The sequence below is a fragment of the Chroicocephalus ridibundus genome, chromosome 2 (assembly GCF_963924245.1).
Source record: "Chroicocephalus ridibundus chromosome 2, bChrRid1.1, whole genome shotgun sequence".
Classification (NCBI taxonomy): domain Eukaryota; kingdom Metazoa; phylum Chordata; class Aves; order Charadriiformes; family Laridae; genus Chroicocephalus; species Chroicocephalus ridibundus.
This window is the reverse complement of record NC_086285.1, coordinates 162,454,782-162,526,870: the sequence shown is the minus strand read 5'-3', so window position 1 is coordinate 162,526,870 and position 72,089 is coordinate 162,454,782.

The window sequence follows — 72,089 nt, the reverse complement described above, 5'->3', positions numbered from 1 at the left end:
TCACTTTTGGCCCTCTCACTACAAGAAAGGCATGATGGTGCTGGAGTGAGTCCAGAGAAGGGCAACGAAGCTGGTGAGGGGTCTGGAGAACAAGTCCTGTGAGGAGCAGCTGAGAGAACTGGGGTTGTTCAGCCTGGAGAAAAGGAGGCTGAGGAGAGACCTTATCGCCCTCTACAACTACCTGAAAGGAGGCTGTAGCCAGGTTGGGGTCAGTCGCTTTACACAAGTAACAAGTGATAGGACAAGAGGAAATGGCCTCAAGTTGCTCCAGGGGAGGTTTAGGTTGGATACTAGGAAAAATCTCTTTACCGAAAGGCTTATCAAACATTGGAACAGGCTGCCCAGGGAAGTGGTTGAGTCATCACCCCTGGAGGTTTTTAAAAGATGGGAAGACGTGGTGCTAAGGGGCATGGTTCAGTGGTGGTTTTGGCTCTGTTATGCTAATGGTTGGACCCGATGATCTTAAAGGTATTTCCAACCTAGATGATTCTATGAACCTATGATTATTTGATTCTATCTGTAGTTGAGTTGATGTGGATGTGAGGAATCCATATGGACTGCGAACAAAACCTGCTGGCATTATTGCCAAAATTGCAAAATATCATTTTAAATAAAGAAAATATTAAAAATAAAAGTACCTTTTTTTTTTCTCTCCTTCTTCTTTTTATGTTTTTAGGGTTTATTTTTTACTAACAGTAGCAGAAATAATTCTGTTACTCATTCACTGCTTTAGTTTCCACAAAGCTTCCAGGGGAAAAAATATACCTATTTATGTGTGTGTGTATATATATATATATTAGCTGTTAATTTACACCACACTGGTGTAAATAACTAGACTGTGCAGACGATCACCAAAGCAAAATTGTTGCTAAACTTTTATAATTTTATAACTTCAATGGACTAAACTTAAACATGCAAGTAGTCACTTCCAGGTACCTTCATTTTTGGCTGATCACTTCTGGCATGCTTTTGCTTTCCAAAGGAATGCTCACCATCACATTTGGAAAGCTCAGTCCAATCAAACTGATTACTTAAAGTCATTAATCATTTATGAAAATGTAAACCTCTTACATCTTTCCAAATGAAGAAGTGAAAACTAGAGGAGTTACATAATTTGCTCTCAAAGTCTGCCTCAGAGAAACTGAATCTATGAAACTGAGATAAGAATTTAACTTTCAGCCAGAGGATTTTAATTTTTTTTCCTTGAGCTTGAAATTCAGGACCATTTTCTAACGATCTTAGTTTTTTCTCATCTATTTCCCTTTAAGCAGGCCAAAAATATATGTCAGCTGAAATTGCCATTCAATATAATTTGCCAAAATTTTAATTTTCCTGGGGAAAAGAGATGAAAAAGACTTTTGAACCCTGACAGTGTTGCTAGTGTGCCCAGTTTTCTTCAGGGAGAGACCATCTCCAGAGATAAGGTGTCCATCACTTTATTCCGAAAGTGGAAAAAAATGGCCTATAAAATGGTAATTCTGTGTCACATTTACATTTCTACTGGGAGCAAAGCTAGAAAGCCAGCTATATATTACATCGAGCCAGGAACAAATTTAGTAGGAGAGGGAAGAGAGGTGCTAAAAGTCTTTTAACTACCCACCCGCTTAGGTCTTTCTAAAGTAGTACTGCAGTTTACCTCCAGATTTGCAAACCCTCCCAGCCGGAGGTAGGGAACTGAGGGCATTGCCAGGAGGAACTGTGGGAGATTTAAATGGCCGCAGGGAGAACGAATGACCAGGAGCACTGCGAACAGGGCAGACAAACAGGGCATGGCACGTTAGCCAGGGCATGGGGCGGCAGTTTGTGTGGGGGCCCTGCAACCTGCTTGTAGGTCCACAGCCCAGGGAAGGGCTCTAAGCCTCTATCAAAATGGCAGGCACTTGCCTCAGAGCTAAACCCGGTGGTTCTACAGAGAAAGCCCCTGTGATATCTGAAGCATCCAGCCAGATGGCACCAGTAAGGAAGGAGATTTCAACACAGGCGGTAGGTTGCAGTGAGTGCCCAGACCCTTCTCCTGGTGAAACGGTATGTACCTGCATAAGGTGTGCATAGGTTGATCTGTCACATCAATTAGCTGAGCTGCAGGAAACAGTTAAAAGGCTGTGCAGTATTTAAGGAGCCTAGATGGAGACAGACAGGTGGTTCCATAACTATGTTCCTGTAGCTGCCACCACTGAGAATAAGGCACCTTGGACACTGGTGACCAGCAAAAGCAGGACTCTGCTTCAGTCTCCACCCTCCAGTATCACAACCATGAACAGATATGAAGCTTTAACATGAACGAGATCTTCAAGGAGAAACTGCACCAGCAGCAGACAGTGGATACTGCAAAAAGAAACGATGAGTGCTCATAGTCTGTTAAAGTGCACTGAGACACCCATCTGCCAACCTAACAGGGCATCATGAGAGGTATGTTGCCTTCCAGGAACTAAGGTCCAAGACTTTGCTGAGAGGGTGCCACAACTAGTCAAGGGCACAGACTACTATCCACTGTTACTCTTTCATGTGGGCATAAATGACACCACAAGCCAGAACCTGGGCAAAATTAAGGAAGACTGCAAAGTCCTGTGGGTGCAAGTGAAAAATATTGGTGCCCAAGTTATCTTTTCCTCCATTTTACCAGTTGGAAGAAAGGGGGCAGCCAGAAATAGACATATAATGCACATCAACCTCTGGCTAGATGGCTGGTGGCATCGCAAGGATTTTGGCTTTTATTACAGCGGGACATTCTTTGCTGACTACAACCTGTTAGGAAGGGATGGCATCCACCTGCATAGCAGAGGCAAGGGAATCTTTGTCAGGAGGCTGGCCAAGTTGGTGAGGTGGGCTTTAAACTCAAGGACTCAGGGGGCAGGGCCCAAAATGGCAGTGTTCAGACCATCATATCCAACTGGGGAATAAGCCTGGCCAACCAGAGCAGCAACAACTGTTCCTTAGCTGCCTCCCAAGATGAGAACCAGAAGGCCAACCACCTCAAAGGTGTGTATGGCTGTGGTTGATCCTGTTGTCCCCCTCCAGGGAAACCTATATTCTCTATTACCTCTCTGAAATTCCTGTTCACCAACGCATGCAGCAGGGGAATAAACAGGAAGAACAAGAGATCTGTGCGCAGTCACAGGGGCGTGATCTCACTGCAGTTACAGAGACATGGTGAGATGGCTTGCATGACTGGAATGCTGTCATGGATGGAGTCACAACTCTTGGGGATTAGCTTGGGGAATGGCTTGTGCTGTTATGGGCTGTGGAGGGGCTCGTGCCAGTACGGGTGCTGGTGCAGGCAGTGGCGTGGCTTTTGCTGGCGCAGGTAAGGGAGTGGCTTGTGCCGGTGCAGGCGATGGAGTGGCTTTTAACGCAGGCATCAGAGTGGCTTGTGACAGTATAGGTGGGGGAGTGGCCTGTGCCAGTGCAGGCTGTGGAGTAGCTTGTGGGATTTGAGTAGCATCAGCACATGTCACACAATACTCACTCCTGCATTGATGTTTAATAAAAACCCACCCCTGCAACTCATTCAGGAAAACCAACAACAAAATCATGACTTTATGAAAGTAACATTCCTTTTCAAAACAGCCCAAAAGGTTTCCGTGCCCTAGCTCTGATGGTGTCACTTCGGGATAAGGGTTAAAGGGTGAAGTAAACTTTCCCCAGTAAAACCAAAAGTGTAATTAGTAATAGAATCCATCACATGATGCCCAAGATATGCAGGTAGAACCATTATCCAAGTAACCATATTATACATCTGAATTCCAATCCACACCAAAATAACACATTTAAACCACCACATACAAATACAAAGAGCAAATATACCATGCAGCACACTCAGCAGGGTAGGCAATGTTGCATCAATTAATTTCAAACAAAGCTCTCTAAAGGCATGATATAACATTTTGCTTAAGAATGGTGTGAGCTGTCTGTTTTAATCTCTGAGCAAGCTGGAATTCAAACTATTCAGGCAACGTATCAGAGCCCTGCTTGAGACCCACTCGAGCCCCACATTGGGCACCAATATATCCGTCGCAGTTTGGGCCAGATTGGCCACTGAGATGAACGACAGATGCTGTCCCCAACCTCTCTCTCCAAGGAGAGGAGGGAAAGACACTTAAAAGTTTAGAAGAAACTAAACTACTTAGATAATAGAATAAAAAGAAAATAAGGAAATATATACAATATATACAATACCATATAAAGCTCCCAGGATGACGACCACATCACCAACAGGCACTGGGAAAGTCCCAGACTGGACTCAGTGATGGACAGGAACTGCATTCCAGATCTCGATTCAGGAATGCACAGATTGGGATCAAAGGCAGATTAACAGACAGCATCCTCCTTGGACGCCGGCCATTGAAGAAGATGACTTGAACCCTTTGATCCCTCAGCTTTTATACTGAGCATGACGTAGATGGGATGGAATAACCTCTTGGTCAGTTTTGGGTCACCTGTCCTGTCTGCTTCTCCCTGCAGGTGGGACCCCTCTACGCTTTTCCACTTCCGATTTTCCAATGGGGCAAATAAAGTTAGCTGACCTTGGTTGTTATAGCAATAAGTATAAGCAAAAGCCTCCCTGTGTACCATCCTGTAACGAAGTTTACAGGATGTAGAAAAAGGGACTGGCCACTTAGGAGGAATATAGGAACATTGTCAGAGTATGCAGAGATTCAACAAGGAAGGCTAAGGCCTACTTGGAATCATATACGTCAAGGGATGTCAAAGACAACAAGAAGGGCTTTTTCAAGTACATCAGTAGTAAAAGGAAAATGTGGACCCCCTGCTGAATGAGGCAGGTGCCCTGATGACGGAGGATGCAGAGAAGGTGAAGTTACCAAATGCTTTCTTTACTTCAGTCTTTACTGCTAAGGCCAGCCCTCACAATTCCCAGACCCTGGAGGTAAGAGAGAGAGTCTGGAAAAAGAAAGACTTTCCCTTGGTCAAGGACAATCAGGTTAGATATCATTTAGGCAAATTTGATACCCACAAATCCATTGGCCCTGACGGGATGCACCCATGAGTTCTGAAGGAGCAGGCAGATGTTACTGCGAAGCCACTCACTGTCATCTTTCAAACATCATGGAGAACAGGAGAGGTGCCTGAGGACTGGAGGAAAGCCAATGTCACTCCAGTCTTCAAAAAGGGCAAGAAGGAGGACCTGGGAAACTGCTGGCTGGTTAGCCTCACCTCCATGCCGGGAAAGGTGATGGAGCAGCTTATCCTGGATGCCATCTCTAAGCACGTGTAAAAAAAGAAGGTTATCGGGGGTGGTCAACATGGATTCACCAAGGGGAATCCATGTTGAATCAGGACATGGGGCAATGTGCACAAACTGGAACAGAGGAAATTCCATCTCAACATGAGAAAAAACTTCTTTACTTTGAGGGTGATGGAGTACTGTAGTAGGCTCTCCAGAGAGGTTGTGGAGTCTCCTTCTCTGGAGACATTCAAAACCCACCTGGATACGTTCCTGTGCAACCTGCTCTAGGTGACCCTGCTTTAGCAGTGGGGATGGACTAGATGATCTCCAGAGGTTCCCTACAACCCCTGCCATTCTGTGATTCTGTGAGAAATTCAATGAACAAAACATGGTTTAATAGTCTGAAAAGGAGGAAATCTAGTCCCTGTTTTCACTTCTGCATTTGACAGCATTTTCAACATTTTCAGCCTATGAACCTCTAAACATTTTGAAAAAAGTTGCAAATGCACTTTTAGAAGTATTTGAGTTTATTTCCTAACACTGGTCTTTGCCAGGTGCAGTATCTTCACTTAATTTCAACTTCTCTGGTTTTGCTATTATCAAACTCTCAGAACTGCACAGATATTTGGGTAATGGTTTTCAAGTAAAAGAAGGTAGATTTAGATTAGCTATAAGGAAGAAATTTTTTACGCTGAATGTGCTGAAACTTTGGAACTGGTTGCTCAGAGAGGTGGTAGATGTCCATCCCTGGAAGCACTCAAGGTCAGGTTGGACGGAGCTCTGAGCAACCTGATCAAGTTGAGGATGGCCCTGCTCATTGCAATGAGGTTGGACTAAATTATCTTTAAAGTTCTCTTCCAACCCAAACTATTTTATTCTATATTCATGAGACAAGCCTGCCTGCCCATCATCATCATAATCTCCCTTTTCATGTCTTGCATCATTTCCTAGACGTCCCTCAACAGATTCACTTGATCAGTCCAACACGTTTTCATTGCAACGTACAATTTGGTGATTGGCAGCTTGCCATTGTTTTGTGATTTCGTAATATTTTTTTTTTAATTCTGAAAAATGTGTTTACTTTCTGTTAATAATTATTTGTATCGCAGTTCATTTATCACAGTTCACACCAGGCTTCAATACTCAAGGCATTAGATGAACCCAAGGCAGAATTCCAGATTCAGCAGACAAGGAGTGAGAGGAAACTCAGTGTTCTGCTAAATGTAGTATATTGGGAGCCATATTCCTGTGATTTTCACATTGAACTATATTAACTTTTTCTCCTTTTATCCATACCAAAGTCATCAGTAAAATCAGTACCCTGCAAAAACTCACAATGACACATTTCTTTATCTTCTGACACAGCCATTAAAACAAAACAAACACACACCCCCTAAAAAGTAAACAGAATAATAAATCCTACCAATTATCTTCCATGATGCTCTGATTTCTAATAATGGTAATTAGCATCAAAAAATTAAGTTCCTTATCTCTTGAGAATGCCAGTTTTTTGCCTGAGTATTCCTGGATGTGTATGTGTGTGTGTGTGTGTGTCTGTTTGTGTGCAAAACCCTTCAAAAGCAAGGTATTTGCCATCCATCTCACCTACACTAGTCTACAGTATTTGCAAATATTTCTGGTACTTTGCCATTGCGGGAGTTTGTATATACAATAAAGCAAACAAGAGCTTCATTCTACCTGATATTAACAGCCTATCTCTCAAGAATTACTGCCTGGCTATAAAATGGTTCACCCGTGAAACAGGTAAATTTAATAGGATCAATTTTCTTCAGTGATATTCTGTTCAATGCTAAACTTCATCCATGGCAACAGAGATTCTAAATTCATGCTTAGGGCTAGAAAACTAAGACGCTTTATCATTAGCGTTCAGCATGGCTAGACAGTTCTGTTGAAGCCAATTATTAGACACTGTTTCCATGTCAAAGTAAGCTGGGGAAAGTTAATGTACTTGGGAAAGGGAAAAAAAATATCTGATTCAATACTCTACAGGAACTCCCAGTGACTAGATAACATACAACTCTCATACCACTACTGTAATAATTTTCTTAAAAAGGGGAAGGGAACATCCACTTATAAAAGTGAACAGAATCTTCTCCTTTTGTCATCAGCTGCTCTCAAATTTTCCATATCCCCATACTAGTAGGTAATCGTGGTGGGTTAGCTTTGGCCAGCTGACAAATACCCACCCAGCTGCTCACTCCTCCCCCCAACAGGACAGAGGAAAAAAACAGGATGGAAAAAATCATGGGTTGAGAAGAAGACAGGTATCTTGCTTAATAGTTACAGTAATATGCAAAAGAGACTCAACTTGGCAGGAAGTAATTTAATTTACAGCCAATTAAAATACATTTCAGTAGTGAGAAACACACAAACAAACAAAATACTAAAACAAACCCTTGCTGCTACCAATTTTTTACCGCAGGCTCAACTTAACTCCTTCACTCCAATAGCTAACTAACAAAATAATTTGGGCAGTGGGAAACAAAATGTCCGGCTGTGTCCAGCTGTGTCTGGCATGGGGCAGCCCCAGCTGCTCCTAACAGGGCTCCTGCAGCCCCACTGCCAGCGCCCGGGCACGGACACCTCAGTACAACAGTTCAGAAAATAAACATGCAGAAAAGCACACAGATGTACAAACTAATCAATTAAACCAGCGCTGAACTCTGTATCCACACTGTTGATGACAACAGGCCAGAGTGAACCGCTAGACTGCGTGCCAAAAGAAGATGCATAATCCATACTCTCCTGCATTTTCAGTAAAGAACAAGCTACTTGATTAAAGTGAGTTATTCTGGAAGTAAGATTCTGACCCTGTAACACATACTTTTGTGAACAGCTGTAATAGGAGTATCTTCCCTCTATATACTACCTGACCTCTATCTTTATGAAGCTTATCGGCCACTGTATTGCCTACTTGGTTGTGTGAAGTCCGGGGATGCAGGATTTGACTACTAGAGAATTCTTGTCTGCAACGTCTCAATTTCACCGTTCAAAGGATTAGTGAAAATCTCAATATAGAGAGTCTACTGTGACTCCTTTATGGCCATGGTCATAGAGCTCCAGTACAATAATAAGACATAATTTCCCTTTACAAAAGTCACACTTCCAAAAGTCTTTTCTTCTTTCTAAATCTGTGGTTTCTAGCCACATAGTAAAGTCCACATATTCCAGCCTTGAGGACATTCTTTATAAATTGCACATAGTGAACATTTGCCTCTTTCAGGGAAATACCAACTTCTTCCACTTTAGACTCACAATCAAGATATTCTTTGTTTTAAACTAAATGTCTAATCAAGTGTTTCCTTCCTTGTAATAAAAAAAAAAAAAAAAAAAAGGTGGGAAGAAGCAGCAGATAGGGGACATCCTACTGATCCTACTGTATTCAACAGTCTGGTGAATTGAAACATTCAGCTGATGTACGGGAAGAGATTTATCTGCTTCTTTTGATTATTTGCATCACTGTAGTCTTTGCAAAATATCCTGTGCAGATATAGTGTACAGTGTATTTGAGAATGATCATTTTCCTCTTCCTCTTATCTGAACTGCTGTATTTCGCTTTGTACTCAATTATTTTAGAGCTTAGTCGTTGCAGTATTCAAGTGGAAAGTCTGACCTCATTGCTGTTGAGTATGTCAGGTAAAACAGAACAGGTTCCACAAGGAGTCAAACTAAAACAAGAGTTCATAATGTCTTACATTTTGATGGTGACTCCAGTTTTGATGGAAGTCAAAACAGTAGGTTCATATTCCCTTAAAGAATAAAGTGACTTGAGTTTTTCAAGTCAATCTTTTCAAGTCAATCTATAGCCATAAACCAGATGCATTTATTTGTTCATTGCCACATACTGCATGAGTTGCATATGGAAGTTATGATGACACTGAGGAACCTAGGGCAGGAAATTCAATACTAGCATTGAGTATCTGCATATATGTTCAAGTAACAAAACTGGGATTACATAAGACATTTTACTGGCCAAAAGCTGGTCATCTGGAAATGAATAAATAATCTCGGGTTAATGGGGAAAATTGTTTCACTCCTTTTGAATTTTTGTTCTTAGAAGAACAACTAAGTATCTTAGTTCATTTTATAATGTTAACATAAAATCATTTACCAAAGTAAATAAATTCAGGCAGAGAAGAAAGAATATTCTTCTTACATCATCAAAATTTGAACTGTGGCATTTGTTTCGTTCTCTAGACACCTCTTTCTAAGTTATAGTCACAAAATACTTTTAATATTTCTGAATACATAGTAGTTATTCCTATGAGAAATTAATTAACTTAGTTAACTAATCTTGATGTTGAATTTGACCACCTTAAAATCTTTGCTCCGTCATCTCCTCCTCCCAGAAGCAGCTACAGGTGATTTTCTACTGTTTCTGTTCCTCCAGGATTTTCATGCCTACTCAGTCTTTTTTTCTCAAGTAATCTTTAAATAGGCCAGGAAATGTGAACCAGCTTCAACAAGAGAAGAAAATCTGCTGGTGGAGACATGTACTTAGGTAGTGGTATGGGAAGCCAGGTCAACCACAGCTGAAGCCTAATCTTAAGGGACTATACAAGGCGTTCAACTGAGTGCTTGGACTGTAATGTCTAAGCTTTAGAGGAACGAGGACTTCCTTGACTTTAAATTCAACTATTCTTTTTACTTTGAGAGCTCTTGCTTAGTCTAATGTTCCTTGTGGACTCCATTTCAAAGTGTTTAACTGTCTCTAACTATCCATATTCATCTTCTGATAAGTGTTTTAGAGCCTTATTGCCTTCATTGAACTAACAGAGCAGCTGTTTGAATGCACTCCAGATAATTTCTTTTATGCCCTAAAACCTGTGCTTGATACAGACTCAAGTTTTTTCTGGGACATTACTCAAGATTCGGGCTAAGGATGACGGGTAATGGTTTTGAACTGAAAGAGGGGAGATTTAGATTAGATATTAGGAAGCAATTCTTTACTGTGGGGGTGGTGAGACACCAGAACAGGTTGCCCAGGGAAGTTGTGGATGCTCCATCCCTGTCAGTGTTCAAGGCCAGGCTGGATGGGGCTTTGAGCAGCCTGGTCTAGTGGGAGGTGTCCCTGCCCATGGCAAGGTGTTTGGAACTAGATAATCTTTAAGGTCCCTTCCAACCCAAACCATTCAATGATTCTATTGCACAGAGTTTATCTTGTGCCAAGAATGTATGTGTTTAAACCACGGTTTATGGACCCGACCACCTGAGCTGTGTGTAAACTAATCTGCAGTACAGATTGCTTCTCTCACACTGGCTCACTTAACCCCAAAGACGTAAAAAAAAAAGACTTGTAGATAGCTGTCTGTGGCCTTCTAGAAGATAAGCAAAGGATGATTCCCATAATAGTTCTGGAAATTTGCTTCATCTTTGACCTTTAATGCTCCTGGGTTTATGCCTTTGGAGTCACCCCTAAGCCTTGTCTGATATTGCTTTCTGGTAAGAACAACTGATGTTTAAAATGTAAGCAGAATACGCTCAGTGCCCTGAGCACGTGAGCAGTCAGAGTCTGCAAAAACAAAAGGCTGACCCACTAAAATTTCAGTAGATCTGCAAAGAAAATTACCATATGCTTAAATAAAGTGTCTTAAATAAACGTCACTTATAAAACTTCGCCTAAGCAAAGCAAGTACAAATGAAGGTCAGACTTTCCTGAGCCCTGTCATAGACTTCCCACTTTATTTTAATCTCCTCAGTCCTACAATATTGATCTAATAATTCCCTACTTCATTCTCTTAGGGATAGTAAAGTTTTCCCTACCCTTTTATTTTCTCTCCTTACTGTGACTCTGTCTTCTTCTTAGTGAATATTTACATGGTAGTTAGCACAACGGGACCTCATCCTCGGTGGACAGATTTTCTATTAAAAAAAAAGACTCATATGTGGAAATTCCTCCTTAATTCATACAGAGCACGTCAAGCTACCACAGAGATATTATACATACACGTACATAGATACAAAAATGATTGAAAACTGGTTTGGAAAAAGTGGCTAGCTATGCTGATTTTTATAAACAGCTGTCAACCTCCTTAACGGCTCATAGCATACCAGGATAGCTTGTGATGCCTTTGCAGACTCCAAGCTGTCATTCAGGCAGAGACTGGGTGAAGATGCTGATGCCTTAGGAATAGATTCAGATTATTACTGTGATGGGGATGCGACCATTCCCTTGCTCTCTCTGATAATATTGCAGATATTGCAGTGACACACATTATCTTCCCAGCTGCCAACATATCTCAAGAGACAGAGGGGGAGGGGAAAAGGTCCAACACCATAGCTTCTTATCTAGAAACTGAAGTTTTCTTCACTTTATTCTCAGACAAATAATCAGGCAGTCTGACTTCCAAAGGAAATTTCTTGTGCTCCTGTAGACACTTGTCTGTAGAACCAATGTGCTAACGATTAAAAGTCAGATTCTGCTGTTGTTTGTACAATGGGAAATGCTTTATTCAGCGTTCAGTCCCACTGGGCTAAAGAGCACTGCAAGAAAACGTCCTTTTGTGGAGGGAAAAAATGAGCCATGTCACCCAAGGCATACCCTTAGGAAATCAATTTGCCTCACAGGGCCTCCAAAGACATGTCACTGAGTGCCAGAGGGCAGGTCTATTATGTACTTTGCCTAGTCTAATAGGGCTTTCATCCAATATGGCTTGAGATCTTCCTACTCCTGCTAAACAAAAAATTCTAGGAGTAAGAACAAAACCACAGTTGTGTTAGTGTGGTTTAGCATGTGGTTTAGCATGTAGTGTGGTGTTAGCATGTAGTAACAGACCTTTCTGGGGAAGATAAAGTGCCTCTGAGGAGGTTTATGAAACTTTCTTCTGGGACCCTTATGCTGCCAATCATTTTGTTGGGCCTTGGGGATGGAGCAGTTCTGCTAAGGCCTGTTTGGGGGACTCCACCACAACGTTCTCTTCTACCATAGAGACATGCCTAAAGGATGCATTGGACTGCAAAATCCACAAGACTGACTTAATCATCATTACTACAAAATAGATAAGGAAACTCAAAAGTAAGTGTGAAACTGCGCTTACCTTTGGGTATCTAAGTCTACGGGGTGATTTATCTTTTCGAACTTTATGACTAAAAAACACATCCTAAAGAAATCACTAGAAAGGAAAATGGGAACTTTCATCAACTAGCAGAAATCTAGAAGTTAGCTTTTGAAAATGAATGAATAAAAGAACAACAAACTCTATTGAGGTCTCTGTAAATTTATAGCATTTTTCAGTTCTCACCAACATGCTAAAATGGGGATATAATCTAAGTTGTTAACCAATTAACCAATAAACCAATTAACCATATTAACCATAAAACCAATTTAACCATATTAACCATATTAACCATATTAACCAATAAACCAATTAACCATATTAACCATAAAAAAGCCCCAAAAAAACAAACAAAAACCCCTTTGTTCTCTTTTTTACTTTTGCCTGGATGGGAGAACCTTAGAACTCCATGTTGGAGAGCATACTAATATATATACATAGATCTAAAATAAGTCTGATTACAGGCAGTGGGTTTTTCTATTACATTGCCAACCTAACAGAAAGATTATACTGTTATACTCCCGTAAAATGAAATAACCTGCCTATGTGCATAGGAGAAAGTTGAGAAATGAGTGTTAAAAAGTACACAGGGCTGGTGCTTTTAATTTATGGATACATACACTATTATATCAAAGTAAACAATATCCTTTATGACTTTTAAACATTCACACTATTTCAGGTTGGATTCCAATGAGTGTGAAGAGGGTGACATTATTTTCATTGCTGCTGCACATCATTAAAGAAAACAAAACTCAGTAACATCTTTCAGCAGCTCTGCTTTCTGGGTTTCTCTGTTTTATGGCCCTTGTGTGCATTAATAATGAAATTTGCCACTTGCCCCAGAAAAAGAACAGACAAAACCAAACACAAACACAAACGAGAAAGAGATAGTAAGAGAAAGACAAAAAGAACTGTATGATTGCTTAAAGTGTAAATACAGTTTTCCCCTGACACACTAATGATAATTGACAGCTCAGTCTCCAGAACGCAAAAAGATTCAATGAACTAGGACAAGCAAACTCTCTGTGGATGCTTTTGATGACTCTAATAATCTTTTGATGATTACATTGATAAAGGTAATAGCATTGCTAAAGTACTCTTAGACTTCTGTGAGGCATTTGATTTTGTAGAGGATAATATATTTTTTGTAGGAAACTAGAATGATACTAAATCAATATGCTCCATATTAAATGGATGGGAATGTGATTATGTCATGTATCAAAGGATTCCTCTATGTAGCTTTTTGCGGACAGAGCTTTTACTGACTTTCTGTGGAGATGCAAACTGAGTCCACTCATATTCTGAGCTACAGGTCCATATGATCCTCAACCTGCTGAATTTCCCGCCTACAGTTAGTGATACTGAAAAGTGATTTTTAGGGAAAGTACTGCATCTCTTTTTCTGCATGCAGTCCTAGGAAACAGCCATGCCATTGTCATGGAGATCTGGAAGCCATAGAAGTGTGCCATTAAAGAGCAAGATTTTATACTTTTTAGAGATTTTGATTTTGCAGACAGGAGAACAGCGGGGAGTCTAATCTGTACTGTCTCTACAAACTTGATATGGAAAAAAATGTTCCTTTAAAAGAATATTAACTTCTTCACTTAAAATTACAGTTACTGAAGTCAGCTGTGATATAGAGATGTCCTGTCTTGAAATTTTCTTACTCACTTAATTGATAACAAATCTGTTCCTATTAAAGCTACCTCCTAGTCATAAGCCTCAATTCAGAATTTTGCACAACAAATGGACACGAGAGAAAACACCAAAAGTCAGGAAATGTGTCAGACTTTTTGTGTTTTGATCCAAGTATTAATAACCCACAGTGTTGAAAATATATCTCTCACTGATAATTTTAATGTGTTTCAGTTTCATTTCCAGCCTTAGGTCTTTGTCACATTTTCCTTCATTCGATTTTTGTTCAAACTTTAATCAGAGCAGTGTGCCTCAACCCTTATCAGAATTTTAAATTACTGTGAAAAATAGTGTCAGATCCCTCCCAGTCACTTGTTTTTTCCCTGACATGTTAACCATATCTTTCGTGTTTGAAGTTAAAAATGCAAGAAGTATATGTTACCTTGGTTGATTTGTTATTATTGCTATTATTGGGGTTTGGGTGCTTCTTTTGGTTTGATTTGGTTTTTTTCAGTATCTTCTTCTGCTTTGACTGATGTAAGCATGTTTTTGGCCTACCAGATACTTGAAACAGTTACTTTTCTGATGGTTGTACCTGTACAAGTTTAGAGTTGCCTTATATAATTATATTTCCTTAAGGTGTTTATAAAATCTTCCACTTCACTCCATCCATTTGATCAACAGCAAATAAAAAAAATAATCTGATTCATAAGACCTCCACAGAGTCAGAGGGACTAGTAAACAACTGAAACGTTGATGTGTTTGTGACTCTTTGTATATTTATGCGTGTATGTGTGTGCATTTACATGTATGTGAGTGTTTCTGATTGTTCAGTTTGGGGGAATATTTGGAAAAAAAATAAAGAAAATGACAGCTGTGCTAACATATTCCACAGCAATTGCCATAGAATGCATCTCACTGAAGGATAAGTAGCAACATCTGTAGTAATGATTAGAGATTAAATGAATACTGTGAAATATCCAGTGTTGAGGCAGCTGCAGTCCATGCTGAGGTACTTTGCCTATTATGTAAAAACATCAAGATACCCTTCCCACAGGTGTTAGGCAGCAGTAACCATAAGGTGATAATGAAAGGCAAAAATAGATTTTAGTCCTTCTTCACTCAATACTGACAATAAAAAAACAGACAAGATCTTTGACATCCATTATTCATTCCACTCCATTGCAAGATCTTCCATTTGGCAACGTTACATCCTGGCAAACCATCTAAAGCTCTTCCAGTAAAAGTTAAAATCTCCCAATATGTGTCTCTTGGGTAAACTGTGACACTGGTCTACAAATGTGTTCTATGTTTCAGGAACAGAAAGTTTGTAAGTCCAAGGTAGCAGATGGAAAGCAGGGCAAGAAGAGGAGAAAACTCCACGTTTAACAACAGTCTTCCCATATTCATTCGCTTTTCTGTTAATGTCACATGCACTAAAATTAAGAGGAGTCACCAGATGATTTTTTTTTTTTTTTTTACTATTTATGAATAGCTCCTGAAGGAAAAGTTTGTGCTTTACCCTTGAGACAATATTTTTATTTTCTAACCATGCAGTGAAAACAAAATTGAGTTTTAGCTTGAATATCTCTGCCCAAAATACTTCCAGCATTAAGAATTATCGATTACTGGTTACCAATATCAATAAATGCTTACATGTAGTCTAAAGCATTATGCATACGTCTGTCTTGGAAATGTAATTCTGTGGAAAATTTCTACCTTTTTTTTATGTGTTTGGCCTACAGCCATTTTATTATAATTTCTTATCACGTTCTGCCCTGCCAGCTGAATCATCATCTTAGCAAATCTCAGTCTACAGCTGTAAATGAAGAAATTACTTCCAAGAAAATGTGATTATTCATTTCCTACTCTTTAGTCTTGTAACGTCTCAAGGTTAAAGACGCACATTGTGACAATGTAGAATTATCCTTGGTTTTGGCTATTACAATCTGCTTACCAATGTTCACCAATAGAAAAGTAAGAATAAAAAAAGAGACATGGTTTTGTAGCTGGAACTGCTTTGAAGATCTGAAACAGACAAGGTTTGCATATGTCAAGGACAATTACTTAAAATCAAAATGTTTTGCGAAAATGCATGAAACAAGAATTCTAGTGAAATTAAAAAACAAACAAACAAAAAAAACACCACAAAATGAAAAAAAAACCCAAACAGGTTCAAGAGAAGGTGGAATAGAAGAGCAGAGCAGAAAAGGAGATTAAAAGAAATTATGTTTTCATTTTTTAAATGATGGGGTAAGAATATTCTTTGTACAGGAATCCCTGTTTCTGTTGTCATATTGCTTCATTACTGAACTTACATATGTATAAAGAGAAATCGATAAATCAAAGACAAACGCAGATATACAAACAGGAAAGCCCATTGGCATACATTATATAGAGAAATACAGGCACATACAATATACATATAACATATGCATAAATATACAGTCCTCCTTATACTCCCATATAAAAATCTGTTGTTTTTTTCCTATAAGATAAATATGTACACACATCTATTTTATATATGTCACAGAATCACAGAATGGTAGGTGTTGGAAGGGATTTCTACGAGATCATCTAGTCAAACCCCCTGCTAAAGCAGGTTCCCCTAGAGCAGGTTGCACAGGATCACGTCCAGGCATGTTTTGAATGTCTCCAGAGAAGGAGACTCCACAACCTCTCTGGCAGCCTGTTCTAGTGCTCTGCCACTTTCCAAGTAAAGAAGTTTTTCTTCACGTTGAGATGGAATTCCCTCTGTTCCAGTTTGTGTCTGTTGACACAAAAGAGTCTATCTAAAGGGCACCCGCCCTTTAGATATTGATAAGAATTGATTAGATCCCCTCTCAATCTTTTTTTCTCCAGGCCAAAAAGACCCACGTCTCTCAGCTTTTCCTCACAAGAGTCATGCTCCAGTCCCTTGATCATCTTTGTAGCCCTCTGCTGGAATCTCTCCAGTAGTTTGCTGTACTTCTTGAACCAGGGAGCTCAGAACTGGACACAGTACTCCAGTTGTGGCCTCAGCAGTGCAGAGTAGAGGGGGAGGATGACCTCCCTCAACCTGCTGGCCACACTCTTTTTAATGTACCCCAGGAGACCACTGTCCTTCTTGGCAGCAAGGGCATGTTGCTGGCTCATGGTCAACTTGTCGTCCACCAGGACTCACAGGTCCCTCTCTGCAGAGCTGCTTTCCAGCAGGTCCTATGCATACACATGCATATTTACACATATATATGTGTATTGATACAAACAGGTATCTATATGTAGCAATGAAAACATTACTCATTCTATAAGTGACAGAAAAAAAACCAGCAACAAGAGCTGATAGCATCTCTGTTCTGGTAAATATGAGGTGCTGATAACAGCCCCCTCAGAACACAGTTTGGAGACCAGCAAAGACCCTTGGTGATTCATATGGGAAACAACTTCAGTGTACGCTGAAAACAATTTACTGTGCTGCATTGAGCAGAAGCACAGTAAATGGCCCATGGTGTCCCATGGATTTCACAGGTACAGTAACTACAAGGAATGTGTTTCTGTGCAATCATCTCCACTTATAATGTGCAGATGTTCACTTTTTCCAAATATCCAGTCTAAACCTCCCCTGGCACAACTTGAGGCCATTTCATCTTGTCCTATTACCTGTTACCTGGGGGAAGAGACCGACCCCCACCTCTCTACAATCTCCTTTCAGGTAGTTGTAGAGAGCGATAAGGTCTCCCCTCAGGTGGGAGGGTCCAAATATGGGTCCTCCTGCTCTCTGACTACTTGTCTATTACACTGCAGGGAAAAAAGAAAGTCTTCCTAGTACAAATAGGGTTATATAGAAGTTGGCTTTTTGCTTACTGTTTTTAAGACATGGCAGAAAGCGTTAGCATGGACAAGGAAAAGAAATAAAAAGGATTGTCTCTTCACCTCTCCTTTCTATTTGGTGGGGTTACTAGAACTTCCAGGCCCCTCATACCATCTTCTGATGTTCAGCCTTGAGCAAAAAACTGTTGAGGGTGGATGGGAAAGTATGCAGTTGAGGAAGGGCAGTAACTTTCCCTGAAACTTGTCAGGAGGGAGGAAGGCTGGATTTTAGGGAGGAAGGACTAGAAGATCCTAATAGCTCATTTGACTAGCCACCTCCAGCAGAGCTGTGACCTCATATATCACGCAGCCAGTGCAGAAGCTGAACTTGTGTTGACCATTTCTCCTACTGTTGTTTAGCAGAGCAGCGAGTCTCTACTATTTTCAGTCACCATGACTGCTACACAGCTTGACAACACCAGCTACTTTCCAGAGGCTTCACCTACCTAGAATTCAAGCAGCATTCCTCAGCTGGAAAGCTTTTAGTAATACTAGAGTGAAACCAGACACAATTTTTCAGGGCCCAAATTCAGGTTGTCATAACAACTTGACACAGTTCTAATAATCCTATTTTTATTACACTGCTTAAGTAGAAAGAACAAGATGTATTTGTTCCTCATAAAAGCAACTGCAATCCAACCGTTCAAACTGTGTTCTCGTAATTACATATAGAGCACCAGTACACCTCACAGTGACATCAGGTTACTCTCAGAGCAACCCTGCTGATGTTGGTGGTTTAGTTTGAATTTATATAGGTGTACCTAAGCTCTGAATGTGGCACCAAATAACTAAGGTCCTTCTGCTCTTAAGGAAATCTCTAGTGTTCAAATCATAAAGGATACAGAAACGTGAACATATTGAAAAAAACTGAAGTGGAAATAAGATACAACAGAAAATCGCATCTGCTTAAAGGCAAGAAAGGAAGATCATCATTTCTGTATGTCACACTGGAGGTAAATAGGCACACTGGAAATTTTGATCTGATCCTGAGACATTTATAGAATACCCGCTAAAAAAAATTCTTCATCCACAGTTGACTTCTTAGCCACATTTTCTGGGCCAATCATGTACTGTGTACTATCACAGTGGTAGTTTTCTTAACCTGCTCTAAGCTGTATCTGAACATCTTGATGCCCCACAGGACAAAGCAAAACAGGTGGCTTACATAAATCTGGTTTTGGTTTCTCTGAAAGACTAGAAAAGTGCACACAGTCAGTTACAGGTAAGGCCTAGTTTAAGGAGCCCATGTCTCTCTTCCCACTTTTGGGATGGGATTCACTTCATCTCACTGTAGTCACTTACAACTTAGATATATAAGCTAAGCTATCAAACTAAACTCTACAGATGTTGGAGAAAGCCGTCACATGCACAGGGGGACTATCTTCTAATGGGGCTGGGCTTCATACCTGTAGGGGAAGACCAGATGTTATGCCTGAACAAGGCATCTAATTTTCAGATGGCAGAAGTTAGGTGAAAATGTTTCTACTCTCCATTCCTAGTTCTTAGTTGTGATCCCATACATCTGTGATGTTTGTAAGCATGAAATTTCAAGAGGTGAACCCTAGGCCATATCTAATAGATCCTCAGTTCACGTGTGGTAGGCCTTGTGGCTGCCATCCCTAGTCTTGCTATAATATGTAAATGAGATTTCTGCATTATTCCGTACTGGTGTTATGAATCTACATGTGGTTGAAAAGTATGTGAAGGTTAAGCATAGGTAGGATCTGTGCAAATGTAGGATCCAAGTGACTTGCACTCCATTTTTCAGTAGGTCCATTTTGTTGCTCTGTCCTTTAATTTGTTTGGGTAAAGAAAAAAAAAAAAGAACAAACCTACCCCCTTTTTTTTTTTTCTTTCTTCACTTCTTTTCTTATCTTGCTAACTTACAAGCAGATTTGGACACCAAAACCTACTCATTTTTATAGTGACTAATATGGCTGGATGATCTACAAGCCACTAAAACAATTACAGCTGTGCCTTCAGTGGTATGAATCCTCACAGAGAAGTGATATATCACGTGGATAAGAATCATAAATATGTATTAATAATGTAATTAGACAATGCATATAATATGGACCAAAAATGAAACAGATCTTTAGCTCATGTAAATTAGCATTGATCTGTTCAAGTATTCAATATAAAGGCACCTAAGCCGTCTTCAAAAGATGCTTCTAAGAGCTTTTGTTGTACTGCCCAAAGAAGGACAAAACATCACAAATTCACAGGGCTAAAGAACCACCCACTAAGCAATGGAAAGAAAAGAAACTCTTAAACAACTTCAAATTAATATAATAGGGTGTCAGCCAAATCCACCCAGGCAAACCTTTTACCTCCAGAGTACCAACAAAGGAAGAAGCAAGTTGCTCGTGTTCCCTTAGACTTAAAGACACTCAGTGTGATGTTTAAGGATATTGAACAATAAATATCATGTGGAATGTGAGGTTCTGCACAAAAATAATTTGCAAGAACGAAGAGAAAGCAAAATAAAAGAATATGTGTTATTAGATGTGTTGTGGATATCAGTTTCTGTATTAAATAAAGTGTTCAGTGTTTGAGTTCTTGATCAGTTCTTCTCCTTGCCCCTGGTTATTTCAACAGTTGACAGTGCTCTTTACAGAACAAATAGAAAGTATAAGTTAATTATGTCTTTGATAACATTTACTTTTCCTAATATCACCTACAGTCTTTGCTATAATGATGCTATTTTCAGATAGATGGCTGATGTGCCAATAACAAATATTCCATGCAAATGGTTGTATTTCAGTATTGAAATACAGGTTCTGTGAAAAGTTCAGTCTATATTTAGAAAATATGGTTTAAAGGAATGCATCAAATATCAAGTCTGGTTGCCCATTGCTTTGTACATTACTGGATTATTCATAATTGTGCAAAGGAAATGCAGAGAACAGCCATCCAGATGTGAAGACCTTTTTTCTCCTGAGTTACAAAGGATAACTGTTTCTGTAGTCCCTGGGATCTCAGCTGGGACTGTTATTGCACTCATGGGATGCCATCATATTCTTTGAAAGAAAATCTTTACTTTTGGCAGCAGAATTTGACTAACAGTCTTTTGAGAAAAGTAACCTAAGGGTACGATAAGGTGAGGTTTGAAGACTGAAGATAAGAGCACCTACCAAACTGACCTTAGAAACACCATTCGTGTTACAGAAGATCCTTAAATTTTTAGTCAGCTTTAAATCAGAACTTTTACATCTGCTTTCCATGGTCTATGAATCCAACAAAACATAAGTTTATAACAGCAGAATTTGACAAAGAAGCCCTGGGTTTTTTTTTTTCTTTGATTTTATACATTTAATAGATCATTTTAACACCTCGTTTTTCAGAGCCCTTGTGGGTACCTAAGCTGTTTGGACTATATATAAGATAAGAGTATTTCTTACTGACAGTGCTTTTCTTCTTCATAAGTTAAAAAAAGATAAAAAATGTAGGTAAGTCTACTATATAAGATAGTAAAAGAAAATGTATTAACTGAAAAAGAGCACATTTCCTTAGGAACTAGAATTCTTTATTAAATACTGTATTATTAAATCGTTAAATAAATTGTTAATATAGTGGTCTTTACTTTAAAGTAAAATAATTTGTGACCATAAAAATAAAGTACAATTACTAACATTCCAATTACAAAGTGGCTCAAAATCACATTGAGGTAAATTAAAAGTTGAGAAGTAAGTTACAAGTAACATTTTTATTTTTAGAGTTATACTTTTAAAAGTTAAAAAATGTGTATATATTTATATATTTATAGTTTTCCTTTGAACTGTGAAAATCTTTTGATTTTATATTTTTGACAATCTGAATTTTTAGCCATGTTATTCATAAATTTTAAAAGTAAGATAAAGCTCAGAAGAGATGTCATTTTAATGTTATTTTCAATTTGTTCATTGTGGAGGTATTTGCATTTCAATTCTAACCAAATCCTCAGAGATCTCAAACCAAAGGTATGATTTTTTTTCATTCTTCACGACATTTCTGGGATGCCTTTTGTTACAGTAATGGATTGTGGAGAAAGATTGATCCCATGATAACGTATCTTTTTTTATGTATAACATTAGAGAAAATATTAAGTACAGGACAGGAATTTTCCTTCCTGTAATGATGTCACTTTGATCTCTGGTGCACCTAGAAAATTTATAAAAAGACAAAAGTTATTATCATATTTCTTCAAGGGATTGGGATCATAATTCTGAAAATGGATTGAAGATGGGCTGTTTTCCTTCCAAACACATTTGACTACAGATCTTCCACTTAAGCGTTGTTCTATCCTATGCATTTGTTTCTGTTAAGATCACATACAATATTTCTCTATTCTTTATTGTTGGCTGAGTTACTCTGGAAATTCAGGTAGACATAATGACGCCTAAAAAGCAGCGGGGAGTGCTCTAAGCCATAAAATCCTGCAGTTCCTAAATGTTCACAGAGGTAGACTTGCCAAGACAGGAACTGGACTATTTCTCACGAGCAATATTCAAAAAGCTTTGCCGAGAGGAACAGGCTTCTTGTAATTTCCAACAACAAAGACACCTCTGTTTTCAAAAATTGGTCTTTTTTTTTTTTTCATCTGTTTGGGTTTTTTGTTTTTGTTTTGAAAGGACTGCTATTCTTTATCAGACTTACTTGGCATGCAAAATAATCTGCCAGCTGCATCATGTCTTCTCTGGGCACACATAAAAAACTAGTTTGGATGCCACCTGTTTGATTACTCATCTAGTGATGCCAGTTCTGATTTTGCTTGAATGTGCCATAAACAAAACAAAGAGCAACAGAATGTATTTTGTTTTTCTAAAAAATGAAATGAAGTTGAAGAAATGGTAATAGTTAAGGAAGTCCTGATCAGAACCGGATCTGTCATACCACCATATAAATAGCTATACCGCATTTGAAATGTTGGACAATATATCCTGATCGATTATACCAGAACTTCTCAAACCTCAAATACAATTTTCTATACCAACTTCTTCTTTTCTTCAGTAGTAGAATTTTTTAACACCTTATGAAAAATGTGTGTGCATATATTTGTAAATTACTGTGTATGTTTCATTTTTATTTACATACATTTATATATAAGTAAGGATCTTAAGATATCAGAATATTCATACATATGGCAGTATTTTTAAACAATTCTTGTATACTTTTTCAACTGAGTTATTTACACTGTCATTAGAAAAAATTAAGACATAGAAAAATTTAAAATAAAAGTCTAGTTATTAATAAGCACATGCTTAAAATAAGCAGTTGACTTTAAGTTTAAAAACGCCTAACTGTAAAGGGTACCTATATTCATTAGTTCAGATGTAGTCCCTAGATTGCAGACATTTAAGGTTAGGCAAAATAAACCCATTACTTCTCATAAACATCTTGATAAGGAGTTCACCAATTGGATATGTAGCTGAATTATATCATTCAGAGAATTTTATGAAACAGGGTGTAGGAAGAGATTACGAAAAGGATGAATGAATAGTTCCTTCCCTTATAGTCATTTTACACATTTTCAAAACACAGCTGAAGTAAAGGTAGGATCAGTTTCTATCTTTACGTAGCAAGTTTCCAAGGCACGTTTAATCTGGTACACCAATGCCATTGACATCTATGAAACCTTTGCCATTAAATTCAGGGAAGACTGGATTAGAGAGGAAAGACAAAGAAAAGTAAAAGGCAGAATGTGAATAAATGTAAGTAGTACTGGAGAGAGGGATGTTCAGATGTGTTTCAAATTTCACAAATGGTTTTGTTTAGGTTTGGCTGTCTGCTGATGTTTGGGGAGAGACGTTTGTACATTTAAATTAAAGGAGTTTCCCTTTTGGTAGGAAAGAAATGAACTTTAAGCCTTTTTAATGAGAGATTCATATATTATTTGATATGCATCTGGGTACTGATAATTTACCCACTAATTATATGGAGAATGGAAACCAATTAATTATTCCAACAGCTTTTTTAAGAGTTAATCAACCACTGCCAATGGCTTTCTACTGCAATGCCCTTAATGTCTGTCACTGTCACAGCTTATACATGTTCCTGATAATTGAATATTATAACTATTGGCGTCTTTTGCATTATACAATTTAAGTTAGGCCTACATGGAATGTAGTGGAGTATCTTACAAGGGTTTTCTTGACATAATCCAAGATGAAAGCATGAGGTAATTACGTGACTTGCCTTCAATTTCTCTTTTGGGAAGATGATCATTCAAAGTTCTCTTCAGTGTTTACATGAGCAGTAGATGAGAATGAAATTCTGTACTTCAGGTCAAAGTGTGCTTATATTATCAGCTCCTTAAGATTAATAAAATCTTGTAATGTGTGTTTACAGAGAAGCTCAGACATCTAACTGAAACCACTGATTATTATCAGTGAATTGTTAATTATACAAAGTCCAAATACAAGGTTCATAGTTGGTCTGTGATGTAAATAGCAATACAATCAAGCAAGTAAGTTATCATAAGGCTTCAGTATGGTCTATCAGAGATATTGAGGGAAGACAGTATTTTTTGGGTTCAAATAAAACTGGAAAATGATTGAGATGTTACCAACAAAATAGAACAACAAATGTATGGACTCATTGAGTTCAAAGAATGATTGATTCCTCCTTTATTTCTAAAAGCATGCTCCTTGTTCTTTTGCTTTAGTTCCATGCTTAAATATGCCTTACATAGGAAGGGTAGAGATATGAATTATTTTTTAATGTTCCCTGTTACTGATACACTTGGCTTCATTTAGAAAGCTGATGCACTACAATCACTGTTTATTGTAGCAAATTTAATAAATGTATTGTTACCTTGTATTACTCTAATCTATTCCCTGGAGATCTTTATTTTGTCTCTTTTTACCATATTAAACTGTTGCACCGTGAAGGCTGGGAATATCATTTCATTATGGGTATGAGCTGTCCCTAGACCAACAAAATGCTGATTCCCCTTTGTCAGTTTGACATAGGAGAAAAACCACTATTAAAGCACTTAAGGTATTTGCAAGAGTATATGGGAGGAGTGTCTGGAGCAGGCACCTGTGTGGCTGGTGCCAGCTGCTGGGGTGGGGTGAGTGTCTGTATCATCCCCATTCCTGGTGTGGTGGGGCGATGTGTGTATTCGCCAGCAAAGTTCAAGCTGGACCATCTGGCAAGTAGGGGAACCTCGGGTCTGGGACACGGTATCAGGCAGGTGGAGCATCCATGCTGGTAAGCACAGGAGGACCCACAAGAGTGGAGTGCATGAGGGACAACTGGGTGTGTGTATGTTTGCAGCGAGCATCAAGATGGACCAGCTGGCAAACAGGGGACCCACAGGGTGGGTGAGGAATTCTGTGATCCAGGCAGGGGTGTGGGGCAAACAGAGGGGCTGATTTTCAAGGGATCTGCAAATATGTGTGTGCTTATGAACTTAGAGACCGTGGTGTGTGTGTGCCACCTTCAGTCTCTGCCAGCGCAAGAGGAGGAGGGGACTCGGCTGTCTCTGATTATGCTCTATGTGAGTAGGTGCTGTTGAAGGCAGAGCCTTGTCGGTTGCAATCTGTGTGATTGGCTGTGTCCGTGTCCTCTGTGTCTGCGTGTCCATGTCTGTGTGTTTGTCTCTGGGACACACGCTCTGCTTCGTTACTGGTTGAACATGTGAGTGGGAAAGTGGCGCAACATCCCTCAGCCTGAGCAAAGACCCCGGGTCCTGGGCACCAGGCTGGGCTCCAGCGACTGGGCAGCAAGGACCTGGGCTGGAGCAGCTGGAGGAGGCGATCACATTTCTTACATCACTTCACAGTATTATGACACCAGCTGTTACCGTGTTTTTCTACATTAAGTGATTAACTGCTGTGGGAAGACAGACTCATAAGTCCAGTGGCAGAAGAGTCTATTTATGTTAAAACCTGAGAGCCGTGTTGTACACATACACGGGCTGGGACCTTATGGCAGATTGATGTCACAGGCCAGCCTCAGAACAGCCACTTTCATACAGCTGTTGACGATACATTTATTTCTGAAGGTGCTGTTAAAAAACATCAATAATCGCCTAAACTAGCATAATAGCAATACAGCTCCAGCATATAAGGTGATCTGACGGGGTCTGTGGGTCTTAGAAGCAATCAAAAGCAGAAAAGTTCAAGAAGAACAGAAAAGAATAGACTGTCAACTAAAAACCTCTTTTGAAACTCTAAAAGCAAATTAGATTAACTGAGGCTATTTATGGTGAAGGACAAAGATACTGACTTCCTTTGAGAGCTAATTCAAATACCAGTCACAGCTACATTTTTCAGTTTTAATTTGGTTGTTTGCGTTTGAATAAATCAGTCATTTTTGAGAAAAAAATAAATGTTTTTCCTAAAAAATATAATTTTGCTGAAATAGTTTTTCTAACTGAAAGATGATTCAAAGTCTTTAAAGCAAAAAGGTACTCTTCTATTGCATATATTTCACCCCCTGGCCCTATAACTTGAGCTTGGTTAAAGGAAGTATTTCAGAAAGTCATCCCCTTTTTCATGTAAACACAGGCTGCCCCAGGCTGCAGTGGGGGATATTTCCTGCAGGAGCTGGAGCAGGGAGAGGGGTGAGGAGGGAGGCGCGTCCCCGAGGGGCTGGCATGGACAGACCCACACCCCCATCCCCAGCCCTGCGCCCCTCGGGGTGGGGAGAAGGGCTGGGAAGGAAGGGGGGAAGCTGGGAATGGGGAAAGGGATGGGGGAGTTGTTTTTCTTTTTTTAATTTTGGGGTTTTTTTTCTCACTAGTCAAATCTATTTTGATTAGTGATAAATGCAATTAATTTCCCCAAGTCAAGTCTTTTTTGCCTGTGATGACAATTGGTAAGTGATGACCTTGTCTTTATCTTGATCCACAAGCTATTCCATCCTATTTTCTCACCCTGTCCTGTGGAGGAAGGGGAGTGAGAGAGCGGCTGGGTGAGAGTTTCACGTTTAGCCAAGGCTAATCCACCACACACTCCTTTTCAGATCTAATATTATAAATAAGCAATAACACAGAAATCTGCATACATTGGATTCCTCAGCATTCAAAAAAACATACGTCACTTTTTTCTTAGTTATAATCCCTGTATCCTTTTTCAAGCAACTTCCCAGAACCATAGAATGGTTCGGGTTGGAAGGAATCTCAAAGATCATCTAGCTCCAACCCCCCTGCCCTGGGCAGGGACACCTCCCACTAGACCAGGCTGCTCAAAGCCTCATCCAGCCTGGCCTTGAACACCTCCAGGGATGGGGCATCCACAGCTTCTCTGGGCAACCTGTTCCAGTGTCTCACCACCCTCACAGTAAAGAATTTCTTCCTAATATCCAATCTAAATCTCCCTTCTTTCAGTTTGAAACTGTTGCCCCATGTCCTATCATTACACTCCCTGATACAGAGTCCCTCCCCATCTTCCTGTAGCCCCCTTTAGGTACTGGAAGGGGCTATAAGGTCTCCCTGGAGCCTTCTCTTCTTCAGGCTGAACAACCCCAACTCTCTCAGCCTGTCCGCATAGCAGAGGTGCTCCAGCCCTCTGATCATCTTCGTGGCCCTCTGCTGGACCCATTCCCACAGGTCCATGTCCTTCTTGTGCTGAGGACTCCAGAACTGGACACAGTACTTCCTTTAGTGATGAACGCTCCCTCATATGTAAATAAGCTTGTATTGCTTTCTACTAGATGGATGAGTTGTTTTATAGTAAAGTAGTTGTCTTATAGTGTATGTGATAAATAATCATTTTTGTTTTTAATGTGTCTCATTTACTAGACAATCGAGCTCACTCCACCCACCTGAATTTGCAAATTCAGCATTTATTTCCTTTTCACTTAGGTAAATTTCATGTTACCAGCAGACATGATGCTAAAAGAATAGTTCAGATGCTCAATAGCCCCCTTTTTTTCAGAGTGTTCTGACACAGGTAACTAAAGGAAGCAAATCTTTAAGCTGTATTCCAGAATTAGTGGGACTTCAGAAGAGAAGAGTAACTAAAACTGACCTAGACATTTCTGGGAATGAAGGTCCTGAAAAGTCTGGAATTGCTTACGAAATTAAGGACAAATTAAGGCAAAGGACCCATGAGGCAGACAGTAAGAGTAAGAGTAGGAGTAGGAGTAAGAGTAAGAGTAAGAGTAAGAGTAAGAGTAAGAGTAAGAGTAGGAGTAAGGTAAAATAAAGAATGATCCCGAAAAGGCAGATAAAAAAGATCTGTTCCACATGTCTTCCAATATACCAGGAGGATATTTGACAGTGTTACAAAACGGCAATTTCAAAAACTTAAAAAAAAACACACAAAAACCAACAAAAAACCAACCTTTTCACAGGAAGTAAGAGTGTAAAATACTTTGATGTGAGTTTTATAGGGACAGATTAATCCATATTCGTCTTGTGAAAAAATGTCACAAAATTCCTCTTCAAAAATGTGCAACTCATTACACTTAAAGACAAGATCATAAAAACATCATGGTGGTTCTGACTGATTCATTGTAGCCGTGGTCCCATTGGTAGATAGAGACATCAAATTAGAGGTCAATTAATGCTATTAGTTTTTCCATCTCTATTCATAATTTAACAGCTCAACTTTTTTTTTGTGCTGTCACAAAAGTAATTCTTTGAACTTTCTTGTTTTAAAGCATAAAAAGTGATAAGAAACCTCCTAAAAGAAGTCAGTATATTTCACACTTTCAAAGACTTGGTAAGGGATCTTCTTTCCACTGTAACATACATTTCTTTTGCACTTCCTTTTTTTTTCTCTTCTATCCAGACCATTTAATTTCAATGGTAAATTGATCAAATGAGTGTTATCGACCGGAGCAAGGATACAATATAAAGTTCCTAATCTATCAACACAAAGCTTTTTATGAGCACAGAAACAAATCTGCCTATTAGTGAACCTGACGTATTTTGTCTGTCACTGAAAAGCTAGGGCAGAACTGCCCTTCAGGATTGTTAAAGCAAGGTTAAGAAGCACTACATACGAGTCTATATTTTCCATACTTGCTGGGTGTTAATTTATAGGATGTTGTAAATACATATTGCACCATTTCAATCTGTTTTATATCATCTGCTTTTGTACTTCATTGCAGTAAGAAAGTGACTACTAATATATTCATATTGCACTAATACCTGGAAACAATCAACCATATAATTCAGTCATTACACACTGTAATAAATATCAATGAAATTTTAAAAGTGAAGAAATAAATCTGTCTGACTAATATTTCTCTAAGATGTGTAGAGATTTCTGGTGTCACTATGTGTATCTCCAACCTGACTGAAACCTATCTTCATTGGATGAATGCGCAATCTGAACTGTTATGCAAATACGCCCTTCAAGAAAGTTGAGACAGAAAAAAAAAAAAAGAAAAAAGAAAAGATAACATTGACTGTCCAGAACTATACTGTAAATGTTTCTTATTTCTAAATGAAGGACATTTTATGCTTTAGAATCTTAAGTTTAATCAAAACAATCTATTTGTAATGTTTGTAATATAAAAGGTGAACTGTAAATTGTCTTTCCAAGCCTTAGATTCTCAGGACAAGACAAATAACTTGGGAATTTCTTAGGAACAAACAATATACTGTAATATCCAAAGAACAATGTTTTGGAAGCTATATGATCCAAAGACAGATACTTCAGTAGAATAATCCTATGTGTTAGAGGATTTTTTCTTTTTTTCTAGTATCTGCACAAATTGTACATTGCTTCCTAAGATTCTGCAAGCAAAATCCATGCTATAATAGCTGAAGACAGAATGTTCTAACTCAAGCAAATATATAAAAAGTATGAGATGAGCATTGAATTAAGTACATTCCTACAATTCTAGCAATTTGCAAGAATGTGACTCATCTACAAGTTATAAGGCACCTGTAGTAACTGCTGCTGTTGGCAAAATGCATTAAAGCTCTGTAACGGGTTTTATGTTCACACACCCCATAGTGCGGATATAAAAGTTGCTGAGTTCCATCCATACCGCTTTAGGAAAAGCTAAACACTTTTACCTCATTTCTGTCTCGTATGCACCAACCCAGAATTTGAAGGCAATAAAAAGGATATCCATTCTGAAGATGGTCAGTACCTGTAGCCTCAGACGTGATTACTTCTTTGTTCAGGCTGCAGGCAAATGCTTAGGCTGATGACTAGGTCCTGACCTGAGGTAAGTTTACCAAACAGGGGATAAGGATGTGCTGGATGCGACATGAGAAATTGCCAAGTGTGACAAATTACAGCGTGAGAAGCTGACAAAAGACACAGATAATGCCATGAATGTCACAGGTGGTTAAGGGGTGTTATTTTTTTTTTTTTTTTGAGCTTTCTATGGCTCTGAATTCCAAGTCAACGCTGCTGAAGAGGATTGTGTTACCTGTGGCAGCACAGTCCAGTTGTTGCATACTACTCATGAAATATTGTAAAATAAGACAAACCAGCAGTGTTTATTGGCACAGCTGAAAGCATTTGCTGAAAGCATAAATATTTATGATCAGACCATGGCTAGCACTGTGACAAGGTACGTCTCCAAAACAATAGAGTTGTGTCCTTTGAAGAGATGGGTCTCTCTTTTCCAACAGAGACTATACCTAAACCTGGAAACTGAAATATGTGCAGACATGTATCTTGAATTCTGGCTGAGAAAGATATCTCTTCAAAGAAAACGGCCTCAGGTTTGGGAATTTGTTGGCACAACCAGGGCAATATATTTTAAACTCTAATATATGAGCTTTTGGCATGGAAACCATGTGGATCATTTATGTATACAAGTTAATTATTAGGTAGTGGGCTATGTTCTCTATCAGTTTGTACATTTGTTATTGCTATCCGTTGTTTCTATTATGACAAAACAGAGAGCCTGCATCTGAGAGCAACATCATGCTAGGTAATATTCAGGCGTAATAACAGCCTGTTTCAGAGAATTTACAATTAAAAATTAGATAACCAAGTACAAAATTATGGTCCTTAAAACTGTACTTTTCTTAAAATTGTACAACCCTTACAATTGTTCTAATCCTCACCTAATGCTGGAGTTATTTAATCATTTGTTTGTTTCTTCCTTTGTACTCTCATTTCAAGGTTCTTGCAGAACATTCTGTTTCTAAGAGAAATTTAAGATTTTCTGTTCTTAGCCCACTCAAGCTCCTGAAACAAGAGGTGACTCAGTTTCAGCGTCGATCCTCAGTTCAATTGCCTAAATGTAGGAATCATAGAATCATAGAATCTTCATGGTTGGAAAGGACCTTTGAGATCATCAAGTCCAACCATACACACACACACAAAAAAAGAAAAACAACAAAAAAAAACCCCCTACAATCTGTGCCACTGGAGCATGCATGTGTTTCATTCATGTCTTGCTAAAGGTACCTTTGGGTATTTAAGACATTTAGATTGAGCTGGAAGGTAACGTTCAGTACTTCCAGAAGAATTATGTCCTTCTGCAACAGCAGCTGAAGGCCATCCAGGATATATATAGTATCTTATAAGGTACTGGATGCAGATCTTTAAGCAGCTGAATGGCTGGTCTGTCCATGTCTGCCTACTGTACTACTGACTGCCATCAATAGAGCATAGTGAGCTACTCAGATCACCCAAAGGCAGACATATGGGACATGATTCGTATACTAAACATGTATCTAACGCCATTTGAGATGCCCTATGCCACTTATCTGTTCCCCAAAGTCTGATCCAGAAGGATATGCGTCTCTTGAATGTCCTGTGTCGGATCTGTGAATCCTGTGCAGATGTTGCAGATTTCTGAGGGCACGTTAAATGCCACAAGATGCCTACCTTCAGATAAGAGAATCGAGCCCATGCTAGCCCGATATGGGAATGGATTTTCAACCTTCACTGTACTGGCACGATATTCACTGACTGAAATGGAGTTCAGATACACCTAGTGTCTTTACAGATAAATACACAAATTTAGACACTCAGACTGAATCACTCCATTTGTGTCTCATCCAAAAGCCTCCACATCAAAACTACTGTATTGTAGTCCATCCAAAATATAGCAAAGACCACATTAAAAAAAGCAATTTTCCTTTCATGCAATAGGCAGGTACTTGGAACACTATCCTGAGATGAAGCAGACCAACATTTTGTTCACTTCAGAGATTCAAAACGGTATCATTCCTTTCCTGAAGCATGTTTTTGCTAGCAGTCTGTAAAGCAGTCTGCTGTGAGACATAAGGAAGAACAGGGTTTTATTACCCTCCTGTTTAATTTATGTTTTCTGTAAAGAAAAAAAAAAACACAACCAGAATGAGACACTGAGAAAAGGAATATGCCTTGACTCTGTATCCAGGTGGCTCAGTTTCAAGCAGAGGAAAAAACACTCTGACTTCTCTCCTGCAAACAGCTTCTCTAGCTTATATTACTCATTCACTTCATAGAACATAAATAATTATTTGGTAGATCACCTAAACACATCAGGTCTGTTTTTCTACGAGCTTCCGGCCTCTATTTTTAGATTAGCATTTTAACACCATCACTTACCAGGATGTTCTCTAAATGAAATAGTACTCTTGCTTCCCTCCCACATCCTCCTTTCTCCTGTAAGGAAAGAAACAGCACTCATTGCAGAGCTCTTTCAAAGCTGTATGTATGTGGCTTAGTTCTTTAGCCAGTATGTGCTTACCATGTAAAAAGAGGCCAAAACCAAAGAAATCTAAGATAACTCCATTTATTTTTTTTTTCTTTCAAGAGGGCACATGAATTTTTTTCTCTTCCCTTTGCTCAGATGTAATTTTTCATTAAAAGTATTTGGCTGATGTTAACAGCAGAGCTTAAAATGTAACAAACTGACAGATAGTTGTAATCTTTGTTACTTTAGAAATGAATGAAGACTTTAAATAAAAAAAAAAAGAGCAAGCTAAAATGAGTTCTGGGTGTATGAGTTAAACCATTAGACTTTCCATATTCAACTAACTATTTTAATCACTTAGAGACAGAGGATTTTTCTTTATTTCTGTCTTCTTTCCACCATGTCCAAATTATTTTCTGCAGAATAACAGAGCAGAAACTGAAGGGCTGAAGTGTGCTCTGTCTTTGGAAAATGTATAAGCCAGTGCTTAGGATATATTCCTGGCAATGGAGAATTTCAAATCTGAAATCCTTTCAGATGAGGCTGGAATTAAATCAGAGTGCTGTAACCACTCAGGTGTTAGAAAAATATGTGGGTGGTTTTGCTGTCTTCATAGAGACCAAAAAATTGAAAACGAGAGCAGATGACACTCTTTTCATACAATCTGTCCTTTCAGAGTCAGTTTCAGACACTATCAAAATATTTCTAAATTACTGAATCCCTCAAGGATTTTAAAAGGGAAAACCTAGTTTCTGGATCCTTATCAGTTCAGTGGCGTATAGCCCTGCCAAAATTGAAGTGATTCTTGCCACCTGTGTGGATGTAACTCTTAACATCTGGGAAACTTTCAATTTGGGGAGGTGAACTGTAAGTTCTGTCATAGGAGAATTGCAGTTTGAAGCTAGAATGTTGAATCTAAATACAAAATCATTTTCTTGTCTTTTGCTTGCATTTTTTTGTTTTGCTCACTTTGTCTTGTCTTTTGTCCCCAAACCCACAACAATCAGGATTAGATTAATTAAAAAGATACTATTTGTAAATGTAGTCACATCAATGGTGCCTGGAATAATTTACTCTTGAAAATGCCTGTCAACAGATGGATTTACCTGAGGGAATCTGGGTATAATTTATTTATGTCAATACAGCTAAATCAGGAGGAGGAACTTGGTGATCCATCACAGTGAGTTCACTGAAACTACGTTGTCTTGTCTGTGTCATGGATTAACCTCTGTGATGGTGATTTAGACATCTTGATTACTTGGCCCTTCAGCTAAAGATCTGATCTAGAGGCTCAAATGTGTTGATGTGACTCATTTGGAAATCTGTGCCCTTTTCATACAGTTGAGTGAGAGGAAGTTTCTGCTTGGGTTCCACGCTGTTGTGTGAGCTCACAACTTCCACTTGCCAAATACAACCTGGCGGTTGTTCATTGCCTCAGGAACTGACTGATGGACCAGATGAAGAGTGGCTGTGATGGCATGTCAGCTACAAAAAGAAAAAAAAAGAAAAGGAAATGACGAAAAAAAAAGAAAAGGAAATGACTTGTAAAACACTAATAAATCTAGAAAATAATCATTTCCATTCAAGTGTATAGGAGAACTGGGCAGAGAATGAGCAAATACACATATCGTAAGGCAAGGGGGAACAAGGGAAGTTAGCTTTGATATCTCCGTATGAGTAAAATCTTTCTGGAATATTTTATTGTTATTATTTTGAAATCAGATATGAACGTATTACAGAAAACCTGTATAAGAGAGAAAAGTATGCCAGAGCTGGTAATCTGCATATATTATAAATATTGAAGACAGCCCCTGAAAAATGTTCAAGTGTTTTTGTTGTTAAAAAATTCACAACCTTGACCTGTGTTTGTTCCTGCTGATGCCAAGAAACTTGGTGTTGCTGTGGCTAAGTTTATTCTGACGTCTAAGAGATGATACATGTCAAGGTACAGTGATCATGTATTTAGAAAAGCCATACTTCAGCTTTAGAAGCATATTGCTTTATGAGGAGGAGGTTCTCGAAAGAAGTCAAGTGTTTAAGACTTGATCCTGCATGCAGAAAAGGAAAGCAAGACAGTATCTTCTAGTGTTTGCAGGATGTTATCAACTACGTTTACCTTGAAATGCAGTCAACTGCATTAGACCAATAGATTATCCAAAGAGTGAACAAGGAGTGAATTAATTTCTCTGTAAGACAGGGTGCCTGGAGAGATGTATATACTGAAATAGCAAATTCACTGATCTGGCAATCCAACGTCTTTCGCATTTATATTCATTAGGCAGGTTTTCTTTCTTTCTGTTTTAATTTTTTTAAGTGGATGATTATGGCTTTGTAAGCTATGAAATTTCTTCATAAGCTCAGAAAGAAAGAGAATTCTGTTCTAGGAAGCAAAGAACAAGTCTGGGAGCCCAATATCTTGAATTTTTCAGTCTGAAATAAACACCTCCATTAGAGTTTCTAGTTAAGGTTTTACTTAAGGTAACCTTTACATAAGGTTATGCTTCTTAGAATCATACAACAATAGAATAGTTTGGGTTGGAAAGGACCTTTAAAGAGCATCTAGTCCAATCCCCCTGCAATGAGCAGGGACATCTTCAACTAGATCAGGTTGCTCAGAGCCCTGTAAACCTCACCTTGGATGATTCCAGAGATGGGGCATCTATCACCTCTCTGAGCAACCTGTGCCAATGTTTCACCACCCTCATCTTCTTAATGAAGATATTAAACACTACTTGTCCCAATACAGGCCCCTGAGGAACACCCCTTGTCATTGATTTCCCTCTGGATATTGAGCTGTTCACCCTCTGGATGTGACCATCCAACCAATTCCTCATCCACAGAACATTCCAACCATCAAATCCATATCTCTCCAATTTAGAAAGAAGGACGTTGAGGGGGACCTTGTCAAAGGCCTTACAGAAGTCCAGGTAGATGACATCCATAGCTCTTCCCTTGTCCACTGACGTAGTCACTCCATCACAGAAGGCCACTAGGTTGGTGAGGCAGGATTTGCCCTTGGTGAAGCCATGCTGGCTGTCTTGAATCACCTGCCTGTCCTCCATGTGCCTTCATGATATTGTCCTTCGTGAACTGCTCCAGTGTGGGTATTTCCCAAGGGCTGCTGCTCTTCAAGAGCTGCTCCAAGCATGGGTCCTTTCAATGGCATGCAGTCCTTCAGGAACAGACTGCTCCAGTGTGGGTTCTCCAGTGGTGCCTCAGATCATTCCAGAAGACCTGCTCCTGCACAGCCTCCTCTCCATGGGCCACAGCTTCAGAAAGATTTACATAAATTTACAGAAATTCTTTGTCTGAGAAAGCCACTAAGCCAAAGGGTGCTGTAACTTGAAAACATAATTGTGAGAAAGTATCACTGTATGCATGCCCAATTCTTGCATATTTTTCTGAGTACCCACTACTGCCTACTGTCCTTAGCTGGTGTATCTGTGCTATGTTCTTCTATACTCAAGGGTTTGGACAAGACAGGAATTCATGTGGTGGAAGAAGGAGAAAGGCAACATGACAAGGCGAGTTCTCACTGACAGATCTTTTTTTATGGTAAGTCCATGTTTGAATTGTATTTTTTGCCTGGTTTATGATACAGGTTCAACCTCTTCAGGGTTTAGAAACAGAGGAGATAGATAGACACTGTAGCTGTTGAACTGAAACACTATGATGTCAATAATTTAAGACAATGTTACATTAGAAAGATGAACAGTAATTGCAATCTGTAAAAAAGTGTAGGGTTTGCAGAAAGTTAGGTGGATAGTGAATGGAAACTACATAAGAAAGAGAGAAAGAGAGAAAGAGAGAAAGAGAGAAAGAGAGAAAGAGAGAAAGAGAGAAAGAGAGAAAGAGAGAAAGAGAGAAAGAGAGAAAGAGAGAAAGAAAGAAAGAAAGAAAGAAAGAAAGAAAGAAAGAAAGAAAGAAAGAAAGAAAGAAAGAAAGAAAGAAAGAAAGAAAGAAAGAAAGAAAGAAAGAAAGAAAGAAAGAAAGAAAGAAAGAAAGAAAGAAAGAAAGAAAGATCTGAAGGAGTCACAATAGAAAGTTCGATTATGAACCTCTGCCTTCTCCCTTCCCATCTGATTATGGTCATTTTCTGCAGTATGGATCTGTTTAGATCCAAGTAGAAAAGGTTGGAGTAGACCTTTTGGTATTGCAAGCCATCAAGGTCAGGGACTCTGGTCTTTTTTACCAATGCAGGAACTACCTCAGTCTTCATCTTTTGATTTAACTTTGGACACACTTTTGAAGATCTGGTCTCAGGCTTGCCATGCATCAAATTATCTACGTGGCACAGGAAAGGAATGGAAATGTTAAAAGCAAATGATGCTTCGGAGGATTCTGCTACGAGTCTATGCAGCATGGAGAGAAGTCTAATCCACAGATGACCTATTTTCCCAAAACAAATGTGCCATAGGAAACAAGAGGACAAACAAATGAGGATCCAGGTGGGATATAGAGATGAATTGTTTATAAGCTATTGTTTTGTGTTTAGTGTTTATGTAGTTCAAAGTAAGAGGGCAAAGAAGGAAAAAAACAATTGAGACGACGATTTCTTAACAGAAAGAAAGTAGGAGGTATGGAAATGAGAGGCGTAAGACTGGAAGGTTATCACTCCTTTTCATTGCAATCCCCAGGGAAAGGTCTGGCTGAATTTTGGGCCAGATGTTCAGAATCTTAAACAATGAGCCAGGACGTGGAAAGACGTTTGGCACCCAGCACTGAGCGGAAGATGTAATTCAAAGTTGTCTTCAATCCCAAATAAGCAGCTGCCTCTGTATTTATTTCTTTTTAACTGCTTATGGAAATAAAAAGAGAATAATTTACCCAGCATGTTCATATATCATATTCTAAGGAGAAAATTTCAAAATTCAGAGATAGCCAAAACCAACCTTTTTGATGTTTTGGACCTCCAAATAAAGATCACTATACAATGCCAATAAAGCAATAAAGCAAAAAGCATAATGCTCATGCATTTGTCTGCCACAGGATAGTGTAACCAATTCCTAAACAACCTGCCTCCCCTGTGGAGTCATCTGACCCTTAGACATGATGGAATAAGGAATATTCGAAGATACGCTGTAAACTGACAGTCCTCTTCTAATTCAGGTTAATTACGCAGGACTGATACAGTTCAAATGCATGGAATTCATCTTATCTCTTTTTAGCCATCTCTAAATTAGGTGGCAAATCTAGTTTCTATACATAATCAGTAGAGAGTGTGAGAACTTCCTTCAGAAAGTGGTTCATGACATCTATCTGAAATGTGTTTTTTCAGAAAATACTTCTTCTCTACTGACTATAGAAGGAAGCTTAGGCAGCAAGTTTAGGATTAGCTGCCAATTTCTGGATACTTAAATCAGGTGAAGTGAGCCTGCTAGGTTTGAACACCATTTTGAAGGTGAGACTGTACCACTGTGTCTAGCTGACCGGGGCGTGTGACAGTAACAGAGAGCACATTGCAATGCTCTAGAAAACTGTGTAAAATGAGTTCAAACTGTGATGCCTGTCTGTATTTAATAGCAATTTGTATTCCTAGCTGACTGTTGGTTTACACTACTTTGTCTCTACTGTGTTAGTACAAATAGTATCCCATACATGCCACTCTCACACCTTAAGCTCCCTGAGAAACTGCATCCCTTCTGGTTTCCATCCATCCCCTTGTCCCTGCACTTTCCTGCACTAATCAGATCTCACCAGAGCATAATATCATTGTGTAGATCAATAGACTCAGTAAAATGGCACATTAACTTTCTTGTGAACTGAATATTAAGCAAAATATTCATATTAGTTGCACTTGACAGTAACTGATATCATAGATATTGGTATAATCAGAAGTGTAGGAGATGCAATAATACTGTTGTGTACTGGCCAGCCCTGCTTTTATATAACAGAAGCAGGGCCAAATCCAACTCTCCAGATATAATTTGAGCAAAACCATTCATACATTTGCTTCCAAGACTGTTTTTTTATACAGAGTACCATGCATGGGGTAGCTATTGCTGTACATAAGTGTAAGATTTCTTCACCTCAAATTGTTTCCCAGTTCCTTTTGAGGAACAAATACCAAAAGGTAAATGCAAACTCATGCTCTGTGTGTCCAATTAACTCAGGAAGTGCCAAGCAGAGGTGGCACGCATCATGGCCTTGAAGTCTTGCCTTCAGGACAATATTTGGGAAGATTCACAGGAGTTCTAAAGCACTGTATTTCATTCTGCTCTGTATTTCTATTTTGTAGCATGTGCAAAACAAGAGAACAGCAGAACTTGTAGTTTTGCTACTTTTCCTTTTGTCTTCAAAAAAAAGTGAGCATAGGTAAGAAGTATGAGTTGGAATATTAAAACATTTACCTGTAGGTCGCTCGGGAATTTTTATGGTACCCCTTGAGGTGACTTAAACATAAGCTTGTGCTTAAATATTAAGAAAAAAAAAGAAAAAAAGAACATTAGAACGTTGAGCATAGTGCTACCACCATAAGCATTTCTACAAGGATTCTGCAAAGATATATTAAGAGCTGATTCCTTATATGTCCTTGCACCAGCACCCACCCCATGAGCAGTTGCATGGGATGTCTCTGCTCAGCCTTAGGTCCGCCCCTCAGCCCAGCTCTGCTCCCCAGTGGTGGGTCCTGAGTGCTCAAAGTCCAGGATAGCTACAAGGCAATGCTTCAACTATTACTGTCATCACCAAGAGAAACTTCACGTCCCTACAGGGAGTCCTCCTTCCTCTGGCACTCCTGCTTCCAGCCAGTTTAACCCCTTCTGTGAATTGACTGAATCCTCTTCTTCATGGACCAGCATTCAGTGTGCATGCATAGTTCAGACATCAACATTATTCCGGCTCTTAGTCTTGCTGGCAGGAGTATATAAATCTAGTGACATTTGCCATCATTCTAACATTTTGAAATTAGTGTGTTGTCACATTATGGGTGGATACTTATTTTGAAAACTCACTTTAAATCTGATCTTTCAACAAAACTTCCTTAATTGTATAAAATTAACCAAAATTAACCAAATTTTACCAATCACAATTTTTATTGACTGCAATGTCTTTGTGAATTCCCACTAAATGTTAACTTTTTTGAAAAGGAAGGAGATACTCTTACTAAATAGAAAGCTGTGGTGGACTCACAGCTTCATGTTATAAATAAAAAGAATATTTAATTTAAAAATACCGTAGATTCTACAGATGTCACCTTCAACTATGCAAGATCATTAAAAGAAACAAGGAAAATCAACAAAAAAAAAAACCCTAAAAGTTTAGGGGTTGGTGGTTTGGTTTTTTTTTTGATGTTTTTTGCTTTTGTTGTGGTTTTATTTTTTTTAAGCAGCCTGGTCTAATCTTTGAGAGCAAAGGAATGTTGTGCAAATAGCTCAGAAAAGTGTGGAAATGAAGGGGGAAGAAAATAAATTTGGGAAAGGCTGCAAAAGACATTTTTGTGAGCAGGTGAAAACATAATTAAATCACATTGCAGACAGGGTTTTTAGGATCCACCCAAAAGTTAATGTTTATTTTCAAATATTTAGTCAGCCTCTATAATATTTTTTGAAAAGCTGAAATTTGCTAATCTCAAAAACTAGTTATTCTGATATATTTTATTTTTCATTCATTCTCCACTAGTTTTTATTTTTTAAAGTATTCCAGGGGAAACTACGCTACCTTGAGAATTATAATTCTAGAAAATTTATCATGTATTCCTTACTAAGACAGTACATGAAGACATAGAAATAAGACCATCCAGTTTTGGAAAAAAGAGAATGTTTGTTCATTCAGAATAATGGTTGTTCATACAGAAGTTGGAAGGGACCTGTTGTGGTCATCTGGTCCAACCCCCGTACTCAAGCAGAGCCACCCAGACCTGATTGACTGAGACCATGTCTAGACAATCTTTTAATATCTCCAAGGATGGTGATGCCACAGCCTCTCTGGGAAACCTGTGACTGTGCTTTTTACCCTCACAGTAAAAAAGCATTTTCTGATGTTCAAGGGAACCTCCTGTATTTCAGTTTGTGCCCATTGCCTCTGGTCCTGTCACTGGGCAGCACTGAAAAGAGCTGGGCTCCGTTCTCTTTGTACCCTCCCTTTAGGTACTTATACACATTAATAAGATCCCCCTGAGCCTTCTTTTCTCTAGGCTGAGCAGTCCCACCAGCTCTTTCAGCATTTCTTCATAGGAGAGATGCTCCTGTCCCTTCATCATCTTTGTGGCCCTTCACTAGACTCTCCACTATGTCCATGTCTCTCTTCTACAGGAGAGCCCAGAAAAAGGTACAGAACTGTAGGTATGGCCTCACCAGTGCTTGAGCAGAGGGGAAGTAAGGGATTGAATTAAAGTTTGAATAGATGCTTCTCCTGAGATCAAGGAAGAAAGAAACATGGAGAGAAAAACAAATCAGAGGAGAAATGAGACATCAAAAGTATTCTGAGCTGGTTCTACCTTAGAAGAGGTAACTGTGTTACGCAAATACAGAATATGGACAAACAGAACACTATCATGACAAAAAGCTACAATGTACTCTGAAATATGGTCAAAATTGACATGACTGTTGCATTCCATTAAGTGTTCTGCTCCTCAGGAGGGAAAAATACAGTTTATGGTTAGCTGATTCATACGGAAACTAGAACCATAATTTGAATTTTATGTTAACCTGGTAAGTTGGATCAACAAATTGAACTCCCTGTGATGATACAGGAAAAGTGAATCTTTCTGCTAGCTGCTGGTGTTAAAATTTATTTTATTTTTCTTTTAAATTTCTCAATTATATCCATACAAGATGGGACAAAAAAAGAGGTCTTTGAACATTTAGTCATTGTCCTAAACCCAAATCCAACATTTCAATCACAATAGGATCCATCCAAACACCCTCCCACCCAGGTAAATTATTAAAACAATCTGATTTATGAGATCTCAATATTCAGATTCATTATGGTTAAAAAAAAGTCTAACAGCTAAAGCTTCAAGAGTAGAATTAAAATGTAATAAAACCACCAGCTCAAATAGAATCATAGAACCATTTAGGTTGGAAAAGACCCTTGGGATCATTGAGTCCAACCATCAACTCCACTCTACAAAGTTCTCCCTTACACCATATCCCCTAACACCACATCTAAGCGACTTTTAAACACATTCAGGGATGGTGACTCCACCACCTCCCTGGGCAGCCTATTCCAGTGTCTGACCACTCTTTCTGTGAAAAATTGTTTCCTAATGTCCAGCCTAAACCTACCCTGCTGCAGCTTGAACCCATTCCCTCTTGTTCTATCGCTAATTACCTGTGAGAAGAGACCTGCATCAACTTCTCCACAATGTCCTTTCAAGTAGTTGTAGAGAGTGATGAGGTCTCCCCTCAGCCTCCTCTTCCTCAAACTAAACAGTCCCAGCTCCTTCAATTGCTCCTCATCAGATTTATTCTCCAGGCCCATCACCAGCTTCGTTGCCCTCCTCTGCACTCGCTCCAGCACCTCGAGATCTCTCTCGTATTGAGGTGCCCAGAACTGGACACAAGACTCAAGGTGAGGCCTCGCCAGTGCTGAGTATAGGGGGACAATCACCTCCCTCCTTCTGCTGGTCACACTGTTTCCAATACAAGCCAGGATGCCATTGGCCCTCTTGGCCACCTGGGCACACTGCTGGCTCATGTTCAGCCGCTTGTCAATTAGAACCCCCAGGTCCTTTTCTGCCGGGCAGCTCTCCAGCCACACTTCCCCAAGCCTGTTGCGATGCATGGGGTTGTTGTGGCCCAAGTGCAGGACCCGTTGCATAGCTACAACCATGTCAATAAATAAAGGTGACTGAAAATAGGGTTTTAGTTTTACATGAAATTTTGGTATTTTAGTGGTTGAGGGATTTATTTTTCATCCTGAACCAAGGCAAGAAGTGTGAATTTTGTGTTTTTTATGGAAATAAAATTTATCTAACAATGATTTCCTTTTCTGTTCTGCCCCTTCCCCTCCCCCACCCCCAATTCTTTTTTTCCCCTCTTCTTTTTTTCATTTCAGAAAGAAGAAAAGGAAAGAATGGAGGGGGGAAGAAGGGAGAGTTAATAGGAATGAGAAGGATAAAGAAGAAGAAGAAAGAAAAGACAAAATGAAATCATTACTGTAATTGTTATTAGTTTCATCCATCATCTTTGCCTTTTCTTCTCCAAGTATAAATAACTCCACAGATGAAAAATGGTAAAAAAGGTGATGTGCTCTATTAGCTGATATGTACACACTGCATTTTGGGTTTATAAACAGAAACAAATTATTTGGGACTAATGCACAATGCGTTTGCATGAAACCTTCCTACTACCAGCATTTTTCTTAAAATCCATACTTAGGATCAGGATAATTATTGATGGGGAAAAAAAAAATCCAGCCATTCTGCATGCTGATGTGCAATAGTAATTGGGATGGATAAAAATTATTTATTAGGAAATCCTAGACTCCTTTTCTACAGGAATTATGAAGGAGTTCACACACATACGCATATCTGTGTATGAATATACTCAAATTTTGTTTGCATGGCAAAAGTGTTGTACAAATTAATGACAGTCTGGAGTTCAAGTCTTCAAATAATAGCTTTATTATTGCCCTCTTCACTTTGAAGTGCTTGTGGCAGGATTGCTCATCTACAGATATTGCTCCAGTTTCCTTTTACCAGCAACCCTGTTGATTTAACCTTCTACCATTATTTCTCTGTAAGAAAAACAGGTCAGGATAAAATATTAATCAAATACATTGAATTATTTTTTTTTCCATGATTCCACTTTATATATATGTGCATGCCTCTCTCTCTCTGTATATATATACATATTATATATTTATATGTATTTTTGGTGAGCATAGCTGGGAACACAACATTTTGTAAACGAAGCAGTTCATTTAAGTTCTTCGAAAGAAATATACTGACAGCAAAAAGGTTTTTTTTTTCTTTAGTATTATTATGTGAACCATACTTCTAAAGCTAAACTGAACATGATATAAAAGTTTAACAAAGTAAGCTCTTAAATTAATCAATAATAAGTAGGAAGTCAGTTTATGTAATTTCTATAATCATAGAATCATAGAATCATAGAATCATAGAATTATAGGGTTGGAAGGGACCTCTGGAGATCATCTAGTCCAACCCCCCTGCCAGAGCAGGGTCACCTAGAGCAGGTTACACAGGAACACGTCCAGGTGGGTTTTGAATGTCTCCAGAGATGGAGACTCCACCACCTCTCTGGGCAGCCTGTTCCAGTGCTCTGCCACCCTCAGGGTAAAGAAGTTCCTCCTCATGTTTAGGTGGAACTTCCTATGTTCCAGTTTGTGCCCATTGCCTCTTGTCCTGTCCCCGGGCACCACTGAAAAGAGCCTGGCCCCATCCTCCTGACACCCACCCTTTAAGTATTTATAAGCGTTGATAAGGTCACCCCTCAGACGTCTTTTTTCCAGACTGAAGAGACCCAAATCCCTCAGCCTTTCCTCATAAGAGAGGTGTTCCAGTCCCCTAATCATCCTCGTAGCCCTCCGCTGCACCCTTTCCAGCAGTTCCCTGTCCCTCTTGAACCGGGGAGCCCAGAACTGGACACAGTACTCCAGGTGCGGCCTCACCAAGGCAGAGTAGAGGGGGAGGATGACCTCCCTTGACCTGCTGGCCACGCTCCTCTTGATGCACCCCAGGATGCCATTGGCCTTCTTGGCCACAAGGGCACATTGCTGGCTCATGGTCATCCTGTTGTCCACCAGGACTCCCAGGTCTCTTTCCACAGAGCTGCTCTCCAGCAGGTCAGCACCCAACCTGTACTGGTGCATGGGGTTGTTCCTCCCCAGGTGCAGCACCCTACACTTGCCCTTGTTGAACTTCATAAGGTTTCTCTCTGCCCAGATCTCCAACCTGTCCAGGTCTCTCTGTATGGCGGCACAGCCTTCCGGTGTGTCAGCCACCCCACCCAGCTTGGTGTCATCAGCAAACTTGCTGAGGGTGCACTCTATCCCCTCATCCAGGTCATTGATGAATATGTTGAACAGGACTGGACCCAGTACTGACCCCTGGGGAACACCACTCGTCACTGGTCTCCAACTAGACTCTGTGCCCCTAATCACAACCCTCTGAGCTCTATCTTTCAACCAGTTTTCTATCCACCCCACTGTCCATTCATCTAACCCACACTTCCTAACCTTCCCTATGAGGATGCTGTGGGAGACCGTGTCAAACGCCTTGCTTAAGTCAAGGTAGACCACATCTACCGCCCTCCCCTCATCTATCCATCTAGTCATGCCATCGTAGAAGGCTATCAGGTTAGTCAGACATGATTTCCCCCTGGTGAATCCATGCTGAGTACTTCTGATAGCTTTCCTTTCCTCCACGCGCCTTGAGATGACACCCAGAACGAGCTGTTCCATCATCTTTCCAGGGATGGAGGTGAGGCTGACCGGCCTGTAGTTCCCCGGCTCCTCCTTCTTGCCTTTCTTGAAGACTGGAGTGACATTGGCTTTCCTCCAGTCCGCAGGCACCTCGCCTGTTCTCCAGGACTTTTCAAAGATGATGGAGAGCGGCCCAGCAATGACTTCCGCCAGCTCCCTCAGCACTCTCGGGTGCATCCCATCAGGGCCCATGGACTTGTGAATATCTAGATGATCTAATTGGTCCCTCACATCTGACAGCTGGTTAAATATTCAATGAAATAATGGAAAAGTGATGAGAATAATAAAACCTCATCAGTGCTTGCACAGAAACCCATACAATAATTTAATAATTAAAAATCAGATCTTCCTTAGATTTTAGTGTTAGGACTAGTTAGGAAAATACTATTTTTGGAATGTCATGAGAAAAAAAAAAAAAAAAGAAAATTGCAAGAGAAGCAGAATATCCAAAATATTTTTCAACAGAACCTCTAAATGCTTATCCTGTATTTTTCCGAGGCCATTGAACTCTATAACTTTAAAGGAGGGAATCTGATTTCACATAAGATCAGCTTTAGTTGGATGTCACTGCAGACATTTTAATTAGAGCAGTGCTACAGTTCATCAAATTTTTTAGGTACGGTTGTAGAGAATACTTCTGGAACAAAGAGATAGGTCCTTGTTCTATATCTGTTGCAATGGCCTTTTATATATACATATATATATATATTTCTGGAGGGTATAAATGCACATGATGCACTGACGCTGTTCTGTGGTGTACAATCTGAAGCTCTAATTTGTTGTGTGTATTCTCCTGCTGTATTTGTATGCATCTGGACAACCTGTAGTCGCATTTCTTGATTGAATTTAGAAAGTAGATCCTATTATGATTTTTTATATACTCTTATTTCAAATCAGCATTTGAAAGAACTCAAAACTTTAGTTAAAAGTCCTTTGTGTATTTTATACAATTCAGTGACTCTCTAAATTGCGCACTAGAGAGTTGAGATATTAAGAAAGCACTATAATTACTTCAATCAGTTAACAATATTATAGTTAAATGCTAGCTAAATTATTGAGAGACATTGCTTAGTACTGTGGGGAAAATCTAAACTGAAGTGCTAGAAAATGCTGTTCCTACCTGTTCTTCACTGACAGATTTGTTCTTTTTTTAAAGAGATCCATTCTGATCCCGATTCAAACTGACGGGCATCTCCTTCATCAAAGGAGCTTTGGAGATTTTAAAACAAAAGCAAACAGGTAGAAATAGGTGAACGTATCTAGATGAAATAGAAACCAATCTGAGTCAAACCTACCAGAAAACTCAAAGTGATCCAAGAGGATTTTGTATTTGAATACAGCCAAAACCATTTTAAGAAACTGTACGGCCTTTTTAGGATTATGACCAAGTTAATAGCCCAGATAACTTGATTACAGAGTTACATCAATAGCAAATGAGCTCCAGAACTAACATGCCTATTATTTAACCGTGCAATGTGTCCATAGCTGAACCAGGCTGTAATGTCGTACCACAGCTTGCAGTTGCCTCTTTCCCTGCCTTTGATCCCATAAATCATCTACAATCCCAGAATGCTCTTCCTCTGCAACCCATAACACCTCATACCTTCAGGCAGCAAACCCCCTCAGTCCAAAGGGTGCTCTAGCATTGACTCATCGTGATGGATTTCACACCTGGAGAGCAGGTCTGAGGGTCTCCTGGGATAGCCCTGTGAGGGACCCCGATAGGTTGTCCCTTCCTCTGAGTCCTTAATTTGAGTTTTCCTCTGCCATTGTGCTCCAGTGCTCCTCTGGGCTTCTGCAGATGGGCCTTTGATGGGCTGACGGCCACTGGGGTGGGCCTGGGAGTAGCTGCAGGCAGGTATTACTTGATCACCCTCTCCTGCTGTCTCCGAGCTCCTCTGTGGGTTTGCATATGAACTTTATCACATAACCTAACACTGCACATTCCTTGCTTTGATGTCTTTTCAAACATATTTTACCCAGCCTAGCTGATACGAACTTGGTACATTAAATATATGGGGTTTTAAGTTAAGGAGAAATATTATAGCTTAATATATTTATTTACTAAATACTTTTATTGCAATATGATGGAGAGAAAGAAAACCTGCCAGTGAAATAAAAATAATAGGTTAAATCCAAGCCAACTCTATCATAAAACAGAACAGCATTTTATAGCCATTCACTGCTTTGGTCCAGCTGGTATAAATTGAGATAACTCATTTGAAGCCAATTTATAGCAGATAATGAGCAATTTCAGTCTTTCAAGCAAAGAAGAAAGAGAAACAAGATGTGGGAAATGAAGGAAAGATGACTTTCAGAATGTAATATACCAGAGAAAAGAACAGCAGACTCCAGGAATTTGATTCAGATGATGGTGGCATCTGTCAGTAACAGGTTCTTATACTGTTTCAAGGTGCCAGTTGTCCAACCAAGGTGCTGTGGTGAGCTGCAACTGCAGAACATCCAATGTTAGCTATCTTTCATGGCAAACCACCCCTATCCCAAATAAGAAACAAAACCCATATGTTATTGTATCAATGAAGGACTTCTCAGTGTGTGCAGATGTGTGTATATGCATGTTTGTATTATTACTGTTTAACAGCAGAGATTTTGTTAACCACTGTCTTAACAGAGAGAGCAGAATTTGGTAGCTAGTCTTCACCAGAGATCATCATCAGAGAATTGAATAGCCTTTGCGAAACTGAGAAATCAGCTTATGGAAACTTGCCACGAAACACTCCGTTGGTATTAAATGGCATAGCTTTTCAGGCTACTGTAAATACTCTAACTTAAACCACTTGAGGATATGACGTACTATCTCTAGAACCGGCAGTTACTTTCCATACTGGTAACATTTTAAAGTACGTGCATGAAAGGGATGAACCACAAAGCTCTAAGGTTAATTTGAATCTTCAACACTTCCTCTTGATATACTGGTTGGAACCAAAGGCCACTGAAATATAAAACCACATCAAAATCTGATATTTTTGTCTCGATTCTTTTTTCTTAATAATTCATTATTTTTTTGAAGCATGTTTCCAAATAATTCTACTAGCTAACTGCAAATAATTTCTAACTAAATAGTGAAATCCATAACCTGTGTTCATCAGTGTGCTGTAATTGTCCTACCACTGTATTCTCATTGCATATGATGGAAATTATAAGTGAAGGCAAACTACAAAGTACTTCAAGCAGTTATTAGAAATCCAAAGGAAATTTGTCTTTAATTATTACAGGGAATTGCAAGTCACCTATGGCCATGGATTCACAGTGATAAAATCTTCCCTGAGCAGCCCTTATTATCCTTCAAATTAAGTTTAAAAATAATCTCTGAATACTAAGTTATGAGATTTATTTGATTTAGGTGGACTTCCTAATTCACTTAGACTTATGTACTCATTGGTCATTAGTATGTTTCATAGCATATTAGGCTCAGTCTGGCACTTAGTAATTTTAGAACACATTACTAGGGTAATGGATACTATTTCTATTTCAGCCCTGTCCTTTCTCCCATTCATTATGATTGTATCTGTCATAATCTGTCTGAGGTTGCATTTTCCATAGTGTCCCCCACCTTGGTACCTAGCAGCTACTTGACCACAGAGGCAAAACCTTTGTTCTCTAGTAAAACAAAATTAAAACCTCCTCATTCACTTCAGCTGATGTAATTACTAGCATGTTATGGAAAACAAATCACTTTTTGCGTTAACTTCATTAGTGCAATTAAGAGTTTTATGAGCTGATTTGCACAAAAATGGAATATCTCCTTTATGTTAGAACTAGCTTCAAAAGATCCCAAACCAACAAACAAACTTTGTTTCCCAGGCACCTGCTGAGTACTCATGTGAAGTTTCAGGAAGCTGAGAAATATTGCGGAGTTTTAGAACAAGTGGTTATTCATCTAAAATATCATGACAGAAAGTGAGTCATTCATCATTTGATACTTATTTTCTCATTAATACTTTCTTACTCATTCCATTGTGAAACAGAAAAAAACCTAGCAAAACAAACAAACAAACCTATGTCCTTAATCAGTCTTCTCTCTTAAGCAGTGCATCTTGAATTGGTAAAATGACCAGATAGATACAGCAAAAATTGTGAAAATAATCTGTAGTTTAAAAGAATATAAACCGTATAAATAAAACTATGCAAGGACAAAAAAAAAATCAAAGTAAATTCTCAAACAAGAAAGAATATTTAAAACAGCATATAGAAAAGACACATGTAGTACGAGCAAACTGAAGTTTACACTTTGATGGACATTAGTTGAACACAAATCAATTAAAAAACCCCTAAAACTAGAGAAAGAGGATCAGATTGCAAGTAATTAATTAAAAACATGAAAGAGAACCCAGATCAAATCCCAAAGCAAGCTATTTCTAATTAATTCAATCAGACATGTTCATGACGAAGGAAACATTGATTTCATTACTCTAGGGCAGTGAAGGCTTAATTTCATATCCAGTGAAGTTAGTGAAACCTTTGTTATTAGCATAAGTAAAGAACCAAAAATTTAGTTTACATTGATAAACCGCAGAGCCATTTTTACTTACAGAAGGACTCAAAATCTAGTCTGTCTCTTTACTGTGTATAGCAGACAGTGTCTCCTGTATAGGAGTGTATAGGAAAATATATAGGAATGTATAGGAATTGTATAGGAAAACAGTGTACAGGAAAATTAGGTCCTGGCAAACAAGGTTGAAAACAATATAGTATGTGCAGTGGGAAAACTCACAACATGCCCACAGGTTAACAGCAGGATGTTATCTGACAGTGTCTAAAACTCTGCAGTGCTATACTTTAAAATGTTACTCCATCCATTTGCAAAATATGACAACTGAAAGATATGCATGTATGCATTGTATGTCAGGGTATTTCCAGACAGGGTTTAACTTTTGATGCATATATAGAGCAGAAGCTAATGGTAACACAAACTATCCCCCTTTTTCATGAAAAAAACAAACCCACCCCAAACCTCCAAAAACCAAACCAAACCAAACCAAACCAAAAACCAACCAACCAACAAAAAAAAAAAAAAAAAAAAAAAAACAACAAACCCGAAATAAACTCATAAAGGTTAGAGCACTCACCCGAGTCAGAGAACCAAGATTTCTATTTAACTGTAACTAGAGAAAAGGTTTAAAAAGGTCAGGGAAATCTAAGTGTCCATCTGGAAGGTGGAAGAGCCATGCTCCTAATGACGTAGTCCTTCATTCCAAAAGAATCTACACCTCTTTTTGCACAGCGAGCAACTTTATCAGGACCCTTCTCTTACCCTCATCTTAACGTCTGGTGGCTAAGGTACAATCTTGAGGGTAATTTGCTCACGCTGAATTTGAACCTGGATCTCCTTCTCCCTGCATGAGTCTGTATCAAAGAAATCCAAAAAGACAAGTAAGTGAATACATAAGAGGAGCATCACTGTTGTCTAAGGCTGTTCTTTATTTGTTTGTTCATTAAAAAAAAAGAAAAAGGAAAAGAAAAAAGAAAGAAAAGAGAAATGCACCATGATAGTATAATTCTGCTGTGAGAAGAAATGTGGTTCAGCAAGGTTCCAGCTGTGGCTCAGCATCTCTTCCCCAACTGAAAAACATGCCTGCTCAAGAGACGAACTCTGACCAAGAAGCCAAATGTCTCCTTCAGACAACTTAGACTGATGGAGACCCAGGGTGTTTGTGGTATCATTGACGGGAACTAGGTAGAGGCTCTACAGGAGCCAAGGTCACTCACAGACGTAGGTCCAAACCCCTCAGATTGCTGTTGTCCGTGGTGAGGTCAATGTACCTGGATATATATGGTCGAGGGAATCTAGGCAAAGCAATGTCTAATTCTGCTGACAATTACATTCAGAAGGACGTGTTAAGTTGCTACACTAAATCCTAGGCATCTGGGGAGAAAAAAAGTGAAACACAATGAATAACTTCTTTCCTGAAAAGCCTGTCTTAGTGTATAGTTTATTTTCATCAATTGAAGTCCTGTAGGCTTATTTCATTTTAGAGCAGCTAAAAACCTTTATATTCCTAAAAATGTTTCTTACAGTGGTTGTTCCATTTCTTATCCCAACATAGTTTTTCTCACTTCTGTTTCTCTTCCTTTGCTAAGAATAAACTGGATTAGGCTGTAAATAGGTCCTCTTTCCACATGTCCATATGACAACATCCTTAGAAGAACAAATAATTATAGGGCGATAGTTTCTCAAATTCTCCCTTCAGTGTAGCCATTCAGTCCATTAAAAAGAGATTGAAAAGACTGAGTTTACTAAATCTACAAAAGAAATTACTAAATAAGAGATAAGTGGAACATTTTCCAATATGAAAAGAGTTTTCATATTGGCAAGATGATAATTAATTTTTGTCTATATCCTGTGGGAATAGAAAAAGAAACACCCACCCAGGTGAAAACAATTGTGTACGTTAAGATGAGGGATACTTACTTTTCTTTGCAAACAAGAAAAACAACATTTTCTATTACCAGGTGCAGGCCCTGGAACAATATTCCAGTCCCTGGAACAATATTTCCATAACAAGAGTTACAAAGAATAAATCAAAGATGTCTACAAACAATGTGTGTCTCTTAGCACACCAGATAGAATCTGAGACGACATCTTCAGATTCAGCCTTTGTTCTTGTGCTTCTGTGATACAGTGACCACTGGCATTACTGTTTCTCACACTGCTCTGGTGCTCAAATACCATTTTACTAATTGTAATGCTCTGTTCTTCATCGCTTTTCCTGATCTTAGCATTTTTGTTGAATATGTATGGTTAAGGAGTTACAGTAGAACAGTGCATAATTTTATTATCATGAATTGTGAATAACTGAATAAAAGTCTGAGATTCATAGTGATAATTAACTACTCCCTGACTACTTTCTGCTTGCTTTTTAATGATAATTTATTTTTTTACATTTATTTACAAAAGAAAATATATAATGGCTGACTACTTCAGAGTGTTTTTCTCTCTTCCTTCCCCCAAAGGGACTTCATCTCATTTCCAAGCAAATCAGATGAAAGAATACTTTAATTTTCAGTGCCTGGCACTTAAATCTCTGCATTTTATATATATATATATATATTTTATTCACACCATACAAGAAAAAAAATCATAAACTATGAAATAATTTGTTCTTCTGTAAGAAACATCTTCCACCAGATGGCCTCTAAGCACAACTGCAAGGATTAGTGAATTCAAGCATTTATCATTTATGTGAAAAAGAAATATGTTACTACTCAGTTCTTTTAATAAGAAGGGTAAACTCAGTCACTGGAAAATAAACTTCCCTATTTTTGAGCCCAGCTATTCCATTTTGGCTTGAGTGATACCATATAACAGTCCCTAATAGTATGACCAGAGCGCATTCAACTCCAAAAGAAGTCAGCAGAAAATGGAGCTGTACACGACTGAAAAACAAGCCTACCAACCTCAGTCTTAAAGTGGAGCAGCATCAGATGAAAGAATACCTTTAAAAGGTGACAGTTCACGTGAACTGCCTGCGAACAGAGCAGATTCATTCTGTTCTGTGCTGTTGACAACAGAGGTATATTGAGCGTCCAAACTGGAACTACCGTTATGGCAGACACAAAGGCTGAATTTAGTCCCTCTGAACTGGAGGCAGTTGACTGAAAAACAAAAGGTAGAATCTTAGTGGGTGTCATTGTTTTCCTGTCACTGTAGAGAAAGAAGTCTCCAAAAATCAGATTAACTTTATATTTGATTTGCTTCTCGAGGTGTATCTCTATTGACTAGCTAAAAAGAGCAATGAAACTCCAAGCCTATAAACCTCATTTACATGTCATGAATTAAACAGGATCTATTCAGAGAAAGACACAAAAGGTATAACTCAAAGGACAGTTAAATACAATAAATAGGAGATAATTGTCAGATACTGATCAGCATAATAAAAATATTCACAGGCTTTGTGACAGAGGGAAAAATTCTGCCATGCAATCCATTTTAAATCCCCAATCATTTATTTGTCTATTTTAGATATTTCCTGTTATATGACACGGACAATATAAATCAATGTAACTTTGTCAATTTTTGTAGTGATCTGTTAATCCTATTTTTCATCAGATGGATTATAGAGTAGCTATTTTAATAAAGCCCCAAATAAATCCCTATATTCAAATAATTTGGTCAATATAATTCATTATGATGCTTTCTTTGCTTAGATCCACCTCCTTAAAATTTTCTTTGCATTTCAGGTTCATACAAATGAATACAAACGTTGGTTGAATCTGAATAGCTTTCATATCGACACTAGAGGTGGGATTCATTCTCTGTAGATTTAAATAGGCAAAAAGTTAAGAACCCACGAAAAAGCCAAACATTTGTTCCTCTCTGCTGAGAACAGAGAGAGCACAATTCTGCCAAATTGTTGTGAAACCTATCTAAAACTAAGAGCTTGAAACTAATGGAATAAATCCTACTCACTGAAGGGGAATCAGCTGCAAGAATTGACAGTGTAGAGATGCGTGTCTAAGCTTATTATCTAAATTTATAATATAGTCAAGGAAGAAAACTGGCACTTCAAACATTTGTTCTATTTCATTGTGTAATGGACAATTAGAGCAGGGTAGTTGGCTTGCTCCCTAAAAACGCCCATTTTTCTTCACTTTCCAGTGGAGCTAGATTCAGATGTGGTGGCTAGGTAGCTAATTAGATGTCTACGGTACAGATGTAAACAGATGAGTCAGATGTCGGTCACATGAGTCCTATTCTTAATTCTTTGTAGTTCTGGAACTATTAAACAATAATCAGCTGATTGTGATTTTCAGATCTGATTCAAACACTAAATCAGAGAATTTTCTTTTTTTCCAGGTATGTTGCAGAGGTTTCACTAAAATCTAGTCATTCTTTTGTTGTAGCACCATTTCACAGTTCCCTAATAGCCACATGTGTAGAAGCAACTGCAGGTGAAACTGTGGATTCACACAGAAGACTGAAAACATGTTTCCCTGACTTTCAGAAGAATCTGAACTGATAGGCAGTTATGTTGCTACCTTTTTCAAAGAGCAGAGAAAGTAGAGACTTTTGAAAATATGATTTAAAACATAAATTTAAAACCTAAATTTAAAACATAAATTTAAAACATTTAACCAGGACACACCTGCCCTCTAACTGAATCACAGTAAGTTTAAAAACTCTTGTAAGTACAGGAACAGTTTGAACAGTGAACAAAAGCACCATGAGTTAATAACTGACATTTTGGGAATTGGAATTTACAGGGAGGAAAACAGGTTTCACATATTTTATTTCAGGAAAAGATACCTGAATTCATGTCACACTAAATTAAAGTGATTAGTCCTTAATATTGAATAACTACTCAGTAATTTTTAGTGTTTACAAAGAGTCTGAAATTTTGGTCTAACACATTAAGCTATAAAATTTGCTTAATTTAAAAAAAAGTATAACGTATGAAATGTACATAAGGTTTCATTTTCCAAAATGCTTAGAATCTAGTAATTTATGACACATTTCTAAAAGACCTTAGAGTTCATTCAATTACACATGAGGAACTGGAATTTTCAGACCTTTGTATGTTGTAAATCAAAACCTGACAAAAGAAAGAACTACTGAGAGCAGTGCTAAATCTCTGCACATAAATGAAGTGGCTAAGATGGAACTGAAGTATTTTCAAACATAGGTAAGCAATTCATGCACCTAGTAGGTGATGAAGGTCAAGTTAGCTCAAAAATATATTTTAAATTGAAAAAGTAAACAAACAACAAACAAACCAATCCCTTCTATCCTACATCTCTATGAACGTCCTTTTATAGTCTCTGGGCCTTGAATACCCACAAATCTCCGTGTCAGTTTAAATAGTGAATAAAAAATAGAAGTAGTTTAATATTCTAAAGAGGCGTGTAGTTCTGTATGGGGATATATTTTATTAGAACTGCTCAACATGTCCTTGTGCTTATTTCAGTTAGCTACTTTCCCTAAAAAATAAAATTTTAATAAAAAATCATTGAAGAAAAACCCCATTGGTGTGGCCAACATTAAGATGCATTTCTAACAATGTTTAAATAAAGCTGCATTCACCCTAACAGAGAGTGAGATAGTACACTAAATTGTATTTATTTCTTTTTAATCTTTCCTGGAGATATCTATTTTGAGTGCTGATGACAGCCCAGAGCTGTCTATCACTGTTAAACTCACTTGATATGTGGCTTTACCTTCCAGAGTAGATTCTCTCCTAAGCAATTTTTGCCACCAGGTTTGTTCATGAGGATTACCTCGGGTGATCTGCAAGGCAACCGAAGTTTGGGTTCATTGTATCTATTTAAAGGTGATATATCTAACATGGACAGCTAGGATTCCTCTATAGTCACTGGGGGTGGATACCTCTGTAGGATGACTCTTTCTATTCTAAAATATATAAGATAAATTGAATTACTTGCCCTCCGGAGTATATCTTCATTAACTGCAGAGGGAGCCAATATAGTTGATTCAGTTAGATACCTAATTTTCAGTTGCCTAAGACTAGTTTAAATAATTGCGGCTTTAGAGATTTAAGATTCAGTAAATTCCACTTTTGACAATGAGAATTAACTGCCCAAATTGCTTGGGATTTGTAACAATAGGCCAAAAAACATTTTATACTCTGAAAATTTTATACTCTGATCATGAGTCTTCTACCTCTTTCTGATTTGAGACAGATCCTAATATTATCAGTAAAAAGCATTAAAGTGCCCATAATATCCAGAACAGAACACAAAGAGAACTGGCAATGTGTGTCTAAAGCAAAAATATAGAATCTGTAATGGTGGCAGCACACACTGAAGCCAGTGGTTCAATACCATATGGGATGAAAACCAGAACACTCTTCTGAGACTCCCCTGATTGTTTTTGGCCGTTTACCATTGCTCCATCCTAATGAGTTTGCAAGGTAAGTTTAAAGTCTAGCTGAAGGTTTCTAAGAAACAGGAAGAAGAAACGAGAGTGCTGAAAGGGATCTGCTACCTTTAATAGGAGCAAAGGAGCTTGCAGCTGTGCTAATTTGGCACATTTCTCTTTTTTTTGTTAGGTGGTGGTTTGTAAATTCCAGTGTAGTCTGTGTGGGGATTACATGTAAAGTTTGCAGCTTGTTTCCTGGTAACTGAAGCCCTTGACAGACATTCACTTCAGGATGTTAGGCTAAAAGGGATTACTGTCTTTGCCCCTTCATCGCTACCTTTTCCCTGCAGATTATCAACCCCTTCACTTATCCTTCAAAAACTTTGATGAGCAGTACCTGATTAAATTCAGGTGAAATGACCTAGGTTAACTGCAATGTTAACCTTGTTAACCTTGTAACCTTTGTTAGTCTCAACAAAACTGGTAATTTTACCGATGAATTAGTGAGCACTTAAACTAGTCTGTAGATTTTGGAGGGATGTAGACCTGCTGAGCAGTAATGAGCGGTCAACAATTACAGCCTTTTCTTATGTCACAGCTATATCAAGGAAAAGGCAGCTGTCTTCCACATGAATACTATCAGCAGCTTAACAGTAAGTAAAAGTTTCAGACAATATGAATATCTTCTCAGTATATTCTTATATTAGTTTTGGTGGTATTGTTAAGAAATAATGTACTACTAATAAAAAGTATATATATATACTATATACTATGCAATATACTATTAAGAATTTTTATAATCATTGGAGGATGGGGGTGGGGAGAAAAAAAATAGTAAATAAGCCAACAACTGGTGATTAGAAGTAGTACTGTGTAAACAGTCACCTAAATGTAAAAGTCTTACACTGACTCTTTCTTGGATGCAATGTGTTTGACTGACCATGTCTATTGCCATTTAAGATGCCATAGGGTATTTATGATGTCCTCATGGAACCAACTGATAGCTAGCCACAGGTACTTAAGACTAAAAATTCCTTTTTTTATATTATTGTGGAAGTCTAGTTTCGTTGAAGGTGGGCCTCTTAAGAGCTGTTGGTTGCCAGTTTATGCTGATTGTTCAACCGGACCAATGAACAAGCGATGGTAAGAGCCTTTTGGCACCATAGTTAATGCATTGTGTGTATGGGACAGCCTACATCTTGAAGAAAGGCATGTATGAAAACTTTCTCTTACTTGGAGCATAGCTAGAATACTCAGGAGTGAACACATTGAATTTAGATTAAAATTGCATAAAAATTAAAATCTATATGATGCAGACTAAATAACTTTAAGAAACACAGTGGAACAAAGTTTCCCACTTTTCTCTAGTTGCTTATATATCTGTGGTACAAAACTGGGGACCGGATTGACTGTCACACCTCTGAGAAAAGAGAGGTATAACTGGAGTCACTGTAACGTTGATGTTCGGCTAATTACATGACTGGAATTGCCAGCTTTGCTTATAATGTGTTTAGCAAGGACAGAGAGGGTTGAACAAGTGAAAAGTGTGGGTGAAGAGGAGAAAAAAAAGCAGTATTAGTGTTGATAGATCCAAGGACCTCAATGTTAAAGGACCAAAGGTCTAAATAACAAAGAATGGAAACAAAGTCTATTTAAGATTCCTAAATTAAAGCAGAGAACAGAGGATTTACTTTTTAATATCTGTATTTAAAAGAAATAGAAATTGTGTTACTAAGGAGGATTTCAATTTTGGAGACATATTAAAGGTCTCACACAGGCAGTAGTTAGTCATTAGGGTACATGAATACATGCATATATGGGTGGGTTCTTTTCTATTTTTTTTCCCTCACACTAGAGGCGTCATGCTTAACACAAGCCAGTGCTATTTTGGACCTCATTATATGGATAAAGATGAATTAATTGCTGGATTAGTATCTGGCTGTTGCTTAGAGACTGGTGATTATAACCTGCTTATATTTAATATAAACAGATAAAAGATAGTCCCAACCACTTTTATTTCATTTCATTGATTGTAAGATGGTCCTGAACATCACTTCCTAGGAAACCACCAGCTTCAAGCTGGTGATTAGCTTTTCTTTGTGAATTATATATGGCGTTTCAGACAAGCTCAGTTTCCAAGCCAAGGAGAATTAAACGGGAAATGGAAGACAAAAAATGAAAAAGGAAGCAACCGTGTCTTTGAAAAATGGAGCTTTATGAAAAGAATTTCTGAGATTATTCTGCTGTTTACTTGAGAAGTAATGATTCCATATTTGTAAAGAAGAAAGTTTTTGTCTAGCACTTAACCCATCTTAGTGCAAAAATGAAAGCAATAATTGGAAAAAAAAAATTAATATCTATCAAAAGGACAAAAGGGGACACAGATAACAATCAATATAAATTAGAAGCTATTAAAAGTAAAATATGATAAGAAAAGACAAACACATAAAGGAAAATTAATGGCTCAAAGAAACAATGAGGAAGACTATGCATAGAGAAACAAGTTCTGAGGATAAGTCTAGAAGTTACAGGTGATATTATAAGTAACTGTTCAGAAAACCCATAAGTTTTCTTCTATATTTGGGAAAAAAAACCTTTCTTTGCACCACATAGGTAATTTTGAATTACTGGTAATCGAAGAAGTCACTATCAGTCTTCATTAAAACAGGAGGCCTCCAAAATCAGGCCCAAGGAATTAGGGAGTTTGTTGAGCAGATCTCTGGCTATAGAGTTAGATATTTATTAAGGAATATAATAATAGAACATTAGAAGAGTTTGGAGAATACAAACATTTGCCCAGTATTCAAAAAAAAAAAAAAAAAAAAAAGTATGTGCACTGACTTGGTGACTGTAAGCCTGTTAAAGCAAGGAGAACTATCACTCAAGTTTCATGTTATGGACAATTAAAAGACAGGAATGTAATTAATGTCAGTAAAAAACAGCCTTCTAGAATCTACGTTTTATGAAAAAACTACTGAGATGATGCTGGTTGATACAGATAATGGCTCCTGGCCATTGGAACTGGCTGGGACCGCCATGTCCGGGATGGGGCAGCCCCGGCCTCTCCTCACAGCGGCCCCCGAAGGGTCCCCGTCCCAACACTTTGACATGGACATGCAGTACAACAGTCCACTGGTTTGTATTTTATTTTTTTTATCTACCACAGAAAAACTTGGAAAGAATTCATGGCTGAAATTTGGTGGCAGACGAATCGAAAACAGAAATCCAGATCTCAACTGTTAAGGCAGAAAGGTGATTTACTGCCAGAATGAACTGCCTGTTGTTAATTCTCTACCTGCTGATGCCTTCAAAGCCAGCATGGATAACTGGCTGGAAGTTACTCTTTAACCACACATAAATTTTCCATTAGTCTAATACTGTTAGGCTCTGTCCATGGGTGACTGAGACTTAATGTCCTGTGTGGAGAGAGATTAAATTAAAAAAAATCACGTGTTTTATTCTTGTTTTCTAATGCAGAGTAATGCAAGTAATGCAATTAAACCTTTTTTTGGTTTATTTTTTTAATTTAAAAAAAAACACGGAGAAGTAACCTATTCACCAGGGAATGATAATGGTAATAAAGGACTGGGAAAAAAATCTACGTACTGTTACAAGAGAGCAGGCCAGGCGGCCTGTCTGTGTCTGTGGCTTTCTCTCCTGCTCCTTTCTGCTCGTCTGTGTCCCCGTGCTTCTGTCTCTTGTTTTGATAGATGAAAGTTCAAGCAGTGAAACACGCTGTCAGACTAAAACCGTTTGTCACTGAAAGCTAGCACTGGTCTGCCTATAGATACCGGGTCTGAGTCATGTCTTTTCTTTTGACAAGGATGTCAGTGCTATTTGTCACAGACTTGTTTATCTGCCAGATCAGGCTGCCATTTTGCTACCCCGGGTCAGCGCCTAGGAGAAGCAGCTCACCTCCAGTAACACTGTCAAATTACCCTCAGCATAAAGACGCCAGAGCTGGTGCCTTCATATTTTTTAACTTCAACAAGACAGGGTCAGGAAGAGTAGTTCGGCAAGTCTTCTGGGGCCGTACAGAATGCCACGGCAGCTCACCTGTTAAAAATGCATGGAATAAACATATGGTTGCATTTAACATGGTTTAAATCTTTGTTTCAAAGAAGGTATATCAGAAACGACCATTTTGATCTTTCTTTCTTTCTTTCCTGTATTTTTACATTTTGGAACATCCAGTGATCAAAGCACACTTTGGCTACAGACATCTCATGTAGCTAAACAGTGGCTCTTTGGGCGGGAAATTAATCCTTTCTTTAATCTTCATGTTAGCAGAGAAGTGAATGGCAAATGTAGCCATAAATGATTGGACCTGGTCCCATTACTGGGTTTACAAACATTAATGCAGGGATTTTTTTTTTAATCTAAAGATTGAAGGATTTAAGGAAGGATTTATGTAGTTCTCTTGTTCTCCAGAATCTTTTGTTGCATTTCAAACATGAATTACACAGACAAGGGCAGAAAACATCAGAAACATACTGCAAAGTAGTGCTACAAAGGCTGCATTTGAACTGGAAAGGCAGATTACTATGCTAATACAAGAAGAGAGGGGTGAAGAGCAGATAAATATTTCAAATCCATCAGATTATTCCTGATAAGCGCTATTATTACTAAAGATTAGTTTAATTTGTAAATATACTGTAGCAGCTACTAATACATTCCAAAGTGTTCCAAATAGCTATCAGTTTGGATGGCAATATAGTTTGAAGATGAGAAATTATGAAGTCTGAAGAGTACGAATAAAGTGCATTAAAAAAAAAAAAATCCCTCCCTTTATACACAAATTTATAGAGTCATGGAATCATTCAGATTGGAAAACGTCTTTAAGATCACTGAGTCCAACCATTAACCTAGCACTGCCAAGTCCACCGCTAAACCATGTCCCTCAGCACCACATCTACACGTCTTTTAAATACCTCCAGGGATGGTGACTCCATCACTTCCCTGGGCAGCCTGTTCTAATGTTTGATAACCCTTTCAGTGAAGAAATTTTTCCTAATATCCAATCTAAACATCTTGTCCTATCCCCTGTTACTTGGGAGAAGAGACCGACCCCCACCTCTCTACACCCTCCTTTCAGGTAGTTGTAGAGAGCGAGAAGGTCTCCCCTCAGCCTCCTCTTCTCCAGGCTGAACAACCCCAGCTCCCTCAGCTGCTCCTCATAAGAGTTCTTCTCCAGACCCATTACCAGCTTCATTGCCCTTCTCTGGACCCGCTCCAACACCTCAATGTCTTTTTTGTGGTGAGGGGGCCCAAAACTAGACACAATACTTGAGATGCGACCTCACCAGTGCCAAGTACAGGGGGACGATCACTTCCCTAGTCCTACTCACCACACTGCTCCTGATACAGGCCAGGATGCTATTGACCTCCTTGGCCACCTGGGCACACCGCTGGCTCATATTCAGCCTGCAGTTGACCAACACCCCCAGGTCCTTTTCCACCAGGCAGCTCTTCAGCCACTCCTCCTCAAGCTTGTAAGGCTGCATGGGGTTGTTGTGACCCAAGTGCAGGACCTGACATTTGGCCTTGTTGAACCTCATACAGCTGGCCTCAGTACAATTTCAGTACCGGATTTGAATTAGAAATATTTTGAAGTTCTAAAGGCTCAGTATTCTCCTTCTAATATCCTTTGTTTTCAGACTCCCATAGACTTTTAGGCCCACTCTGCTCTTCTCTTTCTCCTGAATTACTAACATACACAAGTGGGAGAGGCAGGAGGCGTATTATTTGAGCTGTCTGAAAAATGAGGTACATAGATCAGATATTTCTTTCCTACTAGTCCAGAATCCTGTTTCTGAGCATTGACAGAAAAGATATAAGAGAATGCTGAAGTATTGCTATTTCAATCCTCTGTTATGGTCTCAGTGTTCCCAGCAAGTGTGAAGGAATAGAGTGCAATCTGTGGGAAATAAAGTCCACGTGAGCATCCTGTAACTCTGAAAGGTCTAAGAGTACCTTCATTCAAACTTAGTGAAGTCAGTCAGACTGCATGAGTATAACTCAAGGCAGAATTTTCCATAGCCTTTAGGAGATTTGTCTCAGCTTAACAACTGAGCCTTTTGAGGTTCACTACTCATTCTTGCCAGCCACACCATAAAGGAATGCAGGTGTTTCCTTAATTTTCTCACAGTCAGATGAATTTCTTTCAGGTGCATCTTGCTAAAAGAACATTGGATGTTTCTATCCTCACCATTTATTTAAATCTTTGTACTTATTCTCTTCCCTAACATACCACCCACCCCCACCCACCCAACTGTTAGCAATTCAGCAAAAAAATGTAAGATTTATGAACTTGCAAATTAGTATGAACAAGTAACAACATATCCCTTTTCTTATCCAGTATATTTACTAACTTAAGATTAAGCACTTGTTTTTACATGATTCAGAATACAGACTAATCCCTTACTGTAAACATAAAAAACCCCAAACAAACAAACCTGCCAATGACATTTGTTATGGGGGGGTGTGGGGGGGAGATAAGAAAAAACAAAATAATTTTCCACTTATTCATGTGATAACTTCTAATGGATAAATTTATGTTCCACCTGCACTGAACAGGTCTTGAATGAGGTAAAAGAGGAACAAAGGACTTGGGCTGTGTATATTCCATAGGGATTTGGGCTATTCAACAATGGAGAGGGATTCCTCTGACACAGATTTCCAACTTTAGCCTCAGGAAATTGCCAAACGTAATCGAGACAATACATTCCCAGTAAAGTTTTCCTTGGGATAAATCAGCATTTTCTGGTGAGTGGAAAAAAAAAACAAGCAGCAAGAAAACAATTTGTTGAAAAGTCTTTCTTAGTAAACAGTTACGCACAAGTCTCTAGTAGGCTAAAAATCCTGCTGACTTTTCTTGCAGAGGGAGGAAGGGAACACGGAAGTGCCAAATGGACATACCAATAAATTTAGTGCTCATTATCTCTTTAGTGCAGGACAGACCTTGCATGAGAATTGAAACTCTGATTGCCAAAAGGAATGGTAGTGGACCTTTAGGAGGTCCAAGTCTGATTCTGGAGGGCTTCAGACAAAGTTACCTTAAACTTCTGTGTTGAGCCTAGTGCAGTTTGGAAGCGAAAAACACTTGTTATGTGGTGCCTTTTTCATTCACACTGTGAAATCTCACTGTGAAATCGTGTGGTAGTCCTGATTGAAAATATGAAATTTCCACACCACAAAAGCCAGCACACTGAGTACCCCTGCAGTCAGTCAAAGAAGAAGGACAAATAATTAAATCAATAAGTTTTTACTTACTGGTGTTGATAACACAGACGGCACATAACACAATTTAAAGGTATATTGCTGGGGAGGCCATAGAATCCACTTTATTTTAAGAAACACTTTTTTCATTAACAGCATAGATGATCCATTAGAGGACAAAAAGTCTCAGTCTTTGTCTGTCCTGTACTTTGTAACACCGGGGCCAACCACACTTACAACATCTCTGATTTGCTAATCTAAACTGATTTCAAAGACTGCTGAAGACAAAGCTTCTCCTACTAAAAAAATATTCATAAACTGCAGTACCAAACATCTCTGTCTTCAAATTTATCTATTTGTTGTTTGGGTTTTTTTGGTTTTTTTGCAATGGAGAAAATTGATCGACATTTGTATTTTACTCATTCTTCTCCTATTGGAGGATCATCTTCAACTACATTTTCTCTCCTCAAAGCCAAAAAAACCCGAACAGTTACCACCCTAAGCCATTTCTGCTTTTCTCAGAATAAGTCCCCAATACCAAAATACAGCTGAATGATTGTCTCCCATCTCTTCTTTACAGCATTCCCGTTTTTACATACTATTTTGAAATGGTATCTTGTTGCTGAATGTAGTTATATTTTAAACCATTATTAGCCTCATCAAAAATTGCCTAAAATCCTGGCAATACAGTGCTAAGAGAAGCTGCTGCCAAGTGCATGTGATGTGACAGATTGTTAATTGTTGCATTAGTCATCAGGTGATACCTGTGGGGAAATGATGACTCTTGCAGTGAGCAGCTTGGGCTGACAAGGAGTGTGTCTATGTGATGCAGTGGTCAGTCTAATATTTCTGTGTGGGCAGGAGCTTTTCCCTTTCTGTCTGATTTAATGCATGTGACCTGTAATGTAATGAACCTACTTCACTGTGAGACTGAGTTGCTGTAACAGTCATCAGTTACGTGGTATTGTCCAGTGCTTCAGGTAAGACACTAGAATGACAGGTTTATCATCTAATCCCTTGTTATGAGGAACTGCAGTACCTCTGCTCACTGAACATACAGCTATGGCTAACGAGTAGGACGTTCCTCAAATTATCAGGGTAACGGTTAGATGAAATCCTGATCCTACATTATTGTGTAATAATTAAAAACTGACAATGAATTTTACTGGCACTTTTCTAGTATGACTAAAATATTTCCACATGGTGAAGTTTACCGAAGCATCTGTTTCTCAGTACATCACGAGATGTGCAGGTACACATTTTTCCATAATACGGTAGCTGCCATCTAAGGATGGCGAAACGTCCTTGGTGAAAGTTTCCATTAATTCATCCTCACTTTATCTTGGAGCAATTATTTCCTTTTTGAAACCTAGAGAAGTGACTATGTATAGCTAAGCAGTGTCAAGGATGCAAGAATACTGGTTACCAGAGACAGGAACACACCCTCAGTAAAGATGAATTTTAGATTGATTCGAGTCAATAGATCTTGCAAGAAAGTCGAAGACATTCAAGTCAGTTGCTGCACATCTATACACAGGGAACGCTGGGTTCAACACAGGAGACTTTCACCAAATCCTGGATATTTTCTGAATAAAATCATATTGATACTGCTTATGTTTGTAGTATCAGAGAAGACTTGTTTTGCTATGTAACTGAACTCAGTTCTATAAGATCATTCAAGCAATCCACTCTGATCATATAATATTCAGGGCTTTTTAGTTTGTTTTCAGGGAACAGCTCAGTCAACCTCAAGAGATAATGCTAACATGTACAAATGGTGTTGGACACCATGCATGGTAGTATGTTCCTGTCATGAACTGCCTCAGGAATTTCAGACATTGCTACAGACCAGTAAGGACCAATAATAGATATCAGAGTATATCACAGGAGAACTCTGATGACTCATGATATAAGATCTGGTACACAATCGTTCTTAAAATCCACATTGATTAAATTCTGGTTTCAGTTCATAACAGGGCAGCTGGGCATAACCATTAATAATGGTCATGCCATGACTGGATGGGTTACATCCAAGAGTGCTGAAAGAGTTGGCAGACGTGCTCGCCAAGCCACTTTCCATTATCTACCTGAAGTCATGGCTAACTGGGGAGGTCCCAATGGACCCCAACAAACCTTACGAAGAACGACTGAGGGAGCTGGGGTTGTTTAGTCTGGAGAAGAGGAGGCTGAGGGGAGACCTTATCACCCTCTACAACTACCTGAAAGGAGGTTGTAGAGAGATGGGGGCTGACCTCCTCTCCCTGGTGACAAGTGATAGGACGAGAGGAAACGGGTTCAAGTTGTGTCAGGGGAGGTTTAGATTGGATATTAGGAAACATTTTTTCACTGAAAGGGTTATTAAACATTGGAATAGGCTGCCCAGGGAGGTGGTGGATTCACCATCCCTGGAGGTGTTTAAAAAAAGGGTAGATATGGTACTTAGGGACATGGTTTAGAAGTGGCTTTTGTCAGGGTAGGTTAAAGGTTGGACTTGATGATCTTAAAGGTCCCTTCCAACCTCAGCAATTCTATGATTCCACGACTGGAGGGTAGGAAATGTAGCACCCATCTACAAAAAAGGCAGAAAGGAGGATCTGGGAAACTATAGGCCTGTCAGTCTGACCGCGGTAGCAGGGAAGGTCATGGAGCAGATCATCTTGAGTGCCATTACAACTCATATAAGGGACAAGCAGGGGATCAGGTGCCTAGACAGCATGGGTTTAGGAAAGACAGATCCTGCCTGACGAACCTGATCTCCTTCTATGACAAGATGACCCGATTACTGGATGAGGGAAAGGATATTATCTACCTAGACTTTCAAAAAGCATTTGACACTGTTCCCCATAGAATTCTCATGGAAAAACTGGCGGCCCATGGGCTGGATAAGCATACGTTCTGCTGGATCAAGCACTGGCTGGATGTGCGGTCCCAAAGAGTGGTAGTCAATGGAGTTAAATCCATCTGGCAGCCAGTCACAAGTGGTGTTCCTCAGGGCTCAGTGTTGGGACCATTTCTGTTTAACATCTTTATTGATGACCTTGATAAGGACATAGAGTGTATCATCAGCAAGTTTGCAGATGACATCAAGTTAAGAGGGAGTGTTGATCTGCATGAGGATAGGGAGGCTCTACAGAGAGACTTGGGTAGACTGGATCAATGGGCCAATGCTAATGGAATGTGCTTCAACAAGGCCAAGTGCCAGGTCCTGCACTTGGGCCACAACAACCCCATGCATCACTACAGGCTTGGGGAAGCGTGGCTGGAGAGCTGCCTGGCAGAAAAGGACCTAGGGGTTCTAATTGACAAGTGGCTGAATATGAGCCAGCAGTGTGCCCAGGTGGCCAAGAGGGCCAGTGCCATCCTGGCTTGTATTAGACATAGTGTGACCAGCAGAAGGAGGGAGGTGATTGTCCCCCTGTACTCAGCACTGCTGAGGCCACACCTTGACTCTTGTGTCCAGTTTTGGGCACCTCAAAACGAGAGAGATCTCGAGGTGCTGGAGCGAGTGCAGAGGAGGGCAATGAAGCTGGTGAAGGGCCTGGAGAATAAATCTGATGAGGAGCGATTGAAGGAGCTGGGACTGTTTAGTTTGAGGAAGAGGAGGCTGAGGGGAGACCTCATCACTCTCTACAACTACTTGAAAGGACATTGTGGAGAGGTTGGTGCAGGTCTCTTCTCACAGGTCATTAGTGATAGAACAAGAGGGAATGGGTTCAAGCTGCAGCAGGGTAGGTTTAGGCTGGACATTAGGAAAAAATTCTTCACGGAAAGAGTGGTTAGACACTGGAATAGGCTGCCCAGGGAGGTGGTTGTGTCACCATCCCTGAATGTGTTTAAGAGTCGTTTAGATGTGGTGTTAGGGGATATGGTGTAGGGGAGAACTTTGTAGAGTGGGGTTGACAGTTGGACTCGATGATCCCAAGGGTCTTTTCCAACCTAAATGACTCTATGATTCTCTGAATAGAGGAAAGTAGTACGAGGGCCTGAGGAGGCATGAAGCTTTGCAAGGCTCTGGATAGGACACATACAGCTCATTTTCACATCAAGAATGCTGTTTTCATAAGCTTTTAGTAAGAGCAAGGCCAAGTGAAACAGGAATAATTTTAAAATCATTAACCTTTGACCAAAGATTGGGATAGGAAGAAAAGGGGAATAATGTTCTTGAAGAAGTGCTGTGCCTTTGTAGCCTTCTGATGCTCTGCCTTGGAAAGCATTGTTGGGTTTATACAAGGAGCAGTTAATTCTGCATACTTATCTGCACCAGAAAGGTGGGAAAATGAAAAGCAGCACAAAGATATTCTTTGCTGTATTTGTGTGGTATTGTATCTCTGCCAACAGAGAGAATTTATAAGCTAGGACACCATTCACAGCAAACACAGTTAGGCTGCTTCTAAGTCCAACTGGGTAAAATCATAAACACTGTGCAGAGTTGTATGGACTTTCCAAGGTTTCTACTGAGTCAAAGACCTCTGCATTATGCTCCTTTCATCCATATGAATGTGTTTTACATGCAGAAGTAAATTATTTTTAATTGCATCATCCTGTGGCTCAGTGACTGACTAAGATTACTCAGGTCCTCTCTGAGCATCTCCAGTCCTCAGGAGATGCTCTGAATTTGCAATATCTGCTGCCCCAGCTGGTCTTCCAGTTCTTATATTGTATTTCTAGATTATCCAGAGCTCTTTGCTGTCATCTTCGGCCAACCACGGTACATCCCCTGAAATCTTCTGTCCACATTGTTGACCAAATTAATAAATACTGGGAGGAGTGGAAAAAAGTCAGAGAGGTCACAAAAGACAGACGACACATTAACTGGAGTTGCGCAACACTGACACTGTAATGTAACAAAGTTAATAAGGTATAAAACCTGACAACTCGTTTTATAAGCAAACTCTTCCTGGTAATTAAACCAACAGAGCAGAGAGAGTCAATTATTATGGTTTGTGGCCGTGTATACACAGGTACTGGGGATGCCAGTCAGCTGCACACAGCTACAGAAAGCATTTCTGACTGTGGGATCTGAAGCTTCTGTTTGCCAGAGCCAAACTATCAAGCAAATCCCTGCTAGCAGGAAAATCCTTCATGTATACTCGGGTCTACTGCAGTAGAAGGCAGTCACTCACATACTGATTTGAAAATTAAGAAATCCCAAAAAGGAAGAAACCTGAACTATTCTAAAAGTACTTACACTGCTGTATTTTTATACTCCTTTGTCAAAGACATACTCAAGTACTCAGGGATGAAGTATGCACTCATTAAGAACAAAGAGAAGGGCTGCCAAACGAATGCAAATTTTTCTCCAGGGTGAATGACAGCCTAAACTTTGCTAATATTTGCTTCAGTACTAATGGGAATGGGGAAACTTTCTTGCAAGAAGACCCAAGATTATGATTATGTCTTTATATTAGGTCAAGGAAATGAATTTAGGAAATGCTGACACCTGTCTATTATACCTGTTATAAATCCCTTGGTATCAATTGAGTTCACCTGGGATGAAAACCATAAAAAACAAGCTATTGGGGACGTCTTTGTCATACTGCCAAAGGTAGGTTGTTCAGACTCAAAAATATGTTCATAATCAAAAATCATTTCTTTGTTAATATTCAGTGCTTTGATAGAGGGACATGTTTGGAAAGCTGTTCTAAGTGTGAATTTAAGAAATGAATTTGTAGTTTCAATTTTATGTCTTAATGAAAAGAGATGACTTTCCATAGAATTTTGAGTGTAAACTGTGTAAGGGGATTAAGTTGCAATCTAGAAACCATCTCATATTTAATTAGGCTTAACAGGTCACAAAGTAGTAGCATGTAATGTATAAGCCATGTTGTCCTGTTTTCTGTTTAAGTTGGAGTACAGCCTACACTCCTTGAAGTCCCAAGAAAAAAGCAGATGGGTTCAGCTGGCAGTAACAAAACATAAGAGTGGCTTTGCAATGTAAGAATTTCTTTTTTATTATTTTTTAAATATATTTCTAAGCAGTCTAAATTAATATCACTCCTATATCAATCATTAACTCTTAGTGAAATGCAAATAATAACATCATGTTTATAACCACAAAGCATAGCTCAGAAGATGAATATTTAAAAAAATATACAGTGTGAGATATACTGTCGGTTACATTGACATAAAGAAGGAAGAACTCTATGCATTGAAAAGAAAGTAGTAGTGGGTTATTTTGTTTATTTAACTTTTTAATCAAATGCATAATTGAATTGTGGTAGCTATTTCCAAAAGACACAATACTACTTCAGAAAGGGCTTAGACAAATTCATGGAGGACTAGTTCATTAGAAGCTATTCAACGTATTTGGTGCGGGAATTTCCTAAATTTCAGGACAATGAGTGGGATGGCAGCCAGGGGCAGGAGTTGTTCCCTAGCTCCCCATGTCCTCTACTCTTTCCTTAACCAGCCACTATCAGACTCTTCTAGAGAGGGAAGATCTTGGTCACATTTCTGGTACGGCCAAGCATATGAGATCTTATGTTTGGAATAACTAGGCTTCAGTCACGTGTATCTGAGTCATTCACATGTATAAAATATTAAACTTAAATTCTTCTTCTGGATCAAAGGAAACACACCTTACATACATATCCAAGAATTTATAGTTACTACAATTAAAATTGAGGCAATATAATCAAAGCATAACAGTTATTACAGTCCAGTTATGATGATACTAACACTTTTAGTTAATAACACAGGTAAGACTGACAAACAAAAACTTTCTAGGATCTATACATTCTTCTGTGGTGTTATGCTCACCTGTCTGATGTTCACTTGTCTCTGAAGGTCATCAGCCTCAGTCCCCCTCTAGAAGGATATTCTCTTTCATTCTTGCAGTGACTTACCCAGTACTTCACTTGTTTCTAGTGCCACAGTATACTTGTTTTTCTATTACTATCTCTGAAACCTCTTTCACCTGACTCACATTTGGTTTTTGGTTTTTATTTTATACCTTTAGTCACCAGTATCTGGCCACTCTGATTTCTTTGTAAAGTCCTAGTACTTCTTGCATCATCTCATACCTGCCCTCACCTAAAACCTACATTTTTGTTCTTGGGTCATAAGATAGTTCACCCTGCTTGGCATAATTACTTTATTACTTATCCATGAAGACTAAGCAGTACACCATACAATTCCACAAGGCTAAACTAAAGCTTAAACTAATTTAGATGACACTTACTTGATGGCTATTGTCACAAGTAAAAGAAGCTAAAATTAGCACAGGCTAAAACAAGTCCAGACAAGCCACGCAATCTTGCAAGATCATGTTAATACAAAAAAAAAGAAAAGCTTCTTACACCTAATTGCACTCACTTTGCCTAGATGTTAAAGAGAATAAAAAGGTGACAGAAGTAGTAAAAATTCAGTGAACTTAGACAAGAAGAAAACAAGTTGGTTTTCTCTATTTCTATTTTCTCCCAGTAAGTCTAAAGAGACTTTGTTTGGATCAATATAGATATCTTGCTTGTGCAGTTGAACTACTTATGCTGTTCAAAAATGCATGCCTTTAGAATTGTTTTCATTGTTTTCCAATGAAACATATTTAAATGGCAGCATAGATTCTCCTATTATTTACATGACATAAATCAGAAGCAATTCCACTATGTTAAGGAAAAAAATGCTGTGAGAAAGTGGTGAAGAATGTGGCCACATCATTTAAAATTAATATGTTCAGTGTACGCTCTATTTGTATTCCCTGCTTTCTGTTCACTAAACATTTCTTTGTTGTTTAGAATATGAGCCATATCTCTCAAGGGTAATGCTTTATTCTCTAAAACAGTAAACATATTGACCACTGCTAAGAATCTTGTAAGACAATTTGCACTACATTAGCAGGCCATGAATCTCCCTCTGTAAGAATCCATATTACAAAACAGAAGTTTAAGCAAAAACATGTCATGATATTGATTTCTGGGGAAGTAATACACACAAATGCGTGTTTACACACAAAGATACGTGTGCACATGCAAATGCATAGACAGAGTTGCAAAAACAGCATGTATTGCACAAAACAGGTCAATGGTTTCTCGGCTGAGCTATCTTTCTCTTAGCTTTGGTACCGATTCTATCTATATGAAATATTTATTCTTAATGAATTCAAAAAGAATTTGGGCCTCAGATTACTGTTACAGTCCACAACTTTCTTTTTTCTTCTCAGACTGTATGATAAGGCAGGCTTTCTACCTACAGTCACCATTGTATACGTATTATATGTAGACATATGCACACCATTATACAGTGGCAAAATATTTTCTTAAGCAGAGATACACAAGTTTCACTAACCAGTTTTAGCCAGTGGTATCCACTTAGACAGACATGTGCTGTGACATATAAATAACATCCATGTCTCCTTTGGCTTCTGGGACCCAGTGGGAAGAGTCTGTGTCTATTATTAGACTTAATTGTAACTGTTCTCCATGAGAAGTGGTTTTCTTTGTTACAAGCAAAGCTTCTGCCTTTGACTACATCTTCTTTTTTTCTTTTTTTCCCCAACCATCTGGTTCGGTATTACGGAAATTATCAAGGCTGCAACAAGGGAGCAACATGATTGAAATCTCTAGGTATTCTACCTTGGATGACTTTGGTTGATTAAGTTTTATACTTTGATAAGAACACATGACAAATGTGATGCTGTAAGCTAAAACCTTTTTTTTCTCCTCAGTTGATTGTCAGCTTTGATTCTTCCACATTTTTCTGTTGCTTGTAATAATTTCATGACATTTTCTTTCCTTCAGAGGATGCTACGTTTGCCAGTTGCTAACTGGTCTCTCTAACTGTCTTACAAGAACTTTCATGGCATTCATTTGTTCTTGCAGCAAGTTTAGTACATAGCCACTCAGTAAAAGATGATACTGGGATTCATCAATAACACACTGGAGTAAAAAGAATTAAGACAGTTTGAAAGATTTGGCTCTTATTCCTATGCAATATTAGCAATGTTTTGGACCTGTACTGAGACAGAGGTCTTCTTAGCACCTTTAGTGGCTGTTCATCATAAGCCTTGAGCTGTGCGATCAACAAGAAACAGCTGATTTGAGGAGGAGAACTCATATTTTATTTTTGCAAATAGAAAAAAAAATCTTTATTAGTTTTGAAGACTGTCCACTGTTGTCAGTTTTGGAGTACACTGTGCACAAGTTTTTGTTTTAGGGAATTTGAGTCAATCTATGTGTTTTCTCTCTCCTCTTCCTTGCATTTCTGGGAAAAAAAAAAACAAAACAACAAAAAAACCCCAAAAAAAACCCAAACAAAAAACCAGACATCAACAACAAAAACAACAACAAAAAAACCAACTAGAAACCCACCTACTTTGAGATAAAAAATGTTGAAGACAAAGCATTTGGCATATTTGAAGCTGGAGGATTTT